The 70,348-nt window shown below is 51.1% G+C and overlaps 1 protein-coding gene and 1 long non-coding RNA gene across 3 annotated transcripts; both read left to right on the plus strand.

The window, feature by feature from the left end:
• Positions 1–7,407: 7,407 nt before the first annotated feature.
• On the plus strand, positions 7,408–18,573 carry LOC104650931 (uncharacterized). The gene is made up of 4 exons (XR_744506.3): positions 7,408–7,463; positions 12,309–12,591; positions 15,443–15,658; positions 18,331–18,573. It is a non-coding gene; the product is annotated as an uncharacterized LOC104650931 (long non-coding RNA).
• A 2,390-nt stretch (positions 18,574–20,963) lies between these two features.
• LOC104650932 (uncharacterized) lies at positions 20,964–47,664 on the plus strand. Of its 2 annotated transcripts, XM_074389691.1 has the most exons (15): positions 20,964–22,900; positions 23,735–23,836; positions 25,267–25,348; positions 29,627–29,764; positions 32,335–32,448; positions 32,556–32,678; positions 33,675–33,836; positions 36,759–36,839; positions 37,031–37,108; positions 38,887–38,984; positions 40,307–40,402; positions 41,034–41,121; positions 42,060–44,190; positions 44,896–45,011; positions 46,394–47,664. In XM_074389691.1, the coding sequence occupies exons 4-11, from the start codon at positions 29,738–29,740 to the stop codon at positions 40,362–40,364; spliced, it is 741 nt and encodes a 246-aa protein (XP_074245792.1). In that variant the 5' UTR covers positions 20,964–22,900; positions 23,735–23,836; positions 25,267–25,348; positions 29,627–29,737; the 3' UTR covers positions 40,365–40,402; positions 41,034–41,121; positions 42,060–44,190; positions 44,896–45,011; positions 46,394–47,664. The 2 variants fall into 2 exon arrangements, with proteins under 2 accessions (XP_074245792.1, XP_074245790.1); XM_074389689.1 differs by having other exon boundaries at positions 20,964–23,836.
• Positions 47,665–70,348: the final 22,684 nt, after the last annotated feature.

A 70,348-nucleotide genomic window follows, 5' to 3' on the forward strand; every position in this document is an offset into this window, starting at 1 on the left:
CTAATTCTACTCTTATGGCCTAATGATAAAATATTTGTTTTAAAAATATTGAAAAATATTATTCAATATAACTCAATTTTAAACCCTTAACTCTTCTTAATATTTCTAAAGTATTCAGTGTAAACAAGATATTCCTTATGAGAGTTATATATGCCCAGTATCAAAATACTAGTTTTCTTATTTTCCTACTTTAAAATATAATATGCATTTGTAACCCTAGATACACTCTTCCTACAACTAATTAAATACATATATTCTTTTTATAAGATTTAACTACCAAGTTATGTAAAATACTTCTCAATAAAATCAAAGCAAAACAATTAAACTACATACAATTTTTATTTAGCCTTTTGAATAACTGACCTAGGCTGGGTGGGGTGGCTCACACTTGTAATCCCAGCACTTTGGGAGGGTGAGGCAGGCAGATCACCTGAGGTCAAGAGTTCAATACCAGCCTGGTCAACATGCCGAAACTCATCTCTACTAAAAATACAAAAATTAGCTGGGCATGGTGTCATGCACCTGGAATCCCAGCTACCCAGGAGGCTGAGGCAGGAGAATCACTGGAACCCAGGAGGTAGAGACTGCAGTGAGCCGAGATCATGCCACTGCTGTCCAGCCTGGGTGGCAGAGCAAGACTCCCTCTCAAAAAAAAAAACGAAAACAAAAAAATTGACATATAAAACAAACTTTTCACATTTTATCAAGTAAATTCTCATATTGTCTTTCTTAAATTTTAATTACTAAAAAAACGAATCCTAAAATGGGTTAAGATATTAACATCCATGTAACTTTCTATTACAGTTTTCAGTGCTGTTGTTGGATCCAGGGGGTTATGGGATCACTGCCGGCTTCTCAGGCTCAGGCTGCAATCTTCATAGGCACCTGACTAATCAGACAACCGGGGCAGAGGATGAGGTTGACTACCACTGTGAGGCAGACCAGGCTTGTGGGATCAGCTTTGTGTAACTCACAGTGACACAGATAGAGAAGAATGAGGCAAAAACCTCCCAGATGATCTGTGCTGCCTCCACTTCCCTCCCATTGGCCTGACCCACAGTTCAGAAGGGGCTTTCCTAACCCTTCCTTAAGAGCTTCCACCTTTTCAGACATAATAATTATTGTTATAATTAATAAGTTACCATTTGCCTCTGAGAAGGGCCTGTCTGTGCATGTCCAGCCTGTCTTTGCATATCCTCCCTGTCTCTACCCACAGAAAATGTTCCATTGAGTAGCAATATATTTCTTGGGCATGTTTTGAAGCATGGAAGTTTGAACGTGTTTGGTTTCCACCACTCACCTGATGGGATTTTAGTTTCCAAGTTAGAGATACATTTACAGGAGCACTCATAGCACTGACCTCCTCCTCAGATCCTCTGTTACCTTGATTTGCCAGTAACGCTAGTGAGCAGCCCACACAGAGCTGGACACTGAATGTCTTCCTAGATACAAGACCTTGACCCTGAACTACAGGGTCACACATACACACATAGACCACCCACCCCCCGTCACCTCCAAGTGCTTAGGGGCTTAGTGTGTTTGTGCCTCCCTGTGTGTAAAATTAAAAAAAAAAATTTTTTTTTTTTTCACACACAGGAGGGTGGAGTAGGTGGGCATGCCTTGCTCCTGAGGCCCTGGGAGTGTCCCTGCCACCCTGCACAGAGGGACACAGTTTATATGTAGGAGAGGAAGCTCGGGAGGAATCATTCCCTCTGGTCAGGGCACAGGAAGGTCAAGGACAGGAGAAGACTCCTGCTCTGACTGTCGTGGCCCCATACCTGGGAAATGCTGCCAGGATGGAATCAGGAGGGTGAAGATGGCAGGAGAGACCAGTGGGATTGTCAGGGTTAAGTTCAGGCTCCACTGTGGGTAGGACTAGACCTTAGCTTAATCGCCAGTAAATAATGCTGGAATTAGTATATATTTTTCACAGAGATGGGTTTCTCTATGTTGCCCAGGCTGGTCTTTAATTCCTGGGCTCACTGGATCCTCCTGCCTTAGCCTCCAGGAGCTCTGGGGTTGCCGGTGTGAGCCACTGTGCCGGCCTCAAATTGATATTCTCCTGACACATATATTTGCACAAATGTGCCCCACAACTGTTTGTTGTCATGTGACTTTGTCGTGCTGTTTGAGTATTATGAGTTCTGGTCAGATCATCAATCCTTGATGACTGATGATCAGTCATTTCCTTGGGCTTTGACAATTGACAAGACCTCCACGTGGGATGGAAATTGTCTCATCCATGTTTTCTGTGAGACCCTTTGGGGTCTCAGTGTCTTGGATCCATGGTTGCTGGGAGCCCAGGAACTAGTGATGTGGCCCCGGCGAGGTCCCGGAGGGGCGCCCCGAGCTCCAGCCTCTGGGAAAGGTCGCGGCCCTGGAGTCCGAGGGGAGCTAGTCTCCTCCTGCAGCCATCACCAGCGGGGCACGGAGGTCCAGGGGCCACATGTAAAAATGTTCCCAGTCCCCTTCTCCTGCTGGGGTCGCACCGTGCCTGGCTGTGGTCACCAAGAGCTCGGAGGCTGATGCCCCTGATGGGTGCTGGATGCCCTCCGCCCGCCGCAGATGGAGAACGTGATCCCAGGGGGACTGGGAGTGGATGGGCGTGGGGCGTTCACCAGCCGCGTGGTATCCAGATCCGCCCGCGGGCATTCGCGCCCGTTGTCGGGCGCCACCTGGTGGCTTTTCCATGTACTTCCCCCGGAGTGCCATCGCGGGCATTTGCACCAGGTGTCAGGCGCCGCCTGGTGGACTTCCCATGTATTTTCCCCAGGGTTCCATCGTGGCTGTTCGCGCTGGGTGTCGGGCGCCGCCTGGTGGACATTTCCATGTACTTTCCCCCGCGGCTCCGTTCCCAGGACGGGGACACCCACCGTCGCTTCCATGCACAGTCTTGTCACTGCGAGGGGGCCAGAGTTTGTCTCTCCTGAAAATTTAGGAGCTCCTAAAAGCCTACACCCTGAATCTCCTTCCAGTGAGACCTGTTAAAAGGTGTAGGCTTTTCAGGACGGAGATGAAATGGGTGTCTCAGGCAAAATGGTCCCGGCGAGCAGATATTTGGGGAGGTGACAGGTTCTGGGACCGCCCTCTGTACCTCTGCGGGACTTTCCCGAGCGGCTTTGGCTGGGAAGAGGGCCGGGGAGGCAGGAGGCCGAGTGTGGGTCCTGGCAGACAGTGAACTGCAGGATGCACAGACTGAACCACGGGGCACTGACTAAAGAAGCTGTGCAGGACCCGAGATCGAGACCAGTTAACACGCCAGACCTTCCTCACTGCTAACGCGCCAGCCCGATGATGACAGAGCGGGTCTATCACTCCTCACTCATTTCTTTCTCCCCCCACCACCGCCCCGTTTTTGTTTTTTGTTTTGTTTTGTTTTTGGGTTTGTTTTTTGGTTTTTGGTTTTTTTTTGTTGTTGTTTTTTGTTTTTTTTTTTTTGAGACAGGATTTTGCTTTGCTGCCCAGGCTGGAGTGCAGCCTCGGCCCCCTGGGCTCAGGTGATCCTGCTCAGGTCTCGCTATGTTGCCCAGCCTGGTCACAAACTCCTGGGCTGAAGGAATCCTCCCATCTCGGCTTCTTAAAGCACTGGGATTATAGATGCAGCCACCACGCTCGGCCTCTGCACCCATTTCTTTCACAGTCCTCGGACCATGTGAGGTGGTCAGGGATGGCAGGCCCAGGCCTCCTGGTTCTGGTTAGCACAGCAGGGTACTGCCCGGCTGGCTCGCTGTCCCTGAAAGGAGGATGCAAGATGCAAGGTGCAGAGTGGTGGCCTGCTGGTGGGAGGTGGAGGGCCCGTGGGCAGGGACCCGTCTGTGTAGGCTAGCTGGCTGCGCCCCAGGGGTCTGGAAAGACCAGTGTGGTGGGAGACAGCTGCACCTGCGAGAGCTGGGAGGTCAGCTGCAGCCAGGAGCACCTGGGCCCAGGTTCCTCGCCAAGGCCTGCCAGGTCCCCTGAAGTGCCCTCCCTGCTGAACACACGCAGGCTCCTCTGCTCTCCCAAGCAAAGTGGGGTCGGGTCAGGAGAGGACACAGATGGAAGAGCACTTGGAAATGTGGGTCCTATAGGTTTCTTCTCGTCCATGGCAGCCAGAGTGCGCTCTCTCTCTTCCTGCAGTAGAACTCAGCACGGAGCTCTCCAGGGACCTGCAGGCTGCCCCTCCACCCTAGCCTCAAGGTCCTTCCCTCCACAGATGCAGCTGGGGGCCAAGCCCCTGACCTGTGCAGTTGCACTTCCTTGGGACGATGAGCAGCTTCCAGAAAAAGTCCTCAGGTCCACACTGAAAGGGGAGAATGAATGAAGACACGCCACAGGGGCCAACCACACTTGCAGCAGGGTTCCAGCATGACAGCAGCAGAAAGGATACAGGAGACGTTGACGCCACGTCCTGGAGACCCTCCAGGGACTGCCAAGCCCTGAGCCTAGCCCTCCTTTTCTGCCCCAGCTCAAGGACAGTTACTGTGCCAGCAGTGAGGTTGCCTTTGTCACACTCATCCCCGCTATTACCATGACACACTGAGGTCTCCTGTCTCAGCCTCCCGAGTAGCTGGGATTACAGCTGTGCGCCACTAACACCCAGCTAATTTTTTATTATTATTCTTTTTAGTATAGATGGGGTTTTACCATGTTAACAAGGCTGGTCTCGAACTCCTGACCTCAAATGATCCATCTGCCTTGGCCTCCCAAAGTGCTGGAATTACAGGCATAAGCCGCCGCACCTGGCTGACATATAAATATTTTATAGGAATCCCCACGTGGTATTAGCTAGTTAACAAGACAGTTTTGTGATGGTGTTATACCCCAGCGAGTTAAGGAATGCGCCACACTTTGAGATTGAATTATGAGTTTTTTTTATTATGCTGGCAACTGAGAGGTGGCTAATGCCCCAACTTTTTTTGACCCCGAAGAAAGAGTTAAGGAGTTTTTATACCCTAGTTTGAAAGGGGAAGGGGGAACCCAGCTGAAGCAATTTTTCACAGAGGCAGAGGAAGCAAAAAGTTTAAAAGATAAACTAAAACATGAGAAATAAAACAGTACCAGCTTCGAGGGCTAGAGCCGTTATAAAAAGATAGACGACTTTTACATACGGGGGCTCTGGGGACCGACAGCACGTGTATTCCCAGGTGCTGCTGGAACTGCTGAACTCCGCCCCTTGTTAGCAAACGCGCTCTGTCCGGAAAGCGCGGCTGCCATCCTGGCCCAGCTACATGCTACAGTTGCATACTTAATGAGGAGAATGACTCAAATGAAGAAGCTGAGATGGAGTTCGTCCGGCTCAAGAAGCCAACACGAGGCCTGAACAGCTCTTAGCTAAGAAAGAGAGAGGCAGTTTAAGCCAACGGAAAAACAGGTTATCACATCCCCCACTTGTGTTTCGGGGATTTAAATGACTGATTCCTTAGTTACAGCGAGAGGGTTATATTGAGTTTTAAGATACAGAAGCTCAACGGAAGCGACGCACTGTTTTATAAAACTAATTAACTAATTGAATGCACAAGGCCCGAACATTAAACCCAACGAGAGGGGGAGAAGACGAGCTGCTAATCCGGTTATTAAAGCAGTTAGCCACGGATTTCAGTTAAACACGTTTCAGCTGCCGTGGGGTGTTACTTTTTTTCATTCCCGCTGGCGTTTATTTAGATTTTTCCAAACTCTTTGAAGGGTATTTTGTATGCCTTTAGACTTGTTAGCATAAAAACGGCAACTTCCCCCAGAGCAGCGCAGAAAGCTTCTTTGGAGAGGAACAGCAAGGCTAGGCCATGGCGGTTTTCAAGAACAGCTTTAGCTAGACTCAACCTGGGCCCGTAGTGTGTTTACAGCCGACTGGAGATTCTTTAACTTAGCCTTTACTTGCTGAGCTAGGGACCCTAGTCCAGCTTCTCCTTGGATCAAAGCGGCTGTGCCGATTGCTGCCGCCCCAGCCACACTGAGGCCAGCTGAAAGGGACACTAGGAGTGGGGCAGCCCGGCGGAGCCTGCGGTGGAATTCAGGTGGGGAATAAGGAGTTGTTTCTCTGGTTCGCGGTACACACAGACCTGGCGGAGGATGTGAACTAACCCGCACAGGAGACGTTTGGGGCTAGTTTCACTGATACAGCGGGTGAGGCCCGAGGTGCCAGCCAAAGTATTATTGGGTGCCTGGAAGGAGACTGAAGGGTTTAGGGAAGTCAGCAGAGTCTGGCTGCAGGTGGCCTGGAGACGGGAAGCAGACAGGTGGTAACTGTTACTACCTATTACTAACTATTAGTCACTAGGCAGGAGGGGTTTCTGAGCCGTTTTTAGTGTGCGAGAATGGGACGGGCATGACAAGAAAGAGGCCGGGGTTAAATTGGACCTTAATTTCCAATTCGACCTAATAGGAAGCTTTTGCCCTTAGGTGTAACTAACAATCTCGGGCCAGTTTAGGCTGAGTAACGTTAAGAAGGTGATGCCCCCCCCCAGGATGGATGGTAAGCTCGGCTGGAGGTGTTGATGCTGAGCCGGGCTGGGGGAGTTTGAACTGGCGATTGGATAGTTGGCCCAATAGGGCTGATTTTATTTGGGTGCGGGTGGAACATGGGGTCTCCTCGGTTAGGGGACCAATAGGTGTAGGAGGGCTTTAGGGGATTCGGACCTTCTTTTGAATGGTAAACGTAGTTTTGAGATTAAACCCTTTGATACAGAGATGCAGTTCCCATGTTATACCATAGTACCACTGCAGTGAGTTGGGGTTCACGGACAGTTATAGCTGTGGGATTACAGGCTTTCATAGTACTCGGTTTAGGACTAGAGGTTGGAGCTATGGAAACAGTTGGGGGCCGAATTGCCCCCCACCCCCACCCCGGTAAGTAGCCAAGGTTACACATGACCAAGAAGGGCAGAAACACCAGTGTGTGGTGCCGGAAGGGTTAAGTTTGGGCACAGAGCGAGCTTATTGGCCTGTTGAACTGGGCTCGCAGACCCTTGGCCACCCCGAGGCCACGGGGTTTAGTTTTTTAGACAAAGACGCCAGTGGGTGTTGCCTTGGCCCCAAGGTTTGAGTGAGCACCCTTTAGCAACTCCCTGATTTTTACGGACAAACAGGTAAAATGGTTCTGAGATATTTGGGAGGGCTAAAGCCGGGGCCTTTGTGAGTGCCTTTATTAAGTTTTGGAAGGCCTGCTTTTTCAGGTTGGTCTAAACTAAAAAGTCATTTTTTTCCTATAGCGGTGTACAGAGGCTTGGCAATTTCCACAAACCCAGATTTTTACAGCCCCCATTCGGCAGGCAGGGTTAGGGTGGTTTTCAGGACAGGTAGAGGTGCTCGTTGGAGTCTCTTTTTTGCACCCCTCAGCGTCTGCGTTTACTTCACTTCCGGTGTGTTTGAACCCTGCGGCAAGGTTAACAAGTCCCGCTCCTGCCTACCGGGGCAAGCTTTGCTGGTTCTCGAGGGAACGGCTGGGCTTTGGGAGCAAAACACAAATGGACAAAGAAACTGTACTGGAGGTACTTTCCTTCCAGGTGATGTTTGCAAGTGGTTGGCCTGTCGCAAAAGAAGTGAGGATAAAGGGTAGGAGGGGCAGAGGGCTGAACGACCGGGAACAGACAAGGAAAGTGGGCAAAAGAACGAGTCTGATGGCTGCACCCGACGTAGGTGCAGTTTTAAGGGCGTGACCCGGGCTTGGGGAACCCATGTTTTTTGCTGTGTTCTGCTGGCCTTCTTGATGCGGGAGTGATGAATTTAAGCAGGAATGCCGTTCACTTTTAAGGCTGTGGGTGTAAGGATGACAATATGAGGTTCTTTTTAAGCAGGAATGAGTTTTTTCTTCTGGAACTTTTTAACATGCACCAGGTTACTAGGACGGAAGGGGTGGCAGGGTCCTGTTAGATTAGGAGCTGGATTAGTGGCTGGATAAGATCTTGAACCTGTCGACACACTGCAAGTGCTGTAACAAGTTAGCCTGGGATATTTCTGCTAACTGGGTATCCCTTAGTTTAGGGAAAACAGGTGGGACCCTTTTATACGTGATTTTAAAAGGAGAGAATCCCGAGGTGCGTCTAAGCCTAACCAGGGCTGAGGGAAGGAGGCTTATTCAGTTTTTACCGGTTTCCAGGATTAATTTTGTAAGAGTACTTTTTAAGGTATGATTTATGCATTTTACCTGTTGCGTTTAGGGCTGATAGCCACAAGGCAGTTTTTGCTGAATATTTAACGCCTTGCTGACCGACAGCTATAGACGAGGGGAGGCTGGCCGGTCACTAGACCCAATGACAACAGGCAGTTTACAACGAGGGATGATTTTGTTGAGTAAGAACTTAACTACGGTAGTGGCAGTTTTATTTTCGGTGGCAAAAGCCTCAGTTTATCCGGAAAAGGTGTTAATAACACCAAGAGCTACTTCTACCCGCCCGGTGTGGCTTTACTTGGGTTAAATTAACTTCCCACCTCTCTCCTGGGCTACCTTCTCGAGACGATGGCCCAACCCAGGCTTCGGGCCTTGCCTGGCGTTCACCTGCACACCAGCCGGGCATTGGGGGCCACTTGGCTAGTTACGTTCTGGAGGTGTGGAGTTTTAAAATGGCTTCTTACAAGTTGGGCTAACTTGGCTTCCTCCAAGTGGGTGGAAGAAGAGGCGGCTGATCGAGGCCTCTCTGAGGGCCCGGGGCAAAAGATTCTGGAGTTTGGGAGGATTCACTGTTGATCCTGATTTTTCCTGGCCTGCAGATTCCACGCCTGCTTTTTCATTTTAGAGGAGTGTGTTGGGTGGTTGGGTAAATCAGGCTGTGGGAAAGAGACGGCTGGAAGTCGAGGTAGTGGGGTAACCCGGAGCGTGGCAACTTTAGGGGCGGCACAGTCTGGCTTTTGGGGTTGAGTGAGGGCAATTAACTCAGCCTCCTGCGCCGAGGGACCCGCTCACAGTGCCTGGCCTGCAGTGCAGGGGTTTTCTACCCCCTGCTTCAGGAAACTGCTACCGTTTGTAAACACGGGGGCATTTGCCTTTTTTTTTTTTTTTTTTTTTTTTGAGACGGAGTTTCGCTCTTGTTACCCAGGCTGGAGTGCAATGGCACGATCTCGGCTCACCACAACCTCCGCCTCCTGGGCTCAGGCAATTCTCCTGCCTCAGCCTCCTGAGTAGCTGGGATTACAGGCACGTGCCACCATGCCCAGCTAATTTTTTGTATTTTTAGTAGAGACGGGGTTTCACCATGTTGGCCTGGATGGTCTCGATCTCTTGGCCTCGTGATCCACCCGCCTCGGCCTCCCAAAGTGCTGGGATTACAGGCTTGAGCCACCGCGCCCGGCACGTTTGCCTTTTTTAAAGGAGTGTTCTGGAGATGAGGTTCACCTGTTTCTGTGGTTTTTAGCAGTTCCTGGCAGTTATGGATGGGGTGGTGAAGTCTGGATTAGGGAGTAGGGTAGCTGGATTTAAACACCTTGTGGGGGAGAAAGTTAACCGGGGCTGATTTAGCAGCAGACTCTGATGTTGCAGGATGCAGGCATCAGACATTTATTCACCAGGAGCGCCCCGCGGCAGTGGTTTTCCAGTGTATGGTGCCGGAAGGGTTAAGTTTTGGCACAGAGCGAGCTTATTGGCCTGATGAAGGCTCGCAGACCCTTGGCCACCCCGAGGCCACGGGGTTTAGCTTTTTAGACAAAGACGCCAGTGGGCGTTGCCTTGGCCCTAAGGTTTGAGTGAGCACCCTTTGGCAACTCCCTGATTTTTACGGACAAACAGGTAAAATGGTTCTGAGATATTTGGGAGGGCTAAAGCCGGGGCCTTTGTGAGTGCCTTTATTAAGTTTTGGAAGGCCTGCTTTTTCATGTTGGTTTAAACTAAAAAGTCATTTTTTTTCCTGTAGCGGTGTACAGAGGCTTGGCAATTTCCACAAACCCAGATATTTGCAGGCAGCAGTATTTTACAGCCCCCAAGAATTTAAATACCTGTTTTTTGGTGGTAGGGGTGGGGATTTGTAAGATGGCCTCCTTTTGAGCATTGGTGAGTGCTTTTTTTTCTGGTTTAATTTATATTTTAGATAGGAGGCTTTGGAAAGACAAAGCTGGCTCTTTTTGGCTAGGACCCGATACTTACACTTTTGAAGGAGGTCAAATAAGTTTTCAGTATGTTGCAGGCAGCTTTGGCAGTCTTAGTAGCCAATAATAAATGATTAACCTACTCGAGTAGGGTACAGTTGGGATGGCTGGCTTGAAATGTCACCAGGTTTTGCCGAAGGGCCTTTTTAAAAAGAGTTGGAGAATTTTTAAAACACTGGGGCAACCGAGTTTACGTTAATTGGGTTGTGTTTTTTGAACCAGGGTTTATTTGAAAGCAAAAATGGGTTGGCTCTTAGCCAAAGGAATGGCAAAGAAAGGGTTTTTTAAGTTTAGGATAGTGTACATGGTGTGCTTTAGTGGGAGAAAGCTGAACAGTGTGTAGGGGTTAGGGACAGTTGGATGGACTGTGACTGTCCGTTTGTTAACTTTCCACAGGTTCTTTACAGGCCGGTAATCCTCTGTCCCGGGTTTTTGAACTGGCAGAAATGGAGTGTTTTGAGCAGGCTGGCAAGGCGTAAGCATATCGGCTTGTAATAGCTGTTGAGTGGGATTGATTGTTGTTTTTAACCCGCTGACTTAGAGGATATTGTCTGACCCGAACAGCCAAGGCATCAGCCAGAAGCCTTACAGCCACTGGGAGATGGTATTTTGCCAGTCCCGGGGGTTTGATTTTTGCCTAAACCCAGGGAAAAAGAGCTTGTAGATTTGGTAGGAGAGGGTCAGTTGTGTTTTTTTTCTGGGGAGGGGGTGAAGACAAGACTAAAAGATATTCTTTTGACAGGGGAGCAGTTGGCAGGAGCTGAGCAGGAGGGGCTTTGTGGTTTTTAACTTGAGATGAGTTTGTGGAGCTGAGAAGGAGATGGATGCCTGCAGCTTCCGGAGCAGGTTATGCCTAAGAAGCAGGAAAGGGCATTTGGAACTACCAGAAATGAATGGGTTTCTTTTTTTTGACCTAAGTTTACTTTACGTGAATGGGTGACAGGATCTTTCTGAATAGCTTTAGTAGCTTCTTGTACAGCCATTTTTTTTGTTAGAAACACTGCCCAGGCCCTGAGCTCGGAGGGGGACATCATCTTTAGACAGAGCCCCCAAGGAACATTCAGTTTTGGCGTGGATGCTCGAGCTGCCATCAGCCACGTCACATCCCAGGTGAGGAGGCTGAATTCTGCTCCCTTGCCTAGGGAGGCAGTTTTTAACAACCTTTAGTGAAGGTGCCCCGTGTGGAATGTCTCAGGAGATGGCAGGAGACGAGATCCTGGGAAGCCAATGGCACAGCCCTTATTTTGGCGGTGTGTGTGTAATCGGTCAGCATGCATTGACTATTGTAAACAAATGTTTGCCTCGTGGTGAAAGGCCAGTGTTCATGTCTAAGCTCAGCATGGCTCTGTCGCTGCAGTCTCTCAGGCTCCAGGCCTCCCCACCTTAGGGCTCTGCCCCAGATGGCAAATGGAGGGAGAGACAGTGGAGAATTATGCAGGAGGTTTTTCTACTTATGGGCCAGACCCATAAGTAGAAAGGTCATTCCTGCCTGCATTCTTATCAGATGACCCCACCTAGCTGCAAGGGAGGTTGGGAAATGGAGTTTTAGCTGTATGTCCAGGAAGAAAAGGAAATGCAGTTTGGTAAATATATAGCAGCCATTGTAGATCTATTGACTCATCCACAGCTGTCCATTTGTTCATCCATGGACATGTTCATGTCCATTCAGCATGGATGGATTGTGTCTCTGCTGTGTGCCAGGCTCTGTGACGTGCATTGGGGGTGCAAGGGTGACTCTGTCCCCATCTTCAAGGAGTGTTAAATCTAGTGGGCTTTTAGGGTTGGATAAGTTCAAGTTCATCTCCCAGTTTCACTGTTAACTAGCTGTGTAACCTTGGGTGAATCACTGAACCTCACCGAGCCTCAGTTTGCCAGCTGGGAAACGGGATGGTAACAACAAGCCAGCAAAGCAGGGTTGAGGGTTACATGAGACAGTCACTGTGAACCTAGTAGCACAGTGCCTGGTTCATAGTCAAGTAGAAGGTGGCCTTGCTGTGGGCTGCATGAGCAGGCACCATGGCAGGGAATAGGGGATCCCAGAGTGGTCTTCCCAGCGCCCCCATCCAGGCCTTCACTTCCTAAGCATCCGTTTTCAGGAGTTGAGTCTAAGAAAGATTTAGGGCTGAGGAGTATTGAAGGAGGACAGAAGTTTCTGGCTTGAGCTTTGGGCCTACTCTGGGATGCATTTGCCCAGCAGCATCTCCGGGGGTTCCGTGTCTCCCTCTCTGTTCCTTCTGACCCTTTAACTCCTGCAACAGGTCTCGGTCCGGCTGAACAGATCTGACTCCGACATCCCCACAGACCCACAGTTCCTCCATATTCCGGGCATGGACGTTGCTCCCTCGGGGGATGACGCTGACTCGCCTGCCAAGGGTTGTCTGTGAGCAGCCGGCCTGCTGGGCGACGGGCCGAAGGAAGGCAGGATGCGGGCCGGGGGAGGGAGCCCACACACGCAGCGTCGCGCTTGGCCAGACAGCCCCTGCAGAACCAAGGACAGATGGCAGGGGGTTTGCAATCCATCATTTGGAAGTGATTGTCCAGGTGAGAAGAGTTTTTAGCCCCCAGGGGAGGGGGATGAAGGATCAGATTTCACTCTAGAAAACGGACAGAAACAAAGTTTTCCTCCAAACTCTGCCCTGTATTGGGCTTGGGAGAAGCTGTGTAATGCTTCAGGAGGGCTTTACTGACCAGGGGTATTTTGCTCAGTGTGGAAGCACAGAGGTGGGCAAAGACATCCAGATGGAAGCCCTCAGGGCCAGGGCCCCAGACAGCCCTGCCCACCCCCGCCCCCCCACCACGATGTCTGTGGCTTCCTTGAGCAGGGTGTGCGTGGTGTTTGCACAGGAATTAGGCAGTGGCTAATTTAGGACGAGGAGGTGTAAATAGGAAATCTCGACAGCGATGAGGCCCTCAGATGTGGAGCAGACCCTTAATTTGATAGCAATAAAAAAATTAATTAGAGGTGGGGTCTCACTATGTTGCCCAGGCTGGTTTTAAACTCTTGGCCTCAAGCTGTCTTCCTGCTTCAACCTTCCAAAATGCTGAGATTACAGGCATGAGCCACTTTACCTAGCCTGAGAAATTTCAAGATAAATTTCTGTTGAGACAGGATCTCACTGTTTCCCGGGCTGGAGTGCAGTGACGTAATCAGGCTTACTTCAGCCTTGACCGTCTGGGGTCAATCCATCCTCCCACCTCAGTCTCCCGAGTAGCTGGGACCACAGGCATGTGCCACAACACCCAGCTAGTTTTTGTATTTTTTCTCTTTTTGGCAGAGACGGGGTCTTGCTATGTTGCCCAGGCTGGTCTTGAACTCCTGGCCTCATGTGATGCTCCTCCCTCAGCCTCCCAAGGTGCTGGAATTCTAGGCATGAGCCACTGCGTCCAGCCCTGATAAAGGTTTTTAAACACCTGGTGTGCATTCCCTGTGTGTGGGGTTTTAGGAACTTGAATGGAGAGATCTGCTTGTTCTCAGAGGCACTAGCTCTCACGGGTTGATGTCCCTGAAGTCAGGATGTATCTACACATGGACACAGGTCACCGTTGGACTAGCAACCTTTTGCTTTTGTGGCATTTCCTAAGATCACAGCCCATCCGAGCGATGCTAGCCTCTTAGATTGGAGGAAGCGCTGTCACATGAACCGTTTGCTCTAGGAGCTGACATCTGCGGAGTGATTCCGTGGCAGGCTCTGTTCTAAACCCTCTTGGTGGATTATCTTGTGGATACCTCTCGATGTTGTTGTGGGGGATGTGGAGCACTGTGGTACCATTTTGGGGGTGTGGCTCTGAGACAGGTGGCGTGACTTGCCCAAGATTATGGGGCTCACGAGTGAAAGATTTTGGATGGGAACTCAGGCATCTGGCTTCAGAGCTCATGAGAGTCCCCGAATCGTTGGGGAGTGGGGGTGGGTTCCCCAGAAGCTTGGATGCTGGGTCATCTAACGGGTTCAAACATTAATTTTTTTTTTTTTTTTTTTTTTTGAGATGGAGTTTCGCTCTTATTGCCCAGGCTGGAGTGCAATGGCACAATCTCAGCTCACCACAATCTCTGCCTCCTGGGTTCAAGCGATTCTCCTGCCTCAGCCTCCTGAGCAGCTGGGATTACAGGCATGCGCCACCACACCCAACTAATTTTTGTATTTTTAGTAGAGACGGGGTTTCTCCATGTTAGTCAGGCTGGTCTCAAACTCTCGACCTCCGGTGATCTGTCCACCTTGGCCTCCCAAAGTCCTGGGATTACAGGCATGAGCCACTGTGCTCGGCCTTCTCTGTCTTTTTCAGCTTAATAGCTCATTTCATATTAGCACTGGATAATATTCCATTGTCTGGATGTATTGTATTTTATTTATCAGCTCATCTATGGAGGCACCAGGCATTCTTTTAAAAGCTTTTCAGGCCGGGCATGGTGGCTCACGCCTGTAATCACAGCACTTTGGGAGGCCGAGGCTGGCAGATCACCTGAGGTCGGGAGTTTGAGACCAGCCTGGGCAATATAGTGAAACCCCAGCTCTACTAAAAATACAAAAAAAAATTAGGTGGGCATCGTGGCAGGCTCCTGTAATCCCAGCTACTCAGGAGGCTGAGGCAGGAGAATCCCTTGAACCTGGGAGGTGGAGGTTGAAGTGAGCCAAGATTACACCCTTGAACTGCAGCCTGGGTGACACAGCAAGACTCTGGGGGTGGTGGAGTGGCGGGGGGAGGGGGTAGAAAAAAGCTTTGCATGTGATTGTAATGCACAGGCTGGATTGAGAACCACGGGCCTAAACCCACTTTGCAGATGAGGAGACTGAGGCCCAGATCAGGAAAGGGAGGGACTCAGGTTTCGCTGAGCTGGTGGAGCCTTGGGCCCCTCTCCCACTCCCCACCACTACCGTCAATACCTTTGTTGGGCTCAGCCACATGTTCACCCCAGCCTGACCGCTTGGGCACCCAGATGCCATCCCCTTCGATCCCAGAAGTTCTGGGTCCTCTGGTTCCTGGCAGGCACTCTCTAGGGCCTCCTTTTCTGTGGAGGAGTTACAAAGATGTTCTCTGCTTCCCCCACCAGCCTCCTTCAGGCACCAGCACAAGTTTTAGAGCTAGGTAGACTCAGGTGGCCTATGTGACCCTCTCAGAGCCTCAGTTTCCCCATTTCACAATAAGAACTCCCATTTCACCTGTGGTGGAAAGGACACGATGAGACTGTACTCCTGGGCCAGGAGCTGGGGCCAGGGTAGGCTAACTCCCCCTTCATCCCTCTGTCTGTTTCTCTTCCTGATTGTGTGCTGTGTACCATGGTTGGTGAGCACTCAAAGCTGGAGTGGCTCAGGAGGGCTTCCTGGAGGAGGAAGCAGCCCTCCCCCACATCCAGGATCCCAGAGGCCCTTCCTGTCCTTCCCCTGCCTCCCTGCAGGTGCAGGCAGCTGCCAAGCACTAGAGTGTACAGCCTTGCTGGGTCCCTATCTGTGCAAATGTCCGGCTGGGAGCTGGTTCTGCTGGAGGTCGACGCCAGCCAGGACACTCGGAGAAGCAGCCGGGGCTGGGGTGTGAGTGTCCCTCTCCACCAGGCCGTCCTCAGTGCGGCCAGGGCTGTTTGGATGCAGCTGTCTGGAAAGATCACCTCAGCAAGGTAACGGTCCCCAGGTGGCCTGCGACGGGATGGGGAGACCACAGAGGGCAAAAGGCACGTGTCCTGGGACATGGGAAATCCTCACTCAGAGGCCCCTCTCTGTCGCTCTGAGACCACGCTGACATCAGCCCCATCGGTGCCGCTGAGGGCGTGAGAAGCAGATGGCATTCAGTTTTCCACTTTTACCCTTTATTTTTTTTTTTGTATTGTTATGAGAGCATTCATTGTAGATGGCTCAAAGGATGACGTATAAAGGGCAGGGCTCCGTGGGTCACAGCCCAGGGCTTTGGGAGGCTGAGGCAGGAGGATTGCTTGAGTTCAGGAGTTGAAGAGCAGCTTATGCAACATAGCAAGACCCTATCTCTACAAAAAAAAAAAAAAATTAGCTAGATGTGGTAGGGTGTACCTGTAGTCCCAGCTACTCATGAGGCTGAGGTGGGAGGATTGCTTGAACTCAGGAATTCAAGCCTGGACGACATAGTGAGATCCCATCTGTACAAAAAAAAGGTTTTTAAATAGCCAGATGTGGTGGCATGTACCTGTAATCCCAGCTACTTGGAAGGCTGAGGTGAGACGATTGCTGAACTTCGGTGTTGGGGGCTGCAGTGAGCTATGATTGCACCACTACCTTCCAGCCTGGGCAACAGAGTGGAACGAGCTTGTCTCTAAAATAGTAATAATGTAAGAAGGAATGAAACAAAATCACTAGTGACCCCCAAAAATGTGCGTCTCCATCTGGTTTCATGTGTGACTATATATTTACATACTGATGTGTCCAGTATAGCTGGGCGCTCAGGAGCCAGGGGTCCAGGGTTGAGCACTTGGGTTCAATTCCCAGCTCTGCCACTGCTGCCTCTGGGACTGCTCTCCCTTCTGTGCCTCAGTTTCTCCATCTGCTTCCTGGGGTGGATGAACTCAGCGCTGCATGTGAGTTCCAAGCCAGGGCCAGTGGGCATGCTCAGTGGCTACCCTCTTTGCTGCGGCCGTCATGGGAAACGCCAAACTGTTTTCTGCTACTGTGCTCTCAGTGCTCAGACCCGATATTTCTGTGACCAGGGGCGGGGGGTCTTTTTCCCCATCAAGCAATTCTCTGGTGGGCACTAACTGGTTGTCCTACAAATTAACTCAGTTCTGACCCTGTATACCTCAAGGTGGCATCAGCTCCCTCGGGTTCTATGTGCGAGACTTCCCACAACTGTAAACGCCATTCCCCTCAGCCTCGCTTGCAGCTGGATCCACAGGCTCGCCACCACACCTGGCTAAATTTTTGTACTTTTTTGTAGGAACAGGATCTTGGTATGTTGCCCAGGCTGGTCTTGAACTCCTGGCCTGAAGCAGTTTTCCTGCCTTAGCCTCCCAACGTGCCAGGACTACAGGCATGAGCCACGTTTTATACATTATTATACATTATTACTTGTAGATTATTATAACTCTTGATGTTATCTACCATGAATGCTCCCATCACAGTGGAAGAACCTAGCTTCAGCTGCCCATTGTGCTTAGTGAGCACTCAAGAGCTGGAGGGGCTCAGGAGGGCTTCCTGGAGGAGGGGATCCTCCCCCACACTCAGGTTCCTATAGACCCTTCCTGTCCACGCTCTGCTTCTGAGTTCTCCCCTGCCTCCTGACCAACTGGCTATAACTTGGAGGTCCCTATGACCTCCTCGCATCTTGTGTCTGTTCATTTGCAAAAGTGACTCACAGCACTCAGGGAAACCTTTTATTTATATTTATTCATTGCTTATGGAGCCTGTGATTGGAGAACAGCCAGATGGAAGAGAGTATAGGGCAAGGTAATGGGAGAAGGGGTGCTGGGCTTCCCTGCCCTCTCTGGGCTCAGCATCCTCTGTGCGTTCAGCCCAGAAACACTCTGTGAGCCCCATGGTTCAGGGATTTCTATGGTGGCTGCATCACATAGGCACAACTGCCTGTTAACTCCATCTCCAGCCGCTTTCCCCTTCTCAGGATGAAAGTTCCAAGCTCTAATCATGGCTTGGTCTTTCTGTTGACAAGTCCTATTCAGGATCCCACCAAGAATCACCTCATTAGAACCAAAGATGCTCCTGTCAACAAAAGGGACTTCCTACTTCGGAGGGATTAGGAGCTCTGTATCAAGGATTGGGGCAGAGACTAAGTATATATTTCCTGTTACATCACTATAGTATGCTGCTATTTTGAATACTGTACATTCTGATACAAATTGGGTCTCCATTAAATATTTCCTCTGTAATACGGGCGTAGTGGCTTATGCCTGTAATCCCAGCACTTTGAGAGGCTGAGGTGGGCTGATCACCGGAGGTCAGGAGTTCAAGACCAGCCTGATCAACATGGAGAAACCCCATCTCTACTAAAAATACAAAATTAGTCAAGCATGGTGGTGCACGCCTGTAATCCCTACTGCTCAGGAGGCGGAGGCAGGAGAATTACTTGAGTCCGGGAGGCAGAGGTTGCGGTCAGCCAAGATTGTGCCGCTGTACTCCAGCCTGGGTGAGAGTCTTCCCCCACCTGCAAAACCACGCTCAGTATCGGTATGTCCGCTTGATTCCCCACTTCACAGGAGGAGAAACTGACGCTTAGAGAGGTTATGTCCTTGTTCCAGGTCATCCTGTTGTTTGGAACCCGGGTTTGCCTGACCACAAAGCCCGATCTTAACCCTCTCACTTCACGGTCTAGGATTTGGCTGTCTTCCAAGGCGCTACTGGACCAGCACACAGCATAGCTCAAGGCATGTGAGGAATGAAGGGGAGGCTGGGTCCTGACCTTGCAGAGCCAGGTGGCTGGCTGGGCAGTGACGCCCCGCCTCCTGACACTTACAGGAATGCTGAAGCAGAAGGAGACGCTTCGAGAGGGTGAGGGCCTGGGGAACGCCATGGGGCAGGGGCGAGCCCTTTCTATGGAACTACAGAGTAGACTCAGTCCACCCAAGTCCACTGATGTTCCAGTTCCAGCATCTCACACGTGTATGCGCAGTTTTAGATAAAGGAGGATAGATTATTCCCCTTTGTGAGGAATGAATATACACTCTGACAAAGAAAACCTGCTAACTAAAGACTGAATAGGGTTCCTTATGCAGGACTTGTCAGAACCTTGAACATGATAAACAGACATTGTATATCTCCAGGAGGGAGAGTTGGGTGCACGATTTCCAAGCATATTTTATTTAGAATACTTTTAATTTTGACATAACATCAGACTTGTAGAAAAGTTGCAAGAATAGTACAAAGAATCCCACAGGCCCTTTGCCCAGATGCCTCAGTTACTAACATTTTACATTTCGTTTATCATTCTCATATGCATATTCTTTCCATATGTACATATATTTATTCTATATATATTATTTTATTCCTGAATTGTGTTTTCGTAAGTTGCAGACACGATAATCCTTTTTTGGTTTATGAGACAGAGTTTTGCTCTTATCCAGCAGGCTGGAGTGCAATGGAGTGATCTCAGCTCACGGCAACCTCAGCTTCCTGGGTTCAAGTGATTCTGCTGCCTCAGCCTCCCAAGGAGCTCCGGTTACAGAAAAACAGCATCATACCTAGCAATTTTTTTTTTTTTGTATTTGTTTTTCCTTTTCTCTCTCCTTTTTTTTTTTTTTAAGAACACTTTTTTTTTTTTTTTTAATAGAGACCGGGATTTCAGCATGTTGGCCAGGCTGGTCTCAAACTCCTGGCCTGAAGTGATGCATTTGCCTCTGCTCCCAAAGTTCTGGGATTACAGGTGTGAGCCACCACGCCTGGCCGATACTTACATTTTGCGGGATACGGGGCAGTCATGCTGTGAAACAGCCTCCATCTGGGTCTCAGTGACACTTCCTGATGCCTGCATTCAAGGAAGCCTGTTGGTAGGACACCACAGACGTGAGGCAGCCTCCTGTCAGATGGCACCTGCTGTCAGTTTGTCCAACGTTGGTGACATCAGCTTTGACCTCTTGATTAAGGTGGGGTCTGCCAGGTTTCTTGGCTGTAAAGCTTTTCATTCTTTCCTTTGTAATAAGTAATTGTGATGAGATACTTGGAAGTATTCTGTGCTCTCCTTGAGTTGTGACCCTCCTAGGTTTAGCATCCAGTGATGATGCTTGTCTGAGTCTATAACTGCTATGATGATTGCCAAATGGGGATTTTTCTAATTTTTTAAAAAAATTTATTGCCTATAGGCCAGGTGTGGTGGCTCATGCCTGTAATCCCAGCACTTCGGGAGGCTGAGGCAGGAGGATCACTTGAGGCCAGGAGTTGACCAGCGTGGCCAACATGGTGAGACCCTGTTGCTACTGAAAAGACAAAAATTTGCCAGGCGTGGTGTTGCACACCTGTAGTTCCAGCTTTTCAGGAGGCAGAGGCATGAGAATCGTTTGAACACGGGAGGCGGAGTTTGCAGTGAGCCAAGATCACAGCACTGCACTCCAGCCTGGGTGACAGAGTGAGTCTCTGTCTCGAAAAATCATATTAATGTATTGCTCAGGGTAGAACGCTTTCCCTGCTCACTCCCTCTGCCTTTCCCTTCCCTTCTGTCTTAATCTGTCCTTGCATTGCTGTAACATACCTGAGACTGGGTCATTTATAAAGACATTGGCTCGTAGTTCTGCAGGCTGTACTGGAAGCGTGGTGCATCTGCTTCTGGAGGTGGGGGTTGGGGGATGGGCTGCCAGCATGTCACAGGCCAGAGCAGGATTAAGAGAAAGAAGGGTGTGCTGCTACACGCACTTAACCAGATCTCCCTGTCACAAGGACAGTCCCAAGGGGATGCTGCTCAACTGTCTGAGAAATCGGCTCCCAGTGATGCAGCCACCTCCCACCAGGCCCTGCCTCCCACCCTGGGGGTTACGATTCGACATGAGAGTTGTTGGGGACAGTGGTCCAAACTGTATCACCCTCCTCCTTTCCTTCCTTCCTTAACCTCAGTACGGACTCCTGGATTCCTGTTTTATTCAGTAATCTGTAATGATCATGATTTATTTCAGTGCCCGATTTTTCTAGATTTGCCCCTTCGGAGTCCCTACAAGACGGCTCCTCTCCCACCCGCTCCACCTCAGCACTGAGAAAAGCTGAAATGTACGGCAAACACCCACGTGCCCCCCCCAAGCTGTTAGAATTGTTCACATTTTTACATTATTTTCTTTATCCCCTGTGCACTATTCACTGTCAGAGGCATGTAAAGCAGAGCAACTCCATCTTGAATGGGAGCTGGGTGAAATGAGGCTGACAACTACTGGGCTGCATGTTATATGTAAATTTTCAGTGCCTTAAAAGAAGTGGCACTCCAATATAAATGTTCTCAGCAAGGCAATTCACTTCTTTTTTTTTTTTTTTTTTGAGACGGAGTTTCGCTCTTGTTGCCCAGGCTGGAGTGCAGTGGCACGATCTCGGCTCACCGCAACCTCCGCCTCCTGAGTTCAGGCAATTCTCCTGCCTCAGCCTCCTGAGTGGCTGGGATTACAGGCACACGCCACCATGCCCAGCTAATTTTTTGTATTTTTAGTAGAGACGGGGTTTCACCGTGTTGACCAGGATGGTCTCGATCTCTTGACCTCGTGATCCACCCGCCTCGGCCTCCCAAAGTGCTGGGATTACAGGCTTGAGCCACCGCGCCCGGCCGGCAATTCACTTCTATGGAAGGTTTGGCTCACAGATGGAGCAATAGTGAGGGCACGGGTGCTTAGTCCTGACGGAGGTAGCCTCAATTGCTACGTCATTCTCCTATTGGCTGGGGTTCGACTGCACAGACTAAGCTAATTCTGATTGGCTACTTTAAAGAGAGCAGGGGTACCAGCTGGAGTGGCGGGGTGGGTAGTTTGGTGGGAAGGACGGTTACTCTTCAGGTTAGAGCAGGTGACCAGGGATGACTCAGGTCAAAGCGGGTGACCAGGGGAACAGATGTGAACTACTGATTAGAACCGGCGGGAAAGTCGTTGATTGAAACTAGAGGCAAGGGAGCAAAGAGAACCAGGAAGTTAAACTTTAAACTGGAGAATTAGCGAATAAGAGAGCTGAACATACTGACATGTTGATTCTTTGAAGAGAGACTTGGAGTTCGCTGTATCTGACATGCATTCCCAGAAGTTTAGGCTTTCTAAATCCCAGGATGAGACAGGAGGTCAGCACAAGATATAGACCACAAAGATCTTGCTGATAAAACAGGTTACAGTAAAGAAGCCGGCTAAATCCCACCAAAAACCCAAGAGTGTGTCCTCTGGTCTTCCCCGTTACCGTGTTTCCATCAGTGTCATGACAGTTTACAGATGCCATGGCAACATCCGGAAGTTACCCTATATGGTCTAAAAAAGGGGAAGTTTGAGCCAGGTGTGGTGGCTCACGCCTGAAGTCTCGGCACTTTGGGAGGCTGAGGCAGGTGGATCACCTGAGGTCAGGAGTTCAAGACCAGCCTGGCCAACATGGAGAAACCCTGTCTCTACTAAAAACACAAAAAAATTAGCTGGGCGTGGTGGTGCATGCCTGTAATCCCAGATCCTCGGGAGGTTGAGGCAGGAGAATTGCTTAAACCTGGGAGGCGGAGGTTGCAGTGAGCCGAGATCACGCCACTGCATTCCAGCCTGGGCAGTGTTAGATACAGTGAACTCCAAGTTTCTCTTAAAGAATCAGTGTGTCAGTATGTTCAGCTCTCTTATTCTTTAATTCTCCATTTTAAAGTTTAACTTCTTGTAGTTTCAGTAAACAACCTTTCCCACCAGTTCTAATCAGTAGTTCACATCTGTTTCCCTGGTCCCTTACTCCTTTCTGACTCATCCTGGTCACCTTCCCTGGTCACCTGCTTTGACCTGAGTGCCTCCCCCTCCCCAGTCACCTGCCGTGAACTGTTCCATAACCATCCTTCCTGCAAAACTACTCATCCCAGCACTCTGGCTCATACCCCTGCTCTCTTTAAAATAGCCAAGCGGACTTAGCTTTGGCTGTGCAATCTAACCCTAGCCAATAGGGGAATGACACAGCCTTGTCCAGCTGCGCACTGGCCATTATTCCATCTGTGAGCCGCACCCTTCTATAGAAGTAAATTGCCTTGACTGGGCATGGTAGTTCTCGCCTGTAATTCCAGGACTTTGGGAGGCCAAGGTGGGTGAATCACGAGGTCAGGAGTTTGAGACCGTCCTGGCCAACACAACGAAAAACCCTGTCTTCTACTAAAAATACAGAAATTAGCTGGATGCGGTTGTGGGTACCTGTAATCCCAGCTACTTCAGAGGCCGAGGCTGGAGAATCGCCTATAACGTGGAGGCTGTGGCAATTGAGTGAGTTAATCCCATGAATGCCTGTGTAGGTGCTTAAGAAGCGCTTGCTGTGATGAAGATGAGAAAGATGATGCTGATGGTGTGACAGTGACCATCATCATCATCATCACCTCTGGGTCACATGCAAGAGTGTGGGTGACTTGCCCAAGGTCACCTAGCAAGCAAGCAGCGAAACAGGGTCTCAGACTTGGCACCCAGATCCTTCCTCAAGGGGCCCTCCTGCCTTGGAGGAACCCACATAGGGCCATGCCCTGGCCACTGTCACTTGGCATGAAGGTGCCCTGCCTGGCTGGCCCTCCTTCTCCAAGAGCCACAGAGCGTGTTCCAGAGCCAGGTGCCAATGCTGCTTTTATAACCTCCTGTTTCAGATTACCCAGCACCCCCTGCCCCAGTCCACTCTGCAGTGGGAGGAGGGGGCAGTTCCCGGGGGCTCAGGGCCAGCATGTCACCTCTCCTGCAAAGGCTCTCAGCTCTGTACCCCACAGGCGAGTGGACTGAATACTCCGTGCCCCTGACTTCATCTAAACCCTTTCCCGGACTCGGGGTCAGGTGACAAGGAGCCCCCCAGGGAGCATGTTCTCTGCTGATGTCTGGGCTGCAGCTGTCCTCTGGGGTCCCTCAGTGGGCACTGCCGTCCTGAGCTGGAACAGGGGACAACCCCAACCCTGCATCCTCAGCACCCACGAGAGTGTTGGATAAGCCAGGCCTGCGGGGCTTGGGGACAGGGATGTGCTGGGCTGTAGAGCTTGGCTGGCGTCCCACCTGGCCTGAGGGTCCCCACTGGGCGGCCTCAGGCTGTCTACACCCATGCACCTTCAGTCTCCTCCTCTTCAGCTCCTGTTCCTAGGACTCTGGAAGAGATGAGCTCCTCTCTGCGGCTGACCTGCAATTCTCAGGCCAGCTTGGTCCTTGACATCCACGGCCAGAACCAGTCAGGTGAGGATCCCCCACTCCCAGGAGGAGAGGAGTCAGGGGGAGGAACCATTGGCTGGGCACCTACTGTGCACCGATGCTGGACACAGCACCTGTCAATCCTCTGCTCAGCCCTGCTGCACCGATGTGGGCGGGGAGGCTCAGAGAGGGCAAGTGACTTTTCCAAAGTCACACAGCTATAAAAATCCCTCAACCTCTCTAGGCAGGGCACTGATGAGTTCTTGGTCTCAGAAACTAAGTGCATCCCAGGCTCCAGACACTTATTAGTGATTATTACTGCCCATAGGGCTGGGGGCCTGGTGAGATGCTTGGTGTTCTTATGCAACCAGTAAGTCAGGGGCACCAGCCAGTCTCCAGCGCTCAGATCTCAGCAGCAGGGAGGGAGTGAGTAAGCCACTTGTTGAAGGGGTAGACCAGTGTTTCTCACTTAGAGGTAAGTCCCCCCAACCGGCAGGGACTTTCAATAGTGTCTGGGGAGTTTCTGGTTGCTACTGGGGAGGAGGACGCTGTGAGGGTCAGTGTACAGAGGCCACAGATGCTCCTAAGCATCTTAAGGTGCTCAGGACACACCTACAACTGTGAAGTTCGTGAGCCGAGACGTCAGCTGTGCCAAGGCTGAGGCCCTGGGGTGGAGAGGAACCCGAAGGAGGGTGCAGTGCCCTGGGGTTACACAGGCCTGGCGTAGGGGCTCACACCTGGAATCCCAGTGCTTTGGGAGGTCTAGGCGGGAGGATTGCTTAAGCCCAGCAGCTCCAGCAACATAGTGAGACCCCCTCAGCTCTACAAAAAGTCTTCAAAATTAGCCAGGTGTGGTGATGCATGTTGTAATTAGTCCCAGCTGCTCGGAGGCTGAGGCGGGAGGATCAGTTGAGCTTGGGAGATGGAGGCTGCAGTGAGCAGAGATCATACCACTGCACTGCAGCCTGGGTGACAGCGAAAGACCCTGCTTCTAGGAAAAAAAAGTGAAACATGGAGACGATTCCCTCCCTGGCCTGAAGGAGTGAGGGGGGGCTGCCGTGTGAGGAGGAGCCCTGGGAGGTGGCTAGGGGGTCACGGTCCTGCTGTCCAGATCCTGCAGGGGCTCCCATGGGACCAAGCCAAGAAAGCCCAGAGCCGTGCTTAACCCTTGATACCAATGGGGAAACTGAGGCTCAGAGAGGGGCCACCGAGAAGCTTGCCCATGGTGCCAGAGCTAGGCAGAGGCCAAGCTGGGATTCAAACCCAGGTCACCTGGCTCCAGAGTCCAGCCCTAACAGGACACCACATGGCCCCTGAGCCTCGGGGTGTGTGAATAGCCCTGCGTCGGGCCACTGATGTCATCCTGGCTCTCTCATCCTCTCTTGGGGAAGTTGACTGGGTCCCAACCTGGCCCTGGGGACACTGGACAAAGTGGTGTCTTGCCAGCTTCAAGCCCTCTCCTTCCTTCCTTCTAGCAAAGAGCTGCTGTTCTGCGGCCGGCATCGCCTCCCCTCCCTCCTGGGCCGCTGCCCCAGCTCAGCCTCAGTCTCAACTAAGGTAACTGTGCCCCAGCCGCCTGGCTCCTAACAAGTACCAGATGCTCGGCCCGAGGTGGGCGAGGGCCAGGCCCCTCTGGGGTTTGATAACGCATGCACATCTGTCCGCCGGCCTGCAGCAGGCCCACGTGGGCCACCCTCGGAAATCCCTGGCTCCAGCTTCCCAAACATACCCAGGTTTACATGCCTGAGCCGGCCCCCAGCCAGACCCGTGAGCCCTTTGGGAGACGGGGGAGGCCTCCTCACCCAGCCTGGCACACTTACAGAGGCTGGAGCAGATGACGCGGTCCTTTGAGCTGAGCCAGCGTCACCCCTGTCTCTGCTCTGCCCACAGGACTGAGGGGTCCTGGGAGTGGAGAGGAGGGCCCAGTAGATTTAGGCTAGGTTCCCCTGTCCCTCTGAGCTGTCATTGTCCGTGTCCAAATCCAGAGCTCCTGGAGGGCATGCCTAGTGCCTGGCACAGGGCCCAGCTCGTAGTAGGTGCTCAGCAGAAAATAGGGCATGAATGGGTGAGTGCATGCATGAATGGCCACATCTGCAACCGGTCACTTCATTTTCCAGCCAGCCACCGTGTTTTGCTAGGCGGCGTCCTAGCCCTTGGCCGGGCCGACTTTCCTTACAAAGCACGTGCTATGTGCTGGGGTCCTCTGCAGCATTTGTGCATGATTTCGGGGTTCCCCAAATTTACAACTGCACAGTCATTCAGAGAATTTCTTTCTTTCTCTATTATTTATTTATTTATTTATTTATTTATTTATTTATTTTGAGACGGAGTTTCGCTCTTGTTACCCAGGCTGGAGTGCAATGGCACGATCTCGGCTCACCGCAACCTTCGCCTCCTGGGTTCAGGCAATTCTCCTGCCTCAGCCTCCCGAGTAGCTGGGATTACAGGCACACGCCACCATGCCCAGCTAATTTTTTGTATTTTTAGTAGAGACGGGGTTTCACCATGTTGACCAGGATGGTCTCGATCTCTCGACCTCGTGATCCACCCGCCTCGGCCTCCCAAAGTGCTGGGATTACAGGCTTTAGCCACCGCGCCCGGCCTATTTATTTATTTTTTGAGAGAGTCTCGCTTTGTCACCCAGGCTGGAGTGCAGTGGCATGATCTCGGCTCACTGTAACCTCTGCCTCCCAGGTTCAAATGATTCTCCTACCCCAGCCTCCTGAGTAGCTGGGATGACAGGCGTGTACCACCATGCCCAGCTATTTTTTTTTTTTTTTTTTAAGAGATGGGGTTTCACCATCTTACCAGCTGGTTTAAAACTCCTGACCTCAAATGATCCACCCACCTCGGCCTCCCAAAGTGTTGGGATCACAGGTGTGAGCCACCATGCCCAGCCTCAGTTTTTATTTTTAAAATTTCTTTTTGAGACAGGGTCTTTCTCTGTCACCCAGGCTGGAGTGTAGTGACGTGATCATAGCAAGTGATCCTTCTGCCTCAGCCACCGGAGTAGCTGGGACTATAGGTGGTACCAGCACACCTGGCTTCATTCAGGGAGCTTCTTAGTTTTCTCCCCAAGTTTTATTTTGAGTCATTTCAACCTATTTAAAAGTTACTATGAGACAGTGAACATTGACCAATTGTTAATATCCTTCCGTGTTTCTCATCTATGTTACTTAAATTCGTATCATCACACACGCGTTTTTTCTGTATCAGGAATTATAGAGATGTATCTGAGGACGTCAGCTTTTTATTCTGAAATACTTCACCTCTTTCCTGTAACCAGGATATTTTCGGATTTAACACAGTAATTACAACATTCAGGAAACAATGTTGAAGTAATACCTTCATTCAATGTACAGCCCATATAAAATTTCCCAGCTTTCCCAATAACATTCTTTCAAAAATCGGTTTTGTTTTGTTTTAAGTCTGGGATGCAGGCCAAGATCACACCATGTCTTTTCAATTTTCTTAATCTAGAACAGAGGTCTACAAACTTTTACTGGAAAGTAAAATGTGGGGGTTGCAGGCCTTATGATCGCTGTTACAGCTACTCAGAATTGTCATTGTAGCACAAAAGCAGCGATACAGATATGTAAGTGAATAGGCATGACTGCGTTACAATAAAACTTTATTTACAAAATCAGGTTGTGGGCCACGTTTGACCCAAGAGCCAACTTCTGATCTAGAACATTCTCCTTCCACACTCTACCTTTCCTTACCCAATGTTTTATTTATTTTTATTTTTTTTTTGAGGTAAAATTTCTCTCTGTCACCCAGTTTGGAGTGCAGTGATGTAATCTCAGCTCACTGCAACCTCCGCCCCCCTGGGTTCCAGCAATTCTCCTGCCTCAGCCTCCTGAGCAGCTGGGATTACAGGCATGCATCACCACACCTGGCTAATTTTTGCATTTTTAATAGAGACGGGGTTTCACCATGTTGGTCAGCCTTGGTCTCAAACTCCTGACCTCAAATGATCTTACCCACCTTGGCCTCCCAACGTGCTGGGATTACAGGCGTAAGTCACTGTACCCAGCCTCCCAAAATTTTATTATACAATTTTTTAGACACTAAAAAATGGAAGTAATTTTACAGTGAACACTCACATACCTAGATTTTCCTATTCACATTTTATTTCACATAATCACATAGCTCTCCATCCATCGTATTTTTGGATACATTTCAAAGTAAGTCGCAGATATCAATATAATTTCCCCTAAACATTTTATTATCATTAACCACCTTTAAAATATCCCAATCAGATGCAGCGGCTCACACTTGCAATCCCAACAGTTTGGGAGGCTGAGCTGGGAGAATTGTTTGACTTAAGGAGTTCAAGGCCAGCCCAGGCAACCTAAGGAGACCCTTTCTCTACAAAAAATTTAAAAATTATCCAGGCATGGTAGTGTCCAGGAGGTTATTTTGCAAAACATTCTTCTAATGTGGATTTGTCAAATTGTTTGCTGAAGATAAGACTCAGGTGGAACATTTTTGACAGGGGTATCAATAACATAATGACGCATCTCTGGTGAGCTCATTCAAAGTACCAGCTCTGCCGGGCGCTGTGGCTCACGCCTGTAATCCCAGCTCTTAGGGAGGCAGAGGCGGGAGGATAGCTTGAGCCCAGGAGTTCGAGACCTGCCTGGGCAATATAGCGAGACCCCGTTCTCCACAAAAAGGAGAAAAACAAAACAAAACAAAACAAAAAGACAAAGTACCAGCTCTTAGCCAGGTGTGGTGGCCTGTAATCCCAGCACTTTGGGAAGCTGAGGTGGGCGGATCACCTGAGGTCAGGAGTTTGAGACCAGCCTGGCCAACATGGTAAAACCCTGTCTCTACTAAAAATACAAAAATTAGCCGGGCGTGGTGGCACACGTCTGTAATCTTAGCTACTCGGGAGGCTAAGGCAGGAGAATCACTTGAACCCAGGAGGCAGAGGTTGCAGTGAGCCGAGATCGTGCCACTGCACTCCAGCCTGGGTGACAAAGCGAGACTCTATCCCCCACCCCACCCCCAAAAAAAAAGTTCCAGTTCTTCCCAGAGACTCTGTTTTTGCAGGTTTTAAGTGGGAGCCCAGAATCTATATTTTTACTAAGTTTCCCCAGTGATTCTGCTGTTGAGCCAACCTGGAAGTTAGCACATTATTTCATACAATTTTCACAGCAACCCGTAATAAAATAGGGGTCCTTATCCCTGTGTTTTGGATTAGAAGGCTGAGGCTCAGGTGGTTAAGGAACTAGCTGGAGATCACTCACCTCTCCGTGGTGCATCCACACTTGGAGCTCTGTGTGTTTGATGCAGACACGTGCCCAAGCATTGTCCTTTCTGCTAGACTGCCCCCTGCTGTCTGCCACAGTACTGCAACTAGAGTTCTTGCCTGCTGGTGCCAGGCTGGTAGGTATTTTCAAGTCAGTGTTACAGCAGGGAGGGCCTGAGAAGATAGTTGCCATGGCCACATTTGATGGCCTAAACTGAGGCTCCAAACCAGGCGTCCCCAAACTGCGGCCCCCTGAGGCCATTTATCCGGCCCCCCACCGCACTTCAGGAAGGGGCACCTCTTTCATTGGTGGTCAGTGAGAGGAGCACAGTGTGTGGCGGCCCTCCAACGGTCTGAGGGACAGTGAACTGGCCCCCTGTGTAAAACGTCTGGGGACACCTGCTCCAAACCCTTACTTCACCAAAGTTCCTCCGGCCCAGGAAGCTGTGGGTCTCTTGGGCCTGGGGCTTTGGGAGGCAGAGCTCACGGCTTCGAGCCAGCATGTGCTTAAAGGTTCCATCAGAGCCCTGAGGAGGAGATCTATCTTGTTTTTTTGTTTCTTTTTTTCCCTGACCCAGCTACACTACTCCAAGGGTGAGATTCAGAGCACGTTTGCCTTGGGCGTGGAGGAGCGTCGTTTTCACATCAGCATCCGGTTGGTAGCTGCTACGGCCAGTCTCGCTAACTTCATGAAGCTGGAACAGACTTTCCTACAGGTATGTGGAGGACAGCCCAGGCCCAAGGCATGCTGGAGTGGGGGTGGGGGCTCCTGGGACAGCCCTTTGAGAAAACAGAAATTGTCCTAATGTCCTGGTTTCTGGGAGGAAGGGCACAGAAGGCTGTGAAATGGACAAAATTTGCTGGAGTAGATTCTCAGCTGGTGTCTATATCCAGCCCTTCTTCCTTTTGCATGATTTATTGAGCAACTACTAGGTGCCAGGTACTATTTTAAAAGCTGGGGTGTGACCTAAAATAGAACTGATCAATTCTTCCTTTCATCAAATGCGCACTCTAGTGGGGGAGATTAACTACCCCAAATCACACAAACATGCCAGAGAGGAGTAGGATACGGAAAAGACGCCCTGAAGTCACGGAGAGTGAACAGTGAGCATATTTAGATTAGGTGGCCAGGGAAGGCGCCACAGAGGCGGTGGCACTTGAGCAAGCCATGGATGATAAGCGCCAGCCATTTGAAAATCTAAGGGAAGGCCAGGCATGGTGGCTCACGCCTGTAATCCCAGCACTGTGGAAGGTCAAGGCAGGCGGATCACAGGGTCAGGAGATCAAGACCAGCCTAGCCAACATAGTGAAAGTCCCTCTCTACTAAAATACAAAAAAAATAGCCAGGCATGGTGGCATGTGCCTGTAGTCCCAGCTACTCAGTAGGCTGCAGGAGGAGAATCGCTTGAGCCTGGGAGGCAGAGGTCACAGTGAGCAGAGATCGCACCACTGCATTCCAGCCTGGACAACACAGCAAGACTCTGTCTTTTAAAGCAAAACAAAACAAAAAAGCCAACTTCTGACCCAACCCCAGCAGTCCGCCTGCAGTGCCCTCAAGTGACCCTCGGACGATGGTGCCTACCAGCAGGGACAGCAACCCACTCTGAGCCTTTGCACAGGCTGTTCCATCTGCCTGGAATGCTCTTCCCTGACTCCTCCCCAAGCTTGCTGCTCTGCATTCCTTTCTCCCTTGAATGCCTCTTGTGACCATCCTTGTCCCATCATTTTCTGTCCTGTGACTATCTCCTTGCAAGCCTGGAAGCCCCGTAAGGGTGAGGATCAGGCCTTGGCTATCTTTGTATGCAGGCGCTCAGCACTGGCTTGGGAGCATAATACGTGCTCAGTACATGATTGAGAAATCTCAATACCAACTGCGTGGCTCCTGCAAGCTCCTCTCCACGATCTCGCCCTGGGCTCAGGGCACCATTCATATTATCTTGCAGAGGTTGACACTTTCTTGCCTCCATTGTCTAGGAAAGCGAGGCTCAGAGAGGTTGAGAAACTTGCCCAGAGCCACACAGCTTGGCCATGGAGTTGAGAGGTGGCTGTTCTGTGCTGTCTCCCGTTGTCCATAGTCCCCTCACCCACTCCCCTCCTTTGTTATCTGCTCATCCTTGGGAAGCACTTGGCTTTTTGATTCCCTGACGTATGTCACCATGCAGGAAACTGTGAATGACCCACAAGTGCTCCCTGTCTCCTCTGCAGGCTCCTCTCCTTTCCCATCCCAGGCAGAAGCGTGGGGCAGGTACCCCTGTGATGCCATCACTCTCTTCCAGCTCAGTGCCCTTCCCAGGGAGCTGGTCCCACAGACCACATAGGAGGGAGCTCATGGGACCCATGTCCTGTGCCAGGTGGTGCTGTGGGATGGCCAGGAGTTGGCCCTCACTGGGAGCCTCTCCCGGCCTCTCCCCCGGCCCTTCAGGAGCCTCAGCCTGTAGGGTGAGTGTGTGAGGGGATGTGGGCAGCAGTGACCCAGTCACTCAAGAAATCATCCCTGGCTGGGCACAGCGGCTCATGCCTGTAATCTCAGCACTTTCGGAGGTCGAGGCAGGCGGATCACTTGAGGTCAGGAGTTTGAGACCAGCCTAGCCAACATGGCAAAACCCCATCTCTGCTAAAAATACAAAAAAATGAGCCAGGCATAGGGGTGCGCACCTGCAATCTCAGCTACTCAGGAGGCCGAGGCAGGAGAATTGCTTGAGCCCGGGAGGCAGAGGCTACAGTGAGCCAAGATCATACCAGTGCACTCCAGCCTGGGCAACAGAGCAAGACTCCACCTCAGGAAAAAAAAAAAAAAAAAAGTAAAGAGGACAGGAGGGCAGGTGGGTAGGGCAGCTAGTGGTTGGAGGGAGCCTGGTGCTTTGGGGAGGGCCGGAAGGGGAATAAGACAGGGGCAGAGTGCTTGGCGGGCGTGTGACCAGGAGATGAGGTCAGACGGGCAGAGACAGATCCTGCTGGCCCTGGAGGCTGCAGTGAGGCACGCGATTGCTTTCTGCTTTTGGAGATGCTGAGTCTGGGGCTTGGGGATGAGGCGGCTTTTTTATCCAGATACTTTCAGTCTTTAGCCTGGGAATGGCTCTGGGCTCTTCCAGAGATGGGGGACAGGGTAGTCTCTCCACCCCCCGATCCGAATTCCGCTACAGAGATATTGGGGGCAGGGCACCAGCTTCTCCATCCTCCCTAGCCTCTCATTTCCCAACAGCCATGGGGTGTGGGGGTGCTGTTAGGCTCTCCTCTCCCCACATCTTCCCCGCACCCCCACCACTGCCCTCCCATCTCAACGCAGGTGCAGCTCACCTGGAACGGAGGACAGCCTGTGACCCTGCAGCTCACCTGGGCCAACAGGTTCTCAGCACACAGCACCCCCTGGGACGGCTGCCTGGCCACCTCCCCGGGGCAGGTATGCGGGGCCTGGCCGCTGTGCCCAGTGTGGGGCCCCCTTTGCTCCAGGCTTCTCAGCTGGACCCTCCAGGTCATGTACCCTATTCTCTTCCCTATGGGCTCCAGGAAACCTGGGGCCTGAACACCCTCTGGGCGTGCGGGGCCGTAACACAGACCCCAGACGTGTTCACTGAATGGCTCGACCTGTCCTGGGGCCAGCAGCGCATGAGGCAGAACTTGACATACAAGGTGAGGCCTGGGGAGCAGCGTCCGGGCAGGGAACTCCCAGGCGGCTCCGCCTGCTGCAGGAGCGCCCCGGCTCTGGGACCGTGTGGTCTTGGGTTCCAGTGCTTGAGAGATCCTGGGCAACTCACTCCTGCGGTGCGCCTTGGGTTTCTCACCTGTGCAATGGGCGCAATACTCCCTTCCTACCTGGAATGTGGTGAGGGCTCTGGAAGACAAGACAAGCATGTGTTTCCAGCATGAGATGGGGTGGAATGGTTAGGGGGCTTCTGAGGAGGGGGCGGAGGGAGATCCGGAGCTCAGGTTCCTGGAGGCGTCGGGGGCCAGGTCTCCTCCAGCATCACTGCCTGATGGGCTCTTCATGGGGCCCAACACTGTTCTGCAGAGCCTGGGGCAGGAACCAGGCCACGGAGAACTGAGGAGAGCTGGCCCTGGAAGTCTCCTCCCTCCTCTGGGTCTCCCACCGGGGTTCCTGGGGCTCGTTGGCGCAGCCCCCTAAGTGCTCACAGCAGAAATCCTGCCATGGGAAGGGCACAGTGGCTCACGCCTGTAATCCCAAAACGTTGGGAGGCTGAGGTGGAGGAATCACCTGAAGTCAGGAGTTCAAGACCAGCCTGGCCAACATAGCAAAATCCTGTCTCTACTAAGAATATAAAAAAATTAGCTGGGCGCAGTGGCATGTACCTGTAGTCCCAGCTATCTGGGAGGCTGAGGTGGGAGAATCACTTGAACCTGGGAGGTGGAGGTTGCAGTGAGCTGAGATCATGCCACTGCACTCCAGCCCTGGCTACAGAGCAAGACTCTGTCTCCAAAAAAAAAAAAAAAAAAAAAAAAAAAAAAAAAAAATCCTGCCCCAGAGTGTAAGGGGGTGCTGTGGCTGATGAGGGCTCTGACGGTGGATTCCTGGCACATGCTCTTGCTAGGTGAGGGTCTCCACCTGCGGCTGGCCATGGGCATTCTCTCACGTGATGAGCCCCTGACACATGGGCCCTCTCATTCCAGAGGCATCGGCCATCTCAGCCAGACAAGATCACCGTGGGGGCCATGCTGGAGCACGTCCTCGGGGCTTCTTGTGCCCGGCAGAGCTTCTGGGGAGAAGTACAGACTGACTACGCACACTGGCTGCGGCACTCCCTCCGCCCGGGGCTCCGTGACCTGCCCAGGGTGAGTCTGCCCTGGGGAAAGGGGCAGCTGGAGGACCAGGGACCCATGGCGAGGGGGCAGCAGGGAGGGTGAGGCCCGCAGAAGGCAGGGGTGTGAGCGAGGCAGCCAGACACCAGCATGGTGGCTCTGCCACTTGCCTGCTGGGTGACTGGGCAGGGCGCGTCTCCTCTCTGAGCCTCCGGTGTTTCATCTGAGGAATGGAAGCAGCAGCAGGTTCCAGGAGGTAGGTGATAGTGAGAGTTACGAGAGATGTGATGCAGGAATGCTCAGCCTTGGTGCCTGGCACACATGTTAGAGTTTCTGTTGTCATGATTGCCTCAGAAGAGAGGTGTTGGGGCCCCTTTTCCTCAACCCCTTTCCGTCTGGGGTTGGTATCTGGTTGATTGGTTCTTCTATCCACCCACCCATCTAGTCATTAACCCATCCTTCCTTCCTCCCATCTTCCATCCATCCCCCTATTTCTGCCCTCCCGCCCTCACTCCCTCCATCCGTCCACCATCCATCCATCCATCCATCCATCCATCCATTCATCCTCCAACCATCATCTATCCATCCATCCATCCATCTATCCATCCTCCAACCATTATCCATCCATCCACCCACCCCAGGGAAGCACATTTTTCTGTAAAGGGACAGATAGTAAATATTTTAGGCTTTATGAACCATCCAGTCTCTGTTGCAGCTGCCAACTCTACCACTGTCTTGTGAAAGCAGCTATAGATATGTGAATGCATATGGCTGTATTCCAGTGAAAGTATTTACGAGGGGGCAGTGAGCCAGATTCGGCCCTCTAGCTTCCCGCACCTTATCTATTCCTCTGTTCATTGAGAAAACGTGTATGTTTCGCCCCTGCCAGGCCATGCTCTAGGTGCAGGGACTGGGTATTGAAAGGGACAGCTCGGGTGCTGGCCTCCTGGGTGGTGCATTCCAGTGGGTCCGGGAACATACAGCAAACTAGAGCTGCTTGGTCTGTGGTCAGGGCGTGGTAAATGCTGTGCAGGGAGGAAGCGGGGAGAGGGGCAGGGTGTTGGAAAAAGGGCCTCACTGGTGAGGGTGAGCCCTGCAGAGGGGAGGGGCCTGAGGCAGGACTTTGCCTTGGGGAACACGGGGCGGCCCTTATGGAGGGAGAGAGGAAGGTGACGTTGGTAAGATGAAGCAGGCCACAGGCCATGCCAGAGCCTGGCTTCTCTTCTAAGTGCAGGGGACAACGTCCGATTGTGTGTGTGTGTTTTAAACCTGAGACAAAGTGTCTTGCTCTGTCACCCAGGAGAGCAGTGGCACCATCTCAGCAGTGAGTTGAGACGGTTCAAGTGATTCTCCTGCCTCAGCCTGCTGAGTAGCTGGGATTATAGGTGAGCACTACCCTGCCCAGCTCAGTTTTATATTTTTAGTAGAGATGGGGTTTCACCATGTTGGTCAGGCTGGTCTTGAACTCCTGACCTCGTGATCTACCTGCTTGGGCCTCCCAAAGTGCTGGGATTACAGGCATGAGCCACCGTGTCCGGTCAAGATGGATGTTTTTTAATTTAACATTTGTTATGAGACTGGCTCATTTTTGCATGTTTGGTAGCGACAGGGTTTTGCCATGTTGCCTATGCTGGTCTCAAACTCCTGGGCTCAAGTGATCTGCTCACCTTGGCCTTCTAAAGTGCTGGGATTACAAGAGTGAGCCACTGCGCCCGGCCCTGAGTATTTTCATAGGTGCTTTCTGTCGTGGGGCACTGGGAGCCTTGGGGAGGGATGTGGCATAGGGAACCTGGTGCCCTGGACATAGGGCATGGCTATCATGCCTTCCCTTGGTTTCCTACAAATCTGACCGCAGCCTCCCCAGCCAGCCCCTTCCTGAACTTGGGGCTGGCAGGGGACAGAGACCAGGGGCAGGGCCTGGGCCAGGCTCCACTCAGGCCTCTGCCCTCCCCTACAACAGGGAGGAGAAAGTGAGGCTGTCCGTGTCCCGGGCCCCAAGCTGTCTCCAGGCCTCTGTGGCCCAGGAGGAGCGTGAGTGGTGGCTGGGTCCTAGCTCAGCTCGCTGGGTCATGGTCCCCATTGGCTCAAGAAAGGAGAGGGTCTGGGCATTAAGATCTCAGAAGTCAGCCTGGGTGCAGCTCACACCTGTAATCCCAGCAGTTAGGGAGGCCAAGACAGGAGGATCGCTTGAGCTCAGGAGTTCGAGACCAGCCTGGGCAACATAGTGAGAACCCCGTCTCTACTTCAAAAAAAAAAGCCTGGTGGGGTGATGCACTCCTGTGTCCCAGCTGCTGGGAGCAAGCTGTGACAGTGCCACTGCACTCCTGCCTCAGTGACTGAGATGCTGTCTCAAAAACAAAAAGGCTCAGGAAACCCTGTCAGGACTGCATGGCATCCCTCACTGCCTGCCATGTCAGGGGAGGCTGCTGGGAAGGGTACAGAACAGGGGGCTTCAGGTGGCTCAGCAGGTTGACTGAGGTGGTGCAGCTCCAGGTTCTCAAGTCCTAGGGCTTTGAGGCTTGGCCTGGGGCAGCGGGGAGCTCCAGAAAGCGGTGGAGGAGGAGGAGTGGGCAGCTGGAAACATCATGGGTGCAGCAGCAGGTCCCCTTCTGGCTCCAGGGGGCAGAGAAGAGTGTGGTGCTGTGGGCGTGTGCCCACGGGTGGACAGCGGAGACGGAGATCCTGTTCCGGGATGGCAGGCAGCCCTTCCAGCCCCTGGGACGCCTGACACTGCAGGCTGCCAACCACAGCCTCCTGCTGCTGTGCATGGCTGCCAGGGCGCCTGCTGGGCCACGTGGAGGTGAATGGGCCTGGGCCGAGACCACCGTGCCAGGAGCCCCGAGCCCTTGAGGTCCATCTGTGCCCAGAAACCAGAGCAGATGGCCCCGGGGTGCGGCCCGCACCTGCCACTGCCACTGAGACGGTTTGTCTATTTCATTCCTGCGTGGCCCCCAGGGAGTCCCAGCCTCTTCTCCGTCCTCACAGTCCAGGACCGCAGCAGCTGCCTCTCAGGTGCAAGCCCGGCTGGAAGACAAGGTGCAAGGCTTGGGTGCCTCTGTGAGAAGGTTCCAGCACCTGGTGGATAGCACGGGGGAGGGTTGGGTGGAGAGCTCCCCCTCTGGCCTGGCCTGTAGCCCCCACTTGCCAGGCATCCCCTTCTGGGCTGGAGGGTCTGGGGCTCTCTGCCCTGGATCTCACTCTGATTCTGCCTCGGTTTCCCTGTCCAGGTACAACCGGCAGGCACCCTGGATGGTGTGGCAGGCCGCCTCCTGCGACTGTCCCAGGCAGGGCTGGAGGCCGTGCAGGTGAGTGGTCGGACGGTCACCACCTTGTGGGGCCAGAGCCAGGCCAGGCAGGCACTGACCCAGCACCTGCCTCTTTGCCTGAACCAGTTGCAGGTGGGGCTGGAGCAGCTGCGGAAGGAGCTGGAATGTGAGGCGGGGAGGGAGGGCTCAACCCTGCACCAAAATCCACGCCCAGCCCGGGGCCCTAAGCCCTCACCTTGGCCTTTGGCACTGTCAATCAGAATGGTGGCCTTGCTTCCTGTGGGCCTGCAGCCCAGCTGTGTTGAAACCCCAGCCTTATTTCTTATAGACCTACAGCCTTGAGGTTTTTTTTTTCTTTTCTTTGAGATGGAGTCTCACTCTCTTGCCCAAGCTAGAGTGCTGTGGCATGAATCTGGCTCACTGCAACCTCTGCCTCCCGAGTTCAAGCGATACCCCTGTCTCAGCCTCCCAAGTAGCTGGGACTACAGGCGTGTGCCACCATGCCCAGTTAATTTTTCTATTTTTAGTAGAGATGGAGTTTCACCATGTTGGCCAGGATGGTCTCGATCTCTTGACCTCATGATCTGCCCGCCTTAGCCTCCCAAAGTGCTGGGATTACAGGCGTGAGCCACCGCGCCCGGCCCAACCTTCGTTTTTTTTATTGTCTGCTGTCTCATTCTTACAGGGTCTCCAAGCTCATGTCCCTTATGCCTGCTGCCTAGGTTTCTTCCGCCTGCTTTCTTTTGAGTATACAGCCTTGTTTCTGTGACGCTCACTGCCACAGGGCCTCTTTCTGGCTCCATGATGAGCTCTCTGTGGCCGTGTGGCCGTTAAACGCTCACAGCTGCTGCCGCAACCGTCCTCCTGGCAGGACTAGGACCTTCTGGCCTCTCCACCATCCAGGGCTAATGCCCAGCCCAGCACAGAGCCCCCAAGACCCTGCCCAGCGCCAGGGTGGGCGTCCCTCTGACTGGCTGTTGAATGTCACCTCCGCGTCCTCTGCTGTGCCAGAGTCCCATTTGGGCAGTGAACTGGGAGGGGTGCTGCAGGACGCGGCACCCTGTGCTGTGCGTGCTGTGGTTGATGACAGCAGGAGGCAGGGGCCAGGGCGGAGTCCAGGGGGAACCAGGGCCAGCACCCCGTGTCTTCTCCCAGTGCGGATGCACTTGGCTGTCCCAGCAGTATGTCACCCAGCGTGTTTAGTGGGGCTGCCACATTGGCAGGTGCTGCTTGGCGCGGCCCACACTGTCAGACTCCTAGGAGGCAAGCGGGGGTCCAGCATAAACCATGTCTGTGCGAACAGTTCAGGTGCAGAGAGCCTCGTATCACTTCTAGGAGTGGTGGGAACCCTCCCCCAATCCAAGTTCCCAGACAACCTATGAGCAGGCCATGCAGAGGCGGCTCGGGTCTGCTGTGACAACTCGCCTGCAATCTCCAGTGCCTGCTGCTCTATTCCTTTTCCCCCACTGCCCCCATCTTAATCCCAAGAACAGGCCTTGTCTCTTTGAGGCCTCGGAGCTGCCCAGAGGCCTCATGGTGGGTGGTGGCTGCCCGTTGCAGGGCCCCTGGCCACACTGAAGGACGCCTACCTGGAGGTGACGCTGTGGCCCCTGGAGATGTGGCGGGAGCGGGCAGAGGAGGCCATCTGCAGGCCTGGGTGCCCAGGGTTGCCAGGCAACGGGGGGGGGGGGTCCCAGGCCCATCAGGGCGGCCCTAGGGGCTGTGAAAGGTGCTCTGGAGCTGGTGAGAGCAAGGATGGGGCGTGGCTGGCAGTTGAGGACAACCGAGACCGCTCTCACTGTCCCCTCCCTCTCAAGGTGGCCCACTGCATGCTGTCCTGGACTGAGGCCATGTTCCCATGGGCACTGAAGAGGCTCTGCAGACTCCTGCTGGACTTGTACGGCTTCACAGCCAGGTAACGCAGGGTTGGGAGTGGCGCGGCCGGCGTTCCTGCCACGTATCAGGCGCAGTGCTGAATGCTTCCACACGCTCTGACCCACTGACTCCTCTGACCGCGCTGCACAGAGGCTTCTTCACTCCCCATTTCACAGAAGAGGAAGCTGAGGTTTCTCCCTCATTCCACAGAGACCTCGTGAGCACAGCCCCAGTGCAGGCAGGATTTTAGGAGCTGCTGCAGAGGAGCGCAGTGGGCGAGGCTGACCCCTGCCTTCAGGAAGCTCAGTTTTACTTAGACGTGAAGCACAAGAAAACGTCTACAGCAGGGTGTGCACCGCTCCCTGCAGAGAGCCTGAGAGTCACCTCTTAAGCAGGCCATTCCGCTCTGTCACATTTTCTTGGTTTTGTAATTTTTTTTTTTGAGATGGAGTCTCGCTCCGCCGCCCAGGCTGGAGTGCAGTGGTGTGGTCTCGGCTCACCGCAACCTCCGCCTCCTGGGTACCTGCGATTCTCCTGCCTCAGCCTTCCGAAGAGCTGAGATTACAGGCACATGCACTACCACACCTGGCTAATTTTTTGCATTTTTAGTAGAGACAGGGTTTTGCCACTCCAGGCTGGTCTCAAACTCCTACCTTAGGTGATGCACCCCATTGGCCTTCCAAAGTGTTTGGATTACAGGCGCGAGCTGCCACAACTGGCCTGTTTTGTAATTTTTTTTTTTTTTTTGAGACGGAGTTTCGCTCTTGTTACCCAGGCTGGAGTACAATGGCGCGATCTCGGCTCACCTCAACCTCCGCCTCCTGGGTTCAGGCAATTCTCCTGCCTCAGCCTCCTGAGTAGCTGGGATTACAGGCACGTGCCACCGTGCCCAGCTGATTTTTTGCATTTTTAGTAGAGATGGGGTTTCACCTTGTTGACCAGGATGGTCTCGATCTCTTGACCTCGTGATCCACCCGCCTCGGCCTCCCAAAGTGCTGGGATTATAGGTGTGAGCCACTGCGCTCAGCCTTTTTGTAATCTTTTAAACACACAGAAGCCCTTCTTTCTTGGAGGCCGTGCAGAAGCCAGCTGCATGCGGGGTGTGCCCCACTGCTCATCATTTCCTACCACTGAGCCATACATCAGTAGCAAATGCTCGAGAAGGAGCACTGGGGACATGGTGGGCGGGCGGATTGTATGGTGTGGCCGTGGCAGGCTTTGAGAAGGCACAGTTCGAGCAAGAGCCGTGGGGCCAGCGTGGGAACAGAGCTCCAGGTGGGGGCACCACTGCACAGAGGCCTGGGAGAGCGATGTGCCTGGCCTGTTTGTTTTTGAAATGGAGCCTCGTTCTCTGTCACCCAGGCTGGAGTGCAGTGGTGTGACCTCAGCTCCCTGCAACCTGTCTCTCAAAGTCAAGTGATTCTCCTGCCTCAGCCTCCCACGTGGCTGGGATCACAGGTATGCGCCACCCTACCCAGCTACTTTTTGTATTTTTAGTAGAGATGGGGTTTCACCAGATTAGCCAGGCTGGTCTCAGACTCCTGAGCTCCAGAGACTCAGCCTTTGAAAGTGCTGGGATTATGAGCATGAGCCACCGTGCCTGGCCTGTTTGAATATCAAGCTGGCGGGGCTGAAGCATACTGTGAGTAAGGGAGAGTGGATCCAATTGGAAGGGACTGGGAGGTCCCGCGGCTGGGGAGTTGGGGCGAGGGCTGTGGCTTCTACGCTGACCTAGGAAGGACGTCATCACCCTTTCACTTCAGAGGTCCCTTTGTTCCTTGTGTTGAGAACACAGGGCTGGTGGATAGAAGTGGGGCACCCAGTCTGGAGCAGGGGCCTGGGGACCCAGTATCCATTTCCCTCCCTGGCACGAGGCCCGCCAGGAACCCGGCTCCAGGCAGGGGGGCAGCTCCCTTCTTCCACACTGCTGGCCTTGCAGAGTGTCTGGACTCCAGCTGTGCCACTAACTAGGATTCCTCTGCATCGGCTCTGTATGCCTCAGTTTCCCCAGCTATAGAATAGGGACTAAACCTGCATCATGGGGAAAAGGCTCCATGTGATACAAGTTGCTGCTCCTGCCTTCTTGCAGTCAGAATGCAGGCTGAGGAATGGAAGCGCTCCCCAGGCCGGGCTTTGGCTTGGTTGAAGAATCGCCTGCCTGGTTATTAGCCTACCTGGTGAGTGGGGGATCTGGTGGGGGTGCCAAAAAACTGGATTTACCTGGCAGGGAGGGGTTCAGGCTGCTTCCTGCCCCCAGATGCAGGGCCTCTGGGCTCCCTAGAAGGTGAGTGAGGCCACCTGCCCCTGTACCCCCTCCACCGGCCCATCAACAACAGCGTATGCAATGTTCCTCTTCCCACTCCACCCCCACATGAGCCGAGATCTCCCTGATCATTCAGATCCCACAGGCTTGACCCTGCTCTACATATTGAGAAAGTTCCAGTCTTCCTCTCAACTGTAGCCGTTTTCTAGACCTGTTGGTTGGGCATAGTGGCTCACACCTGTAATCCCAGCACTTCGGGAGGTCGAGGTGGGCAGATCATTTGAGGTCGGGAGTTTGAGACCAGCCTGGCCAACATGGTGAAACCCTGACTCCACTAAAAATACAAAAATTAGCTGGGCATGGCAGTGAGTACCTGTAGTTCCAGCTACTCTGGAGGCTGAGACAGGAGAATCGCTTAAACCCAAGAGGCAGAGGTCACAGTGAGTCGAGAGCGTACCACTATACTCCAGCCTGAAAGACAGAATGAGATTGTCTCACCAAACACAACAATTTCCTAGACCTTCCAGCTCCTGTCCTCAACATCCCCACACACAGGCCCCATCCTGCCCAAGACCCAGGGGGCACAGCAGGCATGACCTCAGACACCTGTGTCCTCAAAATGGGGCAGCTTGTTTCTGTCCCGGCCTCGCCTCCACCTCCGCTGTCATGCTGGCCTCTGTCCTCCTCCACCTCATCATGGGATTTCCTAGAACAAGGACAGCCCCTCCCCGAGAGGCACCCCCATGCTCTCCACTGCAGAGCTCTACCTGCGGACCTGTGAGCTCCCCGTCTGCAGCCCAGGGAAGCAAGGCTCAGCCAGGCACAGCAACTTGACCTGTCCATTCCCTCTAGGAACTACTCAGGGGTGGTGGTGCTGCTGCTGCCTGGGGGAGACGAGCCCCGGACGTGGCCTGGGTGAGCAGCTACCTGGTGGAGAAGCTGCTGTGGCCGCTCCGAGAGCTGGCCAGGGCCAACGTGCTGGCCGAGTTCTACCAGCTCAGACACCACCTGCTACAAGGTCCCCGGGAAAGTGAGTCCTGCCCCGGGCTGTGCTGCCCTCCTCCCTGGGAGCCCCCTGCCCTGTGGGCACAGCAGCAGGGTCATGCAGGGGCAGGTACTGTGGGGGCATCACAGTGCCGGGCGCAGAGCTTACTGGACTTCCCAGGTCCTGTGGGACTAGGGCTGAGGCTGCACATCCTGCTTTTGTCCAGAATACAAGGCCTGGCCCAGCCGAGGAGTATGGTGGGTGGTTTAGGGCTTCAGGCCCGCTCCCTCCCTGTGGGCTCTGCTGGAGCAGCAGGCAGACCTCCCATTACCGCTGGAAGGGCACTAATTGAGTTCAGACTCACAGGTCAGGGGCGATCTGGTGCTGGGATGACGGGCTCTGGGCTCCCGGGGAGCTTGCGTGTGGCTCAGGTGAGTCTGCTAACCTCTGGACTCGGCTTCCTCCACTGTCAAATGCAGGTAACCACGTGGCTCGCTCACAGGGGTAAGGGGCATGTACGGTTCTTAATGCACGAGGGAGCCCCTCATGTCCGTGGGGGAGCCACAGTACCCAGGCCTGGCAGTGTGGTTTATCAGTGTGTGACTCACATGGGGGACTAGGGCTCCCTAGAAGCGTGGGTGCAGTCATGTCTAAGCAGCACGCTGATGCTGTGGAAAACAGCCTGGTCTTCAAGTTGTGTGTGTGTGACCGTGGGCTGCTTTGTGCCCCTCAGTTCTGATAGCTGACCACGCGACTGGTAGTGCCTCCCACAGGACGCTGGCCCTGGCCAACAGGTGTCTCGCTGTGCACAGTGGATGGTGCTTTCCCGCCACGGGCAGGAGCACCCCCAAGGCACAACTCAGGGGCCACGCTGGCTGGACTGGTCACACCTGCTCCTTCACAGGCCATCTCTTCCCGACCCTGAAGAGGGCAGGTCTGCAGGACGCCGCTGTCATGTTTTTTTTTTTTTGAGACTGGGTCTCACTCTTGTCATGGTTGGAGTGCAGTGGTGTGATCTTGGCTTCCTGCACCCTTGACCTCCTGGGTTCAAGTGAGTGATCCTCCTGCCTCAGCCCCGCAAAGCGCTGGGATGGCTTAGCCCCACCATGCCCAGCCGATCTGTGCATTTTAAGTGCATGATTGAGGGACTTCTGGTTTATTCAGAGTTGTGCATGCCTCACTACAATTGATTTTAAAACGTTTTTATCATCCTCAAATGAAACCCTGCAGCTGCCCATCTGCCTGCTGTGTCCATGGCTGTGCCTGCTTGGGATGTCTGATGTAAGTGGAAGCAGAGAACATGGCCTCTGGGCCAGGCTTTGTTACTTAGCACAGCAGTTTTGCAGTCGGTCTCAGGTCTCCATTCCTCGTTAGGGCTGAATTGGCCTTGAACCTGGTGGGGAATCGCTGGGCCTGTGGCTGCTGCACAGGCGGAGGATACTCCTGGCCTCAGGGCAGGCTAAGCCTGGGCTCTAGGCATCAGGGTGCCCAGCAGGCATTGGGCTCCCACTGCGGTGGGTGGAGCTGGCTCCACCCACCCTGCCTTTGGGGCTGCTCCTCCCCAGACCATGCCCTGGGGGCCAGGGCCCAGCACGTGGTGGCCTTCAACGGCCAGGTGTGGGACCTCAGTGTCCAGTGCAGCAGCATCCTCCTGGCCCAAGACTTGGCTCAACACATTCTCCCTGATGCTGAGTCGGACAGGCTTGGGGCTCACAGCCCTGACTGTGGAGCTGAACCACATGACCCTCATCTTCTACCCAGCCTGCAGGTAAGGAGGAGAAGCCCGAGCTTCCCCTGCAGATGTGTGCCTGTAGCAGGTCACCTGGGGGGACGGTACTTTCAAGCTTGTCCCCTGGCTGTGGGTCAGCCCTCCTGCTGCCTCCTGCCGTGACAAGGAGGGATGTCCCCAGGATTGAGCGGGCCAGTGAGGACAGGGCACCATCTCCTGTGACATGCCCACCTGCCTCTGCAGCCTGACCCTGGGCCTCGGGCACCACGGTGAGTCTGGGCCCCAGAGGGGTTGGCCCCACGGCCAAGAGCCTCTGTGGGATGCACCATTCTCAGCTTCCAGTGCGGCAGGTCCCCGGGCTGTAGGCAGTGACTGTCGTTGAGATGATGGCACTAAGGCCCAGGGCTTTCTGCCTCCATCCCGGGGATATGCGGCTCCAGGGTGGGGTTGGCCCTCTGCCAGGGAACACAAAGGAAGGACCTGGATTCCGGCCACTCAAGCTGAGGACATGGGGACGGGTTGGGGGGACACACGCTGTCCTCAGTCCCTGTGCTTTCTCTCCCTCCTCTGATGAGGGTTTAGAGCCAGGGCCCTGGGCTCTGGGAGTCTGGGGTGGAGGGGGCGGGATTCTACCACTCCTCGGTGTGCCTCAGGCTAATCTCTCATACAGGTCCCCTGGGAGAGGATCACGGGCTCTCACAACCTCCTCCACTTCCCTCCTCCCATGGGCATATCTGCCAGCCTTCTGGGCACTAACGCCAATGAAGCAGGCAGGGAGCTGATGTTGCTGGAGGGCTCTGTGGCCCACAGCCTGGAGGGCTGCTCACTGCAGAGTCCCAGAAGAGGCAGGTGGCCTGCTGGCCCTGCAGAGGACTTTGCAGGCCCAGGGTTTGGAGGAGTCTCCTGCTGAGGCTGCTGTATGTGGGAGAGCCACATGGTCCAGCGGGAGGTCTGAGCTGTGTGTGCCCTGCCAGGTGGATGGTGACTACAGGGCCACCAAGAAGACTCAGCCGGCCTGCCCAGGACAGAGCCCGCCTGCCGGGCCTTCTTCCGGGACCCCTGCTCCAGCTTGGGGAACTGCTTCTGGGTGGTGAGTGTGAGCCTGGCCCCTGGGGCACAGAAAGCCCTTTCCCCTTTCTCTCTCTCTCGTGCTGTGTTTAACAGCCTGTAGAACTGGGAGTCAGTTCTCTCTCTTATTTATGAACTGCCCAGGCTGGAGTGCAGTGGCGCTATCTTGCCTCACTGCAACTTCTCTCTCCCAGGTTCAAGCAATCCTCCTGCCTCAGCCTCCCAAAAATACAGGCATATATTTTTGGAGAGATGGGGTTTTGCTGTGTTGGCCGGGCTGGTCATGAATTCCTGACCTCAGGTGATCCGCCGGCCTTGGCCTCCCAAAGTGCTGGGATAACCGCTGTGAGCCACCGCGCCCAGCCTCACTAGGGATTTGAAGGTCCACCACTGTTCAGGGAAAACGCTCAGCCCCTGTTTTCTCTCTGCTCTCATACCGCAACAATCATCATCAACACGGAAGATCAATTCTGTGAGCAGATGTGTGGGGGTTTGTCCCCACTACCAGGGTGGACCTCGAATTCAGTTCTAACACTAGCTACACCTTGAGGCAGCAGCAGAGCCTGCATGGTGAGAGATTCTTCAGCCAGTGCTGCATATGAATGCCACAGCCAAACGCCCACTGAAAGGGTCAACAGCAGAAGAGGGAATTAATCGATTGGAAAATATGACAAAGGGCGGATGAAATGAGGGGATCCCACATGTCTCAAACTCCAGGCCCGGTGTGGTGGCTCATCCCTGTAATCCCAGCACTTTGGGAGGCCAAGATGAGTGGATCACCTAAGGTCAGGAGTTCAAGACCAGCCTGACCAACATGGTGAAACTCCGTCTCTCCTAAAAATACAGAAATTAGCCGGGCGTGGTGGTGTGCGCCTGTGATCCCAGCTACGCAGGAGGCTGAGGCAAGAGAAGTGCTTGGACACAGGAGGTGGAGGTTACAGTGAGCCGAGATCTCGCCACTGCACTCCAGCCTGGTGACAGAGTGAGAGTTGGTCTCAAAAAAAAAAAAAAAAAAAAAAAAAAAAATTCCAGAATGAAAACAGACAGGACCCAGGACCCTTTAGAGTCAGGAGGCACAACCCCCAGTACAATAAATCCATCCATACCTAGTCCCATCAAAATTAAATTGTAGAAAAGACAAAAGGTCCTAAAAGCTACTGAGGAGGGTGGAGAAAAGGAAGAACATGTTGACAATTGCTTTCCCACCAGCAGCAAAGGGAAGACGGTGGAGTAAGAGCAAGTAAGCATGAGGTGAGAGTTCATACCCAGCTCAACTATTACTTAATGAAATAACCTCTCAGCACTAATCTGTCTAGAGATCTCTTTACCACAAATGGACACTTACTCAAGGGACACACCCACATGTTCATTTACATGCTGTCTGTGTCCACTTTCCTGCTACAGCGGCAGAGTATCTGCAAGGGAGACCACATCTTTGCTCTCTGAAAGACTTCATTAGGAAGATGGAAAGATAAGCTACAGGTTGGGAAAAACATTTACAAACCACCTATCAGACCAAGGACTCATCTCCAGAGACTCATTTCTAGAATATATAAAGAACTCAAAGCTCAAAAGTAGGCCAGGGGCAGTGGCTCATGCTTGTATTCCTAGCACTTTGGGAGGCTGAGGCGAGACGGTTTGAACCCGGGAAGTCAAGGCTGCAGTGAGCCATGATCACACTCCTGGCTGCATGACACTGTGAGACCTCATCTCACAGAACAAAACCTCCAAAGTAAAAAATGGGAAATAAACACATGAACAATGTTTGCACACCCAGCCATAGAGAAACAAGATAGTGTCACACACCTGAGCTCCAGTGAGTCCCGGCATGGGTGGGTGAGTTCCAGGGACCGCAGTATAAAGCATTAGTTGAACATCCAAATGGCCAGGTTGTGATTTCGGCATCCACTGATGAGTGCACTATAGAAAGCATTGTTCTAGTACCAAAAGGGTGGTGGCTGCTGAGAATCAAGTGAGGCTTAGAGGCAGGAATCAACGTCACGGTCTACCAAGCAGATCCGCGCGGGAAGCCGCCTTGGACTCACGAAGTGCTAAGACAGCAGGTGGTGTGGCTCGATGGGGAGCTCGGAGAATCTGGGAATCAAGCAGAAGCACCCGTTCTGACCGTGTAAATACAAAACTGTCAGCTACTACAGCCACCAACAGAACAACTGGGAGGACAAGCAGCCCAAAATTTATAGCCACAGGGCGACAATGGAGTATTCTCTGCAGTTACGGGCCTCTCCCTTCTTTTTCGGGTTTATTTTTTGTTGTTTTTGTTTTTGAGATGGAGTCTTGCTCTGTCACTCAGGCTGGACTGCAGTGGCACAGTCTCGGCTCACTGCAACCTCCGTCTCCCGAGCAGCTGGGATTACAGGTGCGTGCCACCATGCCCAGCTAATTTTTTTGTGTTTTAAGTGGAGACAGGGTTTCACCTTATTGACCAGGATGGTCTCAAACAAACATCAGACCTCATGGTCCGCCTGCCTCGGCCTCGCAAAGTGCTGGGATTACAGGTGTGAGCCACCGTGTCCGGCTGGATTTTTTTTTTTTTTTTTTTTTATTCAAGGGCTAAATTCTTCCCCTCTCTTGGACACCAGTGAAGTATTTACAAAAAGCAGTCACCAATTACAGTTAAATTTTGAAGGACAAATTAAAAGGTGGTTTTAAGTGACAAAATAAAGTTACAAAATAATAAAAAGTGTCTTAATTCCTTCCTCTTTTTTATCTTTTTGAGACAGGGTCCTGCTCTGTCCTCCAGACTGGAGTACAGTGGTGCAGCCTCCCAAGTAGCTAGGAGTACAGGCGTCTGCCACCACGTGTTTATATTTTTAGTAGAGACGGAGTTTCACCATGTAGGCCAGGCTGGTCTTGAACTCCTGAACTCATGTGATCCTCCCACCTCACACCCGACCAGAGAAATTAAGACATTCTCAGATAAACAAAAGCTGAGAGACTTCATTACATTGGGACCTGCCCTGCAAGAAATGCTAAAGGGAGTCCTTCAAGCCAAAAGAAAAGGACGCTAGGTCGACATTTGAAGCCACATATCAAGACCTGTGTTTTAGGAATTTTGATTCATACCTGATTATTTTATTGGATTTTAAAGAGATGTGTAACCCTAAGTCTGTGTTAAATATATAACTTATTTTTCAAAAATTAGGCATGGTGGCATGCCCCTGTAGTCTCAGTTATGGAGGATCACTTGAGTCCACGGGCTTGAGGTTACAATCAGCCATGATGGTGCCACTGCACTCCAGCCTGGGTGACAGAGTGAGACCCTCTCTCTAACATATAGATATACTTGGTGCCATCAACAACATAGGAGGGGGAGGAGTGGTGAAGGAGTAGAGTATTTGTATGTGATTGAACTTACTAATTCAAAATCGATTGCTATAGCTTCAGGATGTTTTATGTAATCCTTATGGTAATTACAAAGAAAATATCTATAGAAGTACACAAAGGGAAATGAGAAGGGATTCTAAGCGTGTCACATAAAGAAACAAATAAACACAAAGGAAGGCAGAAGGAAGGAAATAAGAAAACAAACCATGAGCCATGCAGAAAATCATCCACATAGTGGCGCCGGGAGGCCCCGTCACTGGCGTGCTGGAGTCCTCAGGGCAGCTGCTCACTGAGCCCTTGGCTGTGGGCCTCACGGCACAGTCACCCGCCAGTCTAGTGAGTTTCATCAGATGATAATCTTTAAAAATGCAAATGAATTCCACAATCAAGACTGTAAGAGACTTACATATAGGTTGAAAGAGAAAGGATGAAAAATGATACTCCATGCAAATGGTAACCAAAAAAAAAAAAGGAGGAGGAGCTAGACTAATCTCAGACTAAATAGACTTAAGGTCAAACGCTGTTATAAAAGACAGTAACAGTAAACTCACCAAAAAGATATAACAGTTATAAATGTGCATGCAACGTACCTCAGTGTTCCCAAATATATGAAGCAAACACCAACAGAATGAAAAGAGAAACAGTTCTACGATAAGAGTAGGCGACTTCATCTCCTTTTTTTTTTAAAGACAGAATCTGCCTCCATCGCCCGGGCTGGAGTGCAGTGGCGTGATACAGGTCACCAAAACCTCCTATATTCAAGTGATGCCCGTGCCTCAGCCTCAGAGTAGCTGGGAGTACAGGTGTATCCCACCTTGGCTGGCTATTTTTGGTAGAGACAGGGTTTCGCCATGTTGGCCAGGCTGGTCTCAAACTCCTGACCTCAAGTGATCCACCTGCCTTGGCCTCCCAAAGCGCTGGGATTACAGGCATAAGCCACCATGCCCGGCCCAATAACTCACTTTCTATAATGGATACAACACCCAGACAGAAGATCAAGAAGGAAACAGAGGACTTGAGCAATACTATAGACAAATTGGACCTAGCAGACATACACAGATGACCTCACCCAGCAGCACAATACACGTTCTTCAAAGTACATGTGGAATGTTCCCTGGGAAGATCATATATTAGGCCTCAAAGCAAAATTTAATATATTTTAAATGACTGAAATTATAATAGCAGAAGGAAAACCAGAATATCCACAAATCTATGGGAACTAAACAACATAACACAAAACTATGGATCAAAGAAAAATAAGGAAAATTAGTATTTTGAGACAAAACAACTTATCAAATCTTACGGGATGCAGCAAAAGCAGTACTGTGAGGGAAATTCATAGCTGTACACGCTTACATTAAAGAAAGCTGGCCGGGGGCAGTGGCTCACACCTGTAATCCCAGCACTTTAGGAGGCTGAGGCAGGCAGATAACCTGCTGTCAGGAGTTCAAGAGCAGCCTGGCTAACATGGCAAAACCCTGTCTCTACTACAAACATAAAAATTAGGCATGGTGGCAAGCACCTGTAATCCCAGCTACTTGGGAGGCTGAGGCAGGAGAATCACTTGAACCCATGTGGAGGAGGTTGCAGTGAGCCGAGATGGCACCACTGCCCTCCAGCCTGGGTGACACAGCTAGACTCCAGCTTCCCCCAACTCCCACAAAAAAAAAAAAAAAAAAAAAAAAAAAAAAAAAAAAAAAAAAAAAAAAAGCAGCAGCAGCCAGTCATAGTGACACTGTTCTGTAGTCCCAGCTACTTGGAAGGCTGAGGCCAGGAGATTGCTTGAGCCCAGGAGTCTGTGACTAGCTCAGGCAACCAAAATCCTAACTTTGTACCTTCAATTATTAGAAAAAGAAGAACAGCCTAAACCCAAAGCTAGGAGAAGGAAGAAAATAAAGGTTAGAACAGAAATAAATGAAATAGAAGATGGAAAAACAGACCTGTAACTACCAAGGAGATTGAATCAGTGACCAAAAACTTGACAAGAAAGAAAAATACAAGAACAGATGGCTTCGTGGGTGACTTGTACAAAACATTTACAGAATCAATACCAATCCTGCTCATATTCTTCCAAAATACCAAGGAAAATACCTCCAAACTCATCCTGTGAGGCCAGCATTACTGATACCAAAGGCAGACAAAGCACCAGAAGAAAACACACCACTATCCCTCATCAATAGAGATGCAAAGGTGCTCCAGAAAATACTAATAAGGAGGATTCAACAGCATCATAGAAAGATTACACAGCATGGTCAAGTGAGATGTATTCCCGGAATGCAAAGGTAGTTACCATATAAAAATCAATGTAAATATCCCGTTAACAGAACGAAGGACAGAAAACCATGCCTATTTGTTTCAATTAGTATAGAAAAAGCATTTAAGAAAGTTTAATACGCTGTCATGATTAAAAACATCCTGACTAGAAATAGAAATAATCTCAATGTAATCAAGGTCATATGAACAACCCCCAGCTAACATCATTCTCAACGATGAAACACAAAGTTGTCCAAGATGAGGAATAAAACAGTGATGCCTGCTTTCGTAATACTGGAAATCCTAGCCAGAGCTGTTAAAGGAGAAAGAAAAGGCGTCTAAGTTGGAAAGGAAGAAATAAAATTATCTCTGTTAACAAATGGCAGGCCGGGCGCGGTGGCTCAAGCCTGTAATCCCAGCACTTTGGGAGGCCAAGGCGGGTGGATCACGAGGTCAAGAGATCGAGACCATCCTGGTCAACATGGTGAAACCCCGTCTCTACTAAAAATACAAAAAATTAGCTGGGCGTGGTGGCGCGTGCCTGTAATCCCAGCTACTCGGGAGGCTGAGACAGGAGAATTGCCTGAGCCCAGGAGGCGGAGGTTGCAGTGAGCCGAGATCGCGCCATTGCGCTCCAGCCTGGGTAACAAGAGCGAACCTCCGTCTCAAAATAAAAAAACAAAACAAAACAAAAAAAAAAAAACAAATGGCATGATCATCTTTGTAGAAAATCCTGAAGACTGCAGGAAAAACCCTGTTAGAACTAGTAATTTGTCAAAGTTTCAGGATTACAAAATTAGCATACAAAAGTCAGCTGCATTTCTACACACTAACAGTCAACAATCCAAGAAGGAAACTAAGAAAACAGTTTCTGCTGGGCTTGGCTGTGGGATGCCTATAGTCTCAGCTACTTGGGAGGCTGAGGCAGGAGGATAGCTTGAGTCTGGGAGGTCAATGCTGTCAGTTTTTATAATGATTATGCCTGTGATTAGCCACTGTATTCCAGCCTGGGCAACATAGTGACACACTATCTTAAAAAAAAAAAAAAGAAAAGAAAAGAAAAAACATCAGTTTACAATAGCATCAAAAAGAATAAAATAGGAATAAACTTAACCAGGAGGCAAAGACTTTGGCAGGATTTAGAGTTCCAGGGACCGGCTGTGTAACAAATGTAAAGGCATCTCGTGTTTACAGATTGTAAGGCTTAGTTTTGTTAAGATTTCAATACGACTCAAAGTGATCTACAGGTTTAGTGTCATTGATCTCACAATCTCAGTGACATTTTTTCTTAACTTATAGAAAAATCCATCCTTATTAATTACACAAAGTTTATATGCAATTTCAAGAGATCCCAATGGCCAAAGCAATCTTGAAAAAGAATAACAAAGTTGGAAGTCTTTTACTTCCCAATTTCAAATGTATTATTAAAAGCTACAGTGGTCAAAAGTGTGGTATGGCAGTAAAGACATACCGAGAGACCAGTGGAATTGAATACAGAGTGCAGAAGGAAACCCTTACGCATACGGTCAAGTGAGTTCACTAAAGATGCCAAGACTATTCAATCAGGGAAGGGACAGTCATTCAGCAAATAGTGTGGGAAAACTAGGTTTCCACAGGCAAAAGAATGAAGGTAAACCCATACCTTATATCATGTTTTTTTGTTTTTTGTTTTTTGTTTTTTTTTTTAAAAAAACCTCAATAATGAATCAAAGACCTACCTGTAAGGTCTAAAAGTATACAACTCCTGTTTTTTTCAGATGGAGTCTCGCTCTGTCACCCAGGCGGGAGTGCAGTGGTGCAATCTTGGCTCACTGCAATCTCAAGCTCCCGGGTTCAAGCAATTCTCTGCCTCAGCCTGCCAAGTAGCTGGGATTATAGGCACCTGCCACCACACCCAGTTAATTTTTGTATTTTCAGTAGAGATGGGGTTTCACCATCTTGGTCAGGCGGCTCTTGAACTCCTGACATCGTGATTCACCTGCTTTGGCCTCCAAAGTGCTGGGATTATAGGTGTGAGCCACGCTTCCCAGCTGACAACTCTAAAACATAGAAGGAGAGCTTCCTTTGGCAATGATTTCTTGGATGTGACACCAAAGGCACAAACAAAAAAAGGAAAAGTAGACAAATGGTATTGCGTCAAAGGATACTATTAACAGAGTGAAAAAGCAGCCTACCGAATGACAGGACAGAGGTGCAAATTACATGTGAATGAGTTCCCCTCTAGAATGGATAAAGCACTGTCACAATGCAACAACAAAACCCAACTGACACAGTTCAAAACTGCACAAAGGACGTGAATAGACGGTCTTCCAAATAAGAGAAGCCAATAGCCAATCAGCACATAAAAAGATGCTCACCATCACTAATTAGGGAAACTCAACCAAAATCACATGGAGAGGCCGGGTACGGTGGCTCACGCCTGTAATCCCAGCACTCTGAAAGGCTGAGGTGGGCAGATCACTTGAGGTCAGGCGTTTGAGACCAGCCTGGCCAACGTGGTGACACCAATTTTCTATTAGAAATAAAAAAATTAGCTGGGTGTGGTGGCGCATGCCTGCAGTTCCAGATGCTCGGGAGGCTGAGGCAGGAGAATTGCTTGAACCCAGGAGGCGGAGGTTGCGGTGAGCCGAGATCACACCACTGCACTCTAGCCTGGGTGATAAAGCGAGATTCCACCTCAGAAAAAGAGAAAGAAGAAAACCTACAGGGAGAGGCCACCTCATTAGGATGGCTGTCATCAATACAGAAAATGACAAGCATTAGCGAGGATGCTGAGCGGTTGGAGCCCCTGTGTACTCTTACTGGGAGTTTAAAATGGAGCTGCAGCTGTGGAGAACAGGAGGGCTATTCATCAAAAAGTTAAAAATAGACCAGGTCCAGTGGCTTACACTTACAATCCCAGCACTTTGAGAGGCTGGGGCAGGCCCATCAGTTGAGGCCAGGAGTTCAAGACCACCCTGGCCAGCATGATGAAACCCCGTCTCTACTAAAAATACAAAAATTAGCCAGGTGTGGCAGTGCAGGCCTGTAATCCCAGCTACTTGGGAGGCTGAAGGTTAAGAATCGTTTGAACCCAGGAGGCAGAGGTTGCAGTGAGCCAAGATCGCACCACTGCACTTCAGCTTAGGTGACAGAGCAAGACCCTGTCTCAAAACAAAGAATTACCATATAATCCACCATTTCCACCTCTGGGTATGTACCCCCTAAAATTCAAAGGGCCTCACACATTTATACACTGATGTTCATAGCAGCGTTGTTGAGAGCAAAGTCTGATGTGTGTGAGAAATGATATCGTTTGCTGAGAAATCCTACTGAGAGCGGCAGCCAGGAAAACGTGGTTGCCCGCCCCCAAAGCGGAAAACTGCTCAAAGCATTTTAAACAGTAACCAATATAAATACATCTCACGCCAGATGAATTAGTTCTTTGAACACAGGATACCTGACCCTTTCCTTTGTTCCCTGGCAAAGAGCGCTTTCTAATTTGTCTTTAACCTCTAGTAAACACAAACTAGCTGCCTGGTTAGTTTACCTTTAACCAGTGAAAGAACACGGAGCATCCGCTTGTGAAACTTGTTACCGGAAAGTCAAGAATAAATACGTAGGTCAAAGTCTGCTCTGGACTCTCAGCTGGAGATGCTGTGAGACCCCTGGTGCTGCACTCTGAACCCACCTTTTGCTCGCTCGCGCTCTCTCTCTCTCGCTTTCTCTCTCTCTCTCTCGCTCTCTCTCTCTCTCTCTCTCTCGCTCTCTCTGGCTGTTTCTTAATTCCTTCAGTGCCGCCCGGGTTGGGGTCTCCATGGCTGAGCTGATCTCGGCACAGAGTTATTCACAGCAGCCGAAAGATAGCAGCAATGCAAGTGCCACCGACAGATAAACAAACAGATGTGGTCTCTCCATACACTCAAACATTACTCAGCCTTAAAAAGGAAGGAAATTCTGACACATGCTAGCACGTGGATGAAGCTTGAGGACGTTATGCAAAGTGAAATACGCCAGTCACAAAAAGAGAAATACTGTATGGTTGCACTGATGTGAAGGACCTAGAGTCATCAGATTCAGAGACAGAAAGTGGAGTGGTGGCGGCCAGGAGCTGGGAGAGCCAGTACTGGCTTATTGAACGGGGACAGAGTTTCAGTTTGGCAGGATTTAGTGAGTTCCAGAGTCTGGCTGCACAAACATATGAATGTACTTCCACTGAAGTGTGTACTTTAAAATGGTTATGGTAAATTTTATATGTGTTTTACCACATTTCAAATTTTTGACACTGGAAATGTGTATTTACTGAGCACCTCCGTACTGGGCATGATGATGTCATTATGGACACTGTAGTTATAAAAAACGCTCTTAGGGAGGTAAAATTCTAAGTGTAAAAACCAGCACAGACAGACAGTCATAGACACAGACCCACAGGACTTAGATAATAGGCTTATTAGACACAGACTATAGATTTCAGCAGGGAACTAGAAATTATTTAAATTACTACTTACTAAATTTGTTGTTTAGTAATTAATTTAGCCAATCAGCGAATTTACTAATTACTGAAAATTAAATATCTGGAAAAGAACCAGAATGTAGTAGAAAGAGATGGCAGAAAAGGCCACCTAAAGCCCATCTTTTAGACCGTTCTCTTAGCAGATGAGGGACAGAAGGCACTTCCTGGCCAGGCATGGTGGCTCATGCCTGTAGTCTCAGCTACCCAGGAGGCGAAGGCAGGGGAATCACTTGAACCCAGGAGGCAGAGGTTGCAGTAAGCCGATATCACGCCCCTGCACTCTAGCCTGGGCAACAGAGCAAGACTCCATCTCAAAAAAAGAAATAGCAGGGCACGGTGGCTAACGCCTACAATCCCAGCACTTTGGGAGGCTGAGGAAGGCGGATTACTTGAGGTCAACAGTTGAAGACTAGCCTGGCCATACCCCGTCTCTACTAAAAATACCAAAATTAGCTGGACATGGTGGCAGGCATCTGTCATCTCAGCTGCTCAGGAGGCTGAGGCAGGAGAACTGCTTGAACCCGGGAGGCAGAGGTTGCAGTGAGCCACTGCACTGCAGCCTGGGTGACGAAGCAAGACCCTATCTCCAAAAAATTAAATAAAGCCCAACTTTTAAACAGTTTTCCTAGCAGAACAGTGATAGAAGAGCACTTCCTTACCCTGGTAACTCGGAGTGTCCAGTCTGTGCCCTTGCCCACCACACTTGATGGGGAAACAGAGCAGCCTGCATTGCAAGCTGCACCGAAGATCCCACCCCCACAGTGAGAGCTCCCTTTAGCCTGCCCTTCGGGTTGGATGCATCCCGAGCTCTCATGCATTGTGTGCTAAGGTTCCACCCTCTGCTGGGCTGGGAAGTATGTCGTGGTCTTCTGTCTCCAGGGTGCTGGTGGCAGAGCCTGACATGGAGTGAGCACTCCAAAGACGCTCGTTCAATTTCCTAGGAACTCAGCAGGCTGGGCCTGACACCACTGCCTGCAAAGGCCTGGCAGGTGTAGGGACTCATCGACCTGTCCCTGCTGCTCTTAAAGAAAGAGGAGAGGAAGATGGGTGGGAGTGGATGGAGAGTTGTCCTTTTAATAAGGAGGGCCAGGGGCTGTAATAGGGGCCCCAGCATAACTTATCTCAGGAAACAGCAGGGGCCCCTCCCCTCTGGGGCCCATAGCCTGGCCTGGCCTTCTCTTCTCTCTTCTTTACAGTTTGAGACTTTGTCTAAGCCAGCACTAGGTTGCCAAAGCCTTCGAACTCCTTCACCTTCTACTCTCATTCCAGCTCCTTGATGAGGGCAAGATCCTTGGCTGGGACAGAATGACCAGCATAGAATGCCGTGCTCAGAAGGGCACGTGCTGCACATGCAGGGAAGAAGAGCTGCTTGCCACCGCACTCAGAATACTTCTGAGGACGTGAAACTCTCCCACTGGTCTGGGCAATTCCCCCTCTTCGTCCACACCTCCACTGTAAACCAAGAGACAGCACGGCCAGCGAGTCCCAGCCCTGCAGAGAGAGCTCTACCCGGCTCCTGTTCACGGCCAAGGTATTTATTCACTTATTCAACAGCCATGTGGGAAGCCACCGCTTCAGAACGCTGACTGTGCAGAGGGGGACACAAAGCCAGGTTCTCAGCTGCCTGGTCCTGGCTTTCCCTGCCTGATTCAGGGATCTCCTGAGGCAGGAGGTTCTTTGAGGGGAACTGATAGCCCTTCAGAAGCCCGGTGGAGAGCTGCTCTCTTTGGGGTAGACACACTGGGACTGAATGCTTTGGAGGGCCTCTGTTTCTGTGGGGGCACCTGTGAACTTGGGCCCCCAGGCTACAGCATTCAAAGTTTTTTACTTTCTTTTTGAACGTAACCTTTGCCTTTGAGTTTTCAACTGAAAAATAAAGCTGGCAGAATCCAAGAACGTGTCTCTGGATGCTGGGGCTGATCATCCACTCAGGAGACGGGGAGACGTGGGCAGCTACGGAATCTTCTCACTGATAGGGGGTGCCCTCAAGCCCTCTTTGGGCTGAGACTTTGGTAGGAGATTGTAGGGTCCAGATTCCAGAGCAAAGGGCCAGGTACCAGCCATGGGAACTGAGGCAAGCTGAAGGCCAGACACCAGACTTGGCTGTCCCTGACCTCCCCACCCATGAATCCCTGGTGCACAGCAGGTGCTAGATGAAGTTCAGAAGAAAGAACTCCAGGGCAAATGGGAATGAACAGGTGGGTCCTCCACATTCCCACGCTGGAGGGAAGAGAAGGGAGGTTGGCTGGGATCTGAGTGTTTGCTATGGTTACAGCCTGAACACCCTGAGCCCAGGCACTGCTCCGAGCGCCTTGAAAGTTGTTTGATCTCAAGCCTTACAATCGTCCAATGAGGAATGTAGGATCTCCCTAATGAGGAAAGAAACAAAGGCTCAGAGAGTTGAGGGGATTCCCCCAAGATCATATAACCTACACATGGCCAGGACGGTGCTGATGCGGGCCTGTCTGCCTCCCAAGGCTGCCCAAGCTCAGTCACCACCCCCCACACTTCTGCTTTTACAACAATAGCCTTATGCCACATATTCTACCAGTTACTTTATGCAAGAAAGTCAAGTAAACGTTAGCCGTATCCCAAGCCATAATAGGGAGCTCCTGTTCAAAATACCCTGTAAATCAGGTCATGTTACCGGCTCTCTGCTAAGCTTGTTTTGGGGAACTCAGCCTAGGAATATGAGTGAATAGACAACTCACAAAGCAAAGCAAATCACTGGCACGCAGGGGCCTGAGCAATTCAGCCAGATGCAACTAGAGTGTGCGGTCCCCTGACCTGCTGGTTTCCCAATATGCTTAATGGATCCATGATGTCGGGTCCAGAAGGAAATGCAGAAGCCTTCCCTTCCTGCCTCCCACACTCTGTGGGTCAAGTATTTACCAAAAACACCAGCAGAGATACACAGAGGGAAAAACACTTCTCCCTCCTCAAGGCAGGTTGGACAACATCAATATTTTGCAGTTGGCAGGGTGCGGGTGGAGTGTGTGTGCATGCCCAGAATTTAAAGATAAACAGATGGGAGAGGGAATGATTCCAGCAGAAAGACAAATAAATATTCATGTCTACAGTGTACACTGAACTGCAGCCTAGACCACATAGCAAGGCTCTGTCTCTACAAAAAATTTAAAAATTAGCCGGGCATGGTGGCATGTTCCTATAGTGTCAGCTACCCAGGAGTCTGAGGCTGGAGGATCACTTGAGCCCAGGAGTTTAAAATGACAATAAACTGTGATCACATCACTGCACTCCAGCCTGGGCATCAGAGCAAGGCCCTATCTCTAAAACAAAACAAGATAAGATGTTTGCATACAAATCAGTGTATGAAAATACAAAATAAAATATTAGCAAATGAACCGCACTGGGGCTCCGCTGGCAAGTGTGCACGCGGTGAGCCAGTCCCCGCACTGCTCGTTTGGCTCCGTTAGCACCCGCGACAGTGGCCCGGACGCCGCCTGAATGTGGACTGAGCCGGCCAAGATATCAACCTGAATTCTCCTAACAAAGGTCTGCTCTCTGACTCCATGACTGATGTCCCTGTGGACACAGGTGCAGCTGCCCGGACTCCTGCTGTTGAGGGTGAGGGTCTGACAAAGGCTGAGGAGGAGGAACTAAGGGCTGAGCTGACCAAGGTGGAAGAGGAAATTGTCACTTTACACCAGGTCCTGGCAGCTAAGGACATACACTGCGAGAGCTCAAGAGGCTGGGCCTCTCCACCCTGGGGGGGTTGAAACAGCACCTGTCCAGGAGCTGCCATGATGTGCAGGTCTCTTAACACCTATAAGCAGACTCAGGAAACTCTCACAGGCAGGACAGAAGGCTTCAGCTGCCCTGTCCACAGTGGGCTCTGCCATCAGCAGGAAGCTTGGAGGCAATGATGAACTCTGCAACCTTCAAGTTGTTTGAGGACCAAGTTGGGACCATAAAGTTTAAGGCTGTGGGCCGGGCGTGCTGGCTCACTCCTGTAATCCCAGCACTTTGGGAGGCTGAGGCGTGTGGATCACCTGAGGTCAGGAGTTTGAGACCAGCCTGACCAATGTGGTGAAACCCCGTCTCTAAAAAAAAAAAAAAGGTCTAAGGTTGTGGGAGACAGAACAGCAGTGACAACCTCCCTTCCTCAGTGGGGAATGGTGACAAGCCCCTGTTGGATCCCACACCTTTTTAAGTCCGAGGTTGCTTCGCCCACTGCACAGCACATGCAGCACACCCTCAGCATCGGAGTCTGTGCAGAGGAGCAGCCAGCCAGGTGGGTGAGCAGAGCCGGCTCGGACCATGATCCTGCCCATCCACGGGCTCGGACCACGGTCCTGCCCATCCACACGGAGACGCGGCTGCTGCGTTCGCAGGAACTGCAGAACACAGTCCTGTACACAGATGTTTTACACTAAAGTCTGTAGATGAAGCAGATCACTGTGCTGTCCTTCCTAGGGGTGCAGGAAGGGAATAGGGCAGAGGATTTGAGAGGATTGAGCCAAAGCCCAGGCTCCCTTTGGGAATCTTGTTAGCCCATTCAGAATGCTGAAGGATTGAAGAGTCCTAAGCAGAAAAGAAATGGCATTTTCTGACCTCTTCCTCCTCCTCCTTCCCTGACTCACAGAAGGAATGCAATCAACCAGCAAGTCACACCTGTTCCACTTTTTTTTTTCTTTTCTGAGACGGAGTTTTGCTCTTGTTACCCAGGCTGGAGTGCAATGGCGCTATCTCGGCTCGCTGCAACCTCTGCCTCCTGGGTTCAGGCAATTCTCCTGCCTCAGCCTCCTGAGTAGCTGGGATTACAGGCATGTGCCACCATGTCCAGCTAATTTTCTGTATTTTTAGTAGAGACGGGGTTTCACCATGTTGACCAGGATGGTCTCGATCTCTTGGCCTCGTGATCCACCCGCCTCGGCCTCCCAAAGTGCTGGGATTACAGGCGTGAGCCACCTCACCCAGCCCTGTTCCACAATTTTTTTTTTTTTTTTTTTGAGACAGAGTTTCGCTCTTGTTACCCGGGCTGGAGTGCAATGGTGTGATCTCGGCTCACCGCAACCTCCGCCTCCTGGGCTCAGGCAATTCTCCTGTCTCAGCCTCCTGAGTAGCTGGGATTACAGGCACGCGCCACCACGCCCAGCTAGTTTTTTTGTATTTGTAGTAGAGACGGGGTTTCACCATGTTGACCAGGATGGTCTCGATCTCTCGACCTCGTGATCCACCCACCTCGGCCTCCCAAAGTGCTGGGATTACAGGCTTGAGCTACCGCGCCCAGCCTGTTTCACAATTTTTTAACCCTAAAATGTTGAACAAGAAAACTGTCAATTTTTTGAGACCGACCAGAAAGGAAACTGATCAGCAGCAGCTCAGCTGCCTGATTGTTCCACTAATCTAGCTTTAACGGACGCAAATTCATTATTTTTTAAATACAGTGGACTTTCCAAAAATTAAAATTAGGCAAATCAGACAAAAAATTAACCAAGTGAGACTTGTACAGTGGGAAAAGGATGGCTCAAAATCAGAACATCTTTTCATTTCCTTTATATTAACATGTTAAAATCATAATCATCGGCCAGGCACGGTGGCTCACGCCTGTAATCCCAGCACTTTGTGAGGCCGAGGCGGGTGGATCACGAGGTCAAGAGATCCAGACCATCCTGGTCAACATGGTGAAACCCCGTCTCTATTAAAAATAAAAAAAAAAAATTAGCTGGGCATGGTGGCGCGTGCCTGTAATCCCAGCTACTCAGGAGGCTGAGGCAGGAGAATTGCCTGAACCCAGGAGGCGGAGGTTGCGGTCAGCCGAGATCGCGCCATTGCACTCCAGCCTGGGTAACAAGAGTGAAACTCCGTCTCAAAAAAAAAAAAAATAAAGTTAAAATCATAATCATCATAGATGTTGAGAGGCATCTGACACAATTCACTACAAAATTTATAAAAGAAACTTATCAAATTAGAAAGAGGGATACCTCCTTAAATTACACACAATAAAGGAAATTACACCCTGACACACACCCATCAAGCCAAAGCCCAGCATCATTTGTAAGGGATGGAAGCAATAGAAGCTTCCATCAACCTTCGCAACAAAAGAATGCCCTCCGTTACCACCATTATTTTGGAGGCCCTAGCTGATGAAACTAAGCAAGGAGGAAAGTAGGACATTAAAGAAAAAGGAGGTGAAATAGTTACGTTTACTCTGAAAAATGAGGCGGACAGATTTTGCTCAGGAGTTAGATACAAAAGTAACATACTAAACAGCCTTCCTTTTTCTTAAGTTTTCAACTATAGAGATGGGACCAGGCACAGCTCATGCCTGTAATCCCAGCACTTTGGGAGACCAAGGATTGCTTGAGGCCAGGAGTTCAATGCCAGCCTGGCCAACATGGCAAAACCCTGACTCTACTAATAATACAGAAATTAGCCAGGTGTGGTGAAACACACCTGTCATACCAGGTACTTGGGAGGCTGAGGCATGAGAATTGCTTGAACCTGGGAGGTGGAGGTTGCAGTGAGCTGGAACAGCACTGCTGCACTCCAGCCTGGGTGACAGAGCAAGACCCTGTCTCAAAAAAAAAAAAAAAAAAATAGAGATGGGGTCTTATTATGCTGCTCAGGCTGGTCTCAAACTCCTGGGTACAAGCAATCCTTCTGCCTCAGTCTCCCAAAGTACTAGGATTACAGGCCTGAGCCACCAAGCCTGGCCTCTGACAGTCTTACTATGTACAAACAAGCAGTTAGAAAAGAAAACATCCCGTTTGCAACAGCACACCCCCTCCAAAAAAAACCTCAGAAATGTGCTAAAATATGCACACGCAATCCATGTGAAGAAATCTTTCAATGAAACACTTTGAATGCCAAGAAAGCCACGCTGCCCGTGCTATTGAGAAAGGTTCAACATTAAGAAGAAGTCACGGCCAGATGTGGTGGCTCTCAACTGCAATCCTAGCACTTTGGAAGTCCGAGGTGGGTGGATCATGAGTTTGAGACCAGCTCAGGAGTTTGAGACCAATCTCAGCTCACTGCAACCTCTGCCTCCTGGGTTCCAGCGACTCTCCCGCCTCAGTCTCCTGAGTAGCTGGGATTATAGGCGCACACCACCACACTAGGCTAATTTTTGTATTTTTAGTAGAGATGGGGTTTCACCATGATGGCCAGGCTGGGCTCAAAATCCTGACCTCAGGAGATCCACCCGCTTTGGCCTCCCAAAGTGCTGGGATTAGAGGTGTGAGTCACAGGGCTTTTTAAAAAGGGAACTTGATATCACTACCTTGCAACGGCCCAGTATCAAGGATAGCCCTGGACGTCCAAGGGGTAGAGCAGCTCTATTCCTCCACTTGGGCGTTTTCCAGCCTTCCTTCCTTCTCCTCGGAAGCCTGGGACAGCCGGCGACCCCTTGGTCCTGGTCCTCTGGGCTCCATGGTCCCCACTCGAGGGAGTCTTCGCCAGTTCACAACCAGCGTGATGGGCAGCTCTGACCCTCCCTGTGCCCCAGGTGTTTCTGGGCCAGAAATCTGTAGATCTGTGGCTGCCAAACCTGGTTGATGATGAGACTCACCGGAGAGCTTCTAAAAGCTTAGATTTTCTCGAGGCCCCAGCACGTGGATCCTAATTAGAAAGATGGGCAGGGACCAGGTTAAAAACAGCCCAGGTGGCGCTGATAATTAGCTACAGGCCGGAGTCCTACACGCAGGACAACCAGGCTTCGCTGTACTCTGGGAAGATTTTCACCTGCAGGTAATGCACAGCTGTCCGATGGAAGAGCCCAGGCCAGACCCTGACTCCTACTCTCTTTTTTCTTGAGATGGAGTCTCACTCTGCAGCTCAAGCTGGAGTGCAGGGTTGTGATCTCGGCTCACTGCAACCTCTGCCTCCTGGGTTCAAGCAGTTCTCCTGCTTCAGCCTCCTGAGTAGCCGGAACCACAGGCATGTACCACCACGCCTGGCTAATTTTTGTATTTTAGTAGAGACAGGGTTTCGCCATGTTGAGCAGGCTGGTCATGCACTCCTAGCTTCAGGAGATCTGCCCACCTTGGCCACCCAAAGTGCTAGGAGGACAGGTGTGAGCCACCGTGCCCGGCCTGACTCCCTTTCTAAAATGAGCAGTATCCTCAGAAGGAAAGTATCTGGCTCGGTCTTCTCCCAAGCTCACAGGACATGGAATGAGGTGCCGACTGACCCTTCGGAGAAACGCCTTTCCCTGTCCTCTGTGACCAGGAGGAAAGGAGGCTTAGTGGGCTGGTATTTCTGGGGGCGCAGCCTCCTTGTTTCTTCCTTATCTTTCTTGCCCAGATCACATCTCAGGTCCCTTGGAACAGGGACAGAACTAGATTGTACCCCTCTGGTCACTACACTTTAGGGCCAGGTAACTGGTTTAGTGAGTTCCAGGTTCACAGAGGGAGAGGAACTGCTCAGGATGGGTCATCCCCAGAGCCTCCTCCATCTCAGATTGAGGTCATTTAGGTGATGAGATTTAGAGCAGATTTTGGACTCCCGAGTTGATGTTATAACGGGATGAAGCCTTGGGGCAGGGCGGATGTATTTTGTATTTGGGATGAACACACATCTTCAGGGTCTAGACAGCTGACTAGGTAGACAGGCTGTCCCTCCCGACACAACGATGTCCATGCCCTAATCCCGAGAACCTCTGTCACCTTATGTAGCAAAAGGGACTTTGCAGGTGGGATTAGCAAGGGGTTTGAGGATGGGGAGATTGGCCTGGATAGCCAGGTGAGCCCAATCTAACCACACACGTTCTTAAAAGCACAGGACTTTCTCGGGCTTAAGCAGGAACGATGAGGAGGAATGGGAGGTCCAAGAAGTCACCACCTGCACAGAGAGCAACCACGTGTCCCGTTCACCTCAAGTTTCCCCAGAGCCTGGAGCCCAGCAGGTGCTTGGCCACAGAAAGGCCAATAAAGTGAACTTTTGTGTTTTCTTTTTGTCTTTGAGACGGAGTTTTGCTCTTCTCACCCCGGCTGGAGTGCAATGGTGCAGTCTTGGCTCACTGCAGCCTCTGCCTCCCAGATTCAAGTAATTCTCCTGTCTCAGCCTCTCGTGTAGAACGTGCCATCACGTCTGGATAATTTTTTTGTATTTTTAGTAGAAACAACGTTTCACTATGTTAGCTGGGCTGGCCTTGAACTCCTGACCTCAGCTAATCGCCCGGCTCAGCCTCCCAAAGTGCTGGGATTACAGGCATGAGCTACTAAAGTGAATTTTTAAGCACTGGATTCCAGCTAGCAGCCACATGGGTGAATTATTTAACCTCTCCGACCCTACGTCATCCCGTTTCTGTGGATATCAGAAGTAAGGGCAGTGAAATAACCCACCCACGGTCATCCAACGCATGAACAGTGGGGCTGGGCCCACTGCAAGCCCCTCAGAACCCATCTGGTTGCCAAATCCAGCACCCCCCAGCCCCACCTCAGCCTGGCCATAATGGGCAGAACTCCTGGGCAGACAGGGGTGAAGCTTCTCATGGCCCCATTTCGTTCCTTTGCTTCATTCTGTGCCTTTGTTTTCTGGTGACTGGTTGTCATCCAGTTCCCTGCACAGACCAGCAAGGGGTGCCAGTGCCCCGTGCAGAGACCTTCAGCTCCCAGAGCTGCCCCTGGGGATGAGCTGCCTTAGGGAAGGGCCTGGTCCCGGCCACCCACAACAACAGAGTGTCCTTAATGACGAGGGGCATCTACTGGTTCATAACCTGGCTCCATGGCTGGACAGAGCCCGGGACAAAGAACTTCATCTCCATGGCTGCAGTTTTCATAACTGTGAAAGGAGACAGGGGAAACAGACCTCTCAGGGGTACGGGGACAGTAAAATGAAAATGAAGCAACTCACAAGACAGCTTCTGGCGCAGTCCCTGGCACTTAATTCTTAGTTGAACTTCCATTCTTGTTTTTTTTTTTTTTTTTTTTTTTTAAAGACAGAGTCTTGCTCTTTAGCACAGGCTGGAGTGCAGTGGTGCAGTCTCAGGTAATTGCAACCTCCGTCTCCCGGGTTCAAGTGATTCTCCTGCATCAGCCTCCCATGTAGCTGGGATTACAGGCACACGCCACCACACCCAGCTAATTTTTGTATTTTTTAGTAGAGGCGGGGTTTCACCATATTGGCCAGGCTGGTCTCGAAATCCTGACCTCATGATCCACCCACCTTGGCCCCCCAAAGTGCTAAGATCACAGGTGTGAGCCACCGCACCCAGCCAAGAGTTTGATTTTTATAAAATTGAGCCAGGTCCTGTTGTAAGAACTTTGTAGGAAGTATCCCATGTACCCCATAGACCCTGAAAAAAACTCTGTTCTACACAGGTGAGGAAACCGAGGCTTAAGGAAGCTAGGCGGCTTGACCACGAACTCTCAGTAGCCTCTATGAGGCTTTGGCCTCTACACCAATATGGTTTGGCTGTGTCTCCACCCAGATCTCATCTTGAATTGTACTTCCCATAATCCCCACATACCATGTGAAGGACCCCATGCCATAATCCCCACATATCCTGGGAAGGACCCCATGGGAGGTAATTGAATCATGGAGGTGGATACCCCCATGCTGTTCTCGTGACAGTGAGTTCTGAGATTTGATGGCTTTATAGGCCTTTTCCCCCTTTGCTCAGCACTTCTTCCTGCTGCCATGTGAAGGACATGTTTGCTTCCCCTTCTGCCATGATTGTAAGTTTCCCGAGGCCTCCCCAGTGCTGAAGAACTGTGAGTCAATTAAACCTCTTTCCTTTATAGATTACCCAGTCTTGGGAAGTTCTTTATAACAGTGTGAGAACAGACTAACACAACACCTCAACCCTGACCTATAAAGTAACCAGATTGCTGGGCTGAGAAGGGAGCAGGAACATCAAAGTGGCTGCTCACCAGCGAGACCTCTTCTATTCAGGGAGCCTTTCTTGAGCCCCACCACTGGAATTAACCTCTTCCTTCCAGAACAGTTTTCTGGTAACCCTAATTCAGTTTCCCAACCTCAGTTCTACTGACATTTGGGGCTGGATAATCTTCGTCGTGGGGCCTGTCCTGTGTACTGTAGGATGCTGGGCAGTATCCCTGCTCTCCACCCACGAGACACCTTGGCACTTCCTCAAGTTGCAACAACCAAAATATGTCTTCAAGCATTGTCACTGTCCCCTAGGGTGCTAAATCACCTCTATGGAGAACCACTGTCCTAAGCTACAATACTCTCTGGTAAATAGTTGAGTCTGTGTCTATCTTACCAGTAAAGCCTGGGGTCTCAAACTAAGTCGTCAGCAGCAGACAGACAGGTAACCCTGGTGTAGCAGGGACAAACTGGCCTTCTGATGTCCCGGCCAGAGGGGTCCATCACACTCAGCCAATGGTGGTCACGCACTGATGCTAGATCTGATTTTTCAAGAGATTTTCTTTTTTTGTTTTTGTTTTAGACGGAGTCTCACTCTGTCACCCAGGCTGGAGTGTAATGGCACGATCTCAGCTCACTGCAACTTCGGCCTCCCAGGTTTAAATGATTCTCCTGCCTCAGGCTTCCAAGTAGCTGGGACTACAGATGCCCACCAGCATGCCCGGGGAACTTTTCATATTTTTAGTAGAAATGGGGTTTGTACCATGTTGGCCAGGCTGGTCTCGAAATCCTGAGTTCAGGTGATCTGCCCTCCTCAGCCTCCCAAAGTGCTGGGATTACAGGTGTGAGCCACCATGCCCAGCTCAAAACATTTCCATGTATAATCTCCATGTTTTAAAAAAAATGCTGGCAATGAATTCAATTCTGAAATAAAGGAACAAACAGAAACCATGCCCCTGAAAGTCGTTGGTGGAAAGACTCTCACCCATGGGCTGCCAATCTGCAAACTCTCTCTAGAATGTGAGCTCTGCTCCAGGCCCCAAGGCAGCCTGCTTGTTCACTAATTTGCAGCTCCTTAAATCTCCTACAAAATACTATAGTAGTATTTTGTTTCACCAAAAATTTGTTCACTAATTTGCAGCTCCTTAAATCTCCTACAAAATACTATATAGTATTTTGTTTCACTATAGTGTTTCACCAGCTCCAGGGGGTGCAAAATGGGCATCTTAAATTACAGTCATGAGCAGACAACTGGGGTCTGTTGACACACGTTGGGTGAGCCTCCCTTCTAGGGAGGATTATCCCCCCATCCCCCACACCACAATCCGTCACCCTCATGCTCAGGCCTGAAGCAACCCCCTGTGCCAGCCTCCCCGAGCCCCAGCTTCCCAGTGAGATCAAAGATCCTTGGTAGGGGGTTTCCTGCCACCTGCACCAGTGAGGACAAAGGTCATATGAGAGGAACTGTAGGCCTTGGCTTTACTCTCAACCTGTCCGTTCACCAGTTCCCAGGCCGATCAGGCCAAAATGCTTCTGGTTTCCAGAAACAAAGAACCCTACTGCCTTAAGAAAGCTGGTTGTTTTGGGCTGGGCGCAGTGGCTCACACCTGTAATCCCAGCACTTTGGGAGGCCAAGGTGGGCAGATCATCTGAGGTCAGGAGTTCGAGACCAGCCTGGTCAACATGGTGAAAACCCATCTCTACTAAAAATACAAAGATTAGCTGGGCATGGTGGCACGTGCCTGTAATTTCAACTACTTGGGAGGCTGAGGCAGGAGAATTGCTTGAACCCAGAAGGCGGAGGTTGCAGTGAGCCAAATCACACCATTGCACTCCAGCCTGGGCAACAAGAGCAAAACTCGGTCTCAAAAAAAGAACAAACAAAAAGGCCAGGCGCAGTGGCTCACACCTGTAATCCCAGCACTTTGGGAGGCCCAGGTGGGTGGATCGCAAGGTCAGGCATTCGAGACCAGCCTGGACAACATAGTGAAACCTCATCTGTACTAAAAATACAAAAATTAACCAGGTGTGGTGGCGGGCACCTGTAATCCCAGGTACTTGGGAGGCTTAGGCAGGAGAATTGCTTGGAGGTTGCAGTGAGCCAAGATCACACTCCAGCTCAGGAGACAGTGCGCGACTCCAACTCAAAAAAGAAAAGTGGTTGTTCTGGAAGGTATCCATAGAGTGACGTCTTTGTAACAGCAAAGGCTGTTATTAGCTGAGCCCTTACTATGTGCCAAGCACCATGCCAGGCACTTCATGTGCAGAGACTGTTATTCCTCAGGACACCCCTAAGAAGCAGATACTTTTCTTAAGCCCAATTTAGAGATGAGGACATTGAGGCTTGGACAGATGATGTGACCTGCCCCACACAGCTAGAAGGAGGGAGAGCCGGGGACCAATCCGCACCCTGGGAACCCTTACAAAGTGCTCCTCTCAGGTGTCTCTCAGTAACCGGGATGGTGGTTCTGAACATAAGGTCTTTCCCACTATCCTGGACTGGCTCCAGGGAAGACTTCCCTGGGGAATTCTTTTTTTTTTTTTTTTTTTTTTTTTAAATACCGGTATTATGAAAACACACAGACACACTTTTTTTTTAAATTTTTACTTTTTTGAGACGAAGTCTCACTCTGTTGTCCAGGCTGGAGTGCAGTGGCGTTATCTTGGTTCACTACAACCTCCGCCTTCCAGGTTCAAGCAATTCTCCTGCCTAAGCCTCCTGAGTAGCTGGGATTACAGGCATGCACCACCACACCCAAAACCGGGCTGGTCTTGAACTCCTGACCTCGTCTTCCGGAAGTGCTGGGATTACAGGCATGAGCCACAGCGCCCAGCCTTAGACACACATTTTGAACTATAGTTAATGAAATGCCTGCCAAAGTATGCAAAGGGGCAGTGGATGGAATTTCTGCAACTTACTTTGAAATGCAACAGGAAATAAATAAGGTGGATGGACGGGTGGATAGAGGGAAGAACAGGTGGCTCGAGCCGAGAGAAGGTGACTGGAGTCGACTGTTCATTGCGGAATCTGCATGGTGTTCATTACACAGTTCTTTCAGTAACACAACATCTGGGACAGCTGTAGGTTCCAGGGCCACAGCACAGCTTTCCTGCACTGGAATGTCCAAGGGTGGCACCCTAGAATGATTCTGGGGCCCAGCTCTCTCCCACTCAGTGACAAGCAAAATTCCTCTTCCCGCACTTACAGAATATCACCAGGTCATCGTGAAAGCTGATGCTTCTTGGTCTCTGGTGCCCTTTTTTCTCCACTTCATGCAGGCCCAGGGCTGGCATCAGGAGAGTGCAGGTAGCGTAGGTTGAAGTTACACCCCAGTGCCTGCTGACTGACACTCCCGCACCATGTGCACCGATGGTGATGTCTGCAGTCCACGGCACACTGCCATGGTGTGAATAGAATGTTTCTGCCCTCTCCCGCCAAATTCATATGTTCCACTGTATCTGGTTAACTATAATTTATTGCATATTCTCAAAAAAACTAGAAGAGGCCAGGTGTGGTGGCTCACGCCTTAATCCCAGCACTTTGGGAGGCTGAGGTGGGCAGGTAGCTGACCTCAGGAGTTTGAGATCTACCTAGGCAACATGGAGAAATCCTGTCTCTATAAAAAAATGTGTGTGTATATATATACATACACACACACACACACACACACACACACACACACACTAGATAGGTACAGTGGTACGTGCCTATAGTCCCAGCTACTTGGGTGGCTGAGGTGGGAGGATCACTTGAGCTCAGGAGGTGGAGGTTTCAGTAAGCCGAGATTGCACCACTACACCCCAGCCTGGGTGACAGAGTGAGACCCCATCTCAAAAAAAACAAAAAGAAAAAACATTTATGAGATGATTTTCAACGTTTATAACACAAAGAATTGATAAATGTTTGAAATGGATATGCTGATTATCCTGATTTGATCATGACATGTTGTATGCCTGTATTGAAATATCACTCTGTATCCCTACATGTGTAGAATTACATGTCAACTAAAAATAAAAGGGAAAAAATGGAAAAAGAAAATTTTAAAAAGGAAAGAAAAAGAAACTAAATTTCCCATGTGAAAGTGTTAGGAGATGTATCTTCTGGGAGGTGGTTAGGTCGCATAAATAAGGGTGGAGCCCTCCCTCATGGAAGGGATTAGTGTCATTATAAAAAGGGTCCTGAGAGCTCTTTTGCCCCTTCTGCCTTGCGAGGACTCCGTGAGGCAGAATTTGAGTCCTCACCAGACACTGAATCTCCCAGTGCCTCAATCTTGGACTTCCCAGCCCAGAAAATGGAGGCTGCAGTGAGCCGTGACCACACCACTGCACTCCAGCGTAGGCAACAGAGCAAGACCCCATCTCAAAAGAAGAAATTATGAGCAATACATTTCTGTTGTTTATAAGTTACCTAGTCTACAGTATTTTACCAGCCTAAGCTGATACACATTTATGATGTATCATATAACAGACTGATA

Source organism: Saimiri boliviensis, chromosome 19 (assembly GCF_048565385.1).
Source record: "Saimiri boliviensis isolate mSaiBol1 chromosome 19, mSaiBol1.pri, whole genome shotgun sequence".
NCBI classification, from domain to species: domain Eukaryota; kingdom Metazoa; phylum Chordata; class Mammalia; order Primates; family Cebidae; genus Saimiri; species Saimiri boliviensis.

Coding starts and splice junctions, on each gene's coding strand:
- LOC104650932 (XM_074389689.1), top strand. CDS start 29,738: ATGAAGCTGGAACAGACTTTCCTACAG. Junction 29,765..32,334: donor TGGAACAGACTTTCCTACAG/GTATGTGGAGGA, acceptor ATCTCAACGCAG/GTGCAGCTCACCTGGAACGG. Junction 33,837..36,758: donor GGCTCCGTGACCTGCCCAGG/GTGAGTCTGCCC, acceptor CGTGGCCCCCAG/GGAGTCCCAGCCTCTTCTCC.